The following is a 70,109-nucleotide window of genomic DNA, read 5'->3' on the forward strand; positions in this document are numbered from 1 at the left end:
TCAGTCCTGCTTCTGTTCACGTAGAGAAGTGCCGTCACCTTGGGTCTCCTTCTACCACTGCTCCAAGGGTCCTGTTTCTACCAGCTGGGATTTGGGTGTCCCTTCGCTAGCAAGGGTACCTCTAGATGCTGCATCTGTCCCAAGAGCAACCCCCTTAGTCCATGCTTGTCCCCTTGGCCTACTAGATGCTGCCTGCAGGCCTCTGGTGGGCACTGTCTTTGAGATCTAGGATTCTCTGGTTCTCCCAGGACTCCAGAGATGCACCCACCAAACCTGCTGTTTTCAGGAAGTACATACCCCTGGGGCAGCTTTATTATTAAGTATCCTGCCCCCAGTGGGTTCTTGCTATGTAGCTCTGGTTGGCTTCATACTCACAATCCTCCTGCCTCACCCTCCTAAGTGCTGAGATTAAAGGTGTTCGCCATTGTGAGGCACTGCACTCTCAGGTTCGAGTTTTGAATGAGTGTTGTAGCAAGCTTGTGTGACGCCTCATACGTGTAATCCCAGCCCTCTGGAGGGTTGAGGCAGGAGGATTGTTGTGAGTTCAAAGCCAGCCTAAATTTCTAAGACACAATGTGAGACCTTGTTCTTGGTCCCCTCACAACCCCTACCTAAGAAACAAAAAGGGTCGGGGAGACAAAAATCTCAAGATCTGGATTTGGATTGGGGGGCACTTGCTAAGCACGCACACAGCCTAGGGCTTAAGCCCTAACTTTGAAACAAACAAAAATCTCAAGGGCTGTGTTTCATTGGGTTTGACTGTATGGACCTATAAGCCCAGCCTTTTGGAGACAGAGGCAAGAGGACCATGGGAAATAAGTTCAAAGCCAGCCTGGCCCATCTAGGGAGACTGTTTCAAAACAGACAGAAAGCTGAGACTCCGCCTCCCTGGCCACTGCCCGACCTGAAGGCAATGAGTGGGAATGTTCTGGGCTGGAGGGGGTGAGCGGCAGGTTAGTGGAGAGAGTGGGATTTAGGATGGAATACCTACAAGGGCACAGAAGCCAACCATACTGCTTTTCAGACTCAAGGGGTGGGGGGTGGCTGCATTCCCCTGGGATGGAGCAGGACCCTTGGGCTGAACTGACCCTGTGCCAAGCAGACGATGGCCCTTGTGTGAGCTCAACATGGAGGGGAGGCTAAATGTGGCAGTGGGCAAGGCCTGGGGCCTCCCAGGAATCTCCAGGCCTCCTGGAGAAGTAGGCCGGATTTGGTCCTGCCAATGCAGTGGCCCCAAACTGGGGCAGGAATGAGGAATCTGGGCCGAGGACCTGACTGGTCCCTGGGGCAACACCACGTGCTCCAACCTCTTTCTTCCACCTGCCCCCAGGAGAGAGCTGGGCAGGATGAGGTCCTTCACTGCCGGTCTGTCCTGAGCCTCACAGTGCACAACCCGTACTGGATTCTGGCTAAACAGCAAAGAGCAGCCTGGGGTCTGGGCCCAGCCTCCCTGATACTACAGTTCAGCCTCTTCCTTGTGTGAGGAAGCTGCAGGGCCAGAGCAGCTGGAGGATTTGGAGGACTGCAGGGCCCCATGACGTGTCTTCCAGCTCATGCCCAGGAGAAGAAGAGAGGTAGCTGAGAGTGACTCAAATCTTTATTTTATTTTATTATTTTATTATTTTTTTTTTGGTATTGGTATTTTGCATGCATCTACGTCCATGTGAGGGTGTCAGATCTTGGAGTTAGAGTCAGTTGTGAGCTTCCATGTGGGTGCTGGGAGCTGAACCCGGGTCCTCTGGAAGAGCTGTCAACACTCTTTTTTTTTTTTTGAGACAGGGTTTCTCTGGTTTTGGAGCCTGTCCTGGGACTAGCGCTGTAGACCAGGCCGGTCTCGAACTCACAGAGATCCGCCTGCCTCTGCCTCCCGAGTGCTGGGATTAAAGGCGTGCGCCACCATCGCCCGGCATGTCAACACTCTTAACTACTGAGCCATCTCTCCAGCCCATGACTCAAGTCTTTAGGAGCTATATCAATGACCTCAGGGCTCTGTTTCATACCACACCTCCTCATGAAACCTCCTGATGCCACCCCACCAAGAAAATGTGGTCCTGTCCCCTGTCTGCTAGGACATCTACTCTGGTGTCCTTCTGCTCATGTGTTTTCCTGGAGGCAGGATTCAGTTGGTTGCTATGCCTTCTTTTTCCAGCGCAGGACCTCAGACATGGCTTTATCCTGTGCCCAGGAGAGCATGGTTGCTGTGACCAAGTTGTGCTGGTCTGGGCCTCGTTCGCTGAACAGATCTTAGGTCGACCCCCTCAGAGAAACTCAGGGCTGGGTTCCTGCATCAGCTCCCCAGTGAAAGTTGGGATTTAATACATATGTTTGCATACTTTCATTTACTTAAGTATGTGTGCTTGTATGCATTAATATGAGTGTAGGTGTGTGTTGTGGTTGTGGGAGTACATGGATTGCATGTATGTACATGTTTGACATGTTTGTCATTGTGCGAGTACATGGATATGTGTGCATATGTTTGCATTTGTGTGCATGTCATGTGTGCATGTGTGGTTGTAAGAGCATGAGTGTGCATACATATGTATATGCATGTAGTTCTATGTGGTTGTATGAGAGTGTGGGTAGACGTGTGGTATGTGTATATTTGCAGCTGTATGAGTGTACAGTGTGCCTGTTGGTATCACATGGCAACAGTTGCCTGTCATACCTGTGTTCTGCTGTTATAGCAGAAGATGCCTGCAGCCCATCACCCTGGCTGGGGGCAGAGGATTCTTTTATTTCCCAAGTCTTGCCTTCCACGGTGATTAAGTCTTGAAACTTTTCCTTAACCATCATATCTTCAAAATGAAAAACCAAATTGCATCTCCGAGAGCTTGGAAATCGATTTCTTTCAAAATGAACTTTTGGTGAAGCGATTCCAAAGAGAAATGAGAGGAGGAAGGAGGGAGGGGGAGAGGGAAAGGGCCAGGGAGGGGGGCGGACAAGTACTAGCCTTTCCTGGATGGTGGGGAGGCATCAGGAGTCCTCTGGAAGAATCACAGTGACTGACCATGTGGCCACAGTGGGCGCAGAGGCGATCGAGGACTCAGGGAGACAAGGTCTGCTGGATGTGAGCTCTCAGGATGGACTTCTCAGCACCCTGAGTGTGTATGGCCTCCTCTCCTTCCCGTTTCCTTCCAACATGTGTGTGTGTGTGTGTGTGTGTGTGTGTGTGTGTGTGTGTGATGGATGTGGGGCAGCTGGCCCAGTCTAGGAATGTGTCTGTCCTAGGAGGGTGTCACTCAGGGTCTGGGGGCAGAGCTCTGCAGGGGTTGGCCTTGTCACTGATGAACCTCTATGTTGTAGGAGTTGAATGGAACTTGAGAGTTCCCTGTCAGGTGGGAGGTCCATCCTGTTGGCCCCTCCCTTCCTGCCCAACACTGCCTCCTCCACCACTGCAGCTGCTGCTGCTGCTGCTGGACAATCCAAGAAATAGATTGGAGAGGAAGAGGCCAGAACAGGTTGGGGGAGGCTTAGAGGTTAGGGCAGTTGTGGGGAATAGAAGGGACCTGGGCTGGAGAGGGTGGCCCTTGGGGAGATGGGAGGCTGGAGTGGGCTGTGACTGGTGGCTTTTGAGCCAGGAGAGGCAGTAGTGCAGGCCCCACCTGCTCCCTGTCTGGCTCAGCTCTGGCTGGCAGCCGTGGGTGTTGAATACTGCTCAGCTGAGCAGCGAGCACTGGGGAGGGAGCAAGGCAGCTCGAAGGGTGTGCACTGCAGTGGTGGCAGCAGGAGGGGAAGTTGGCCAAGGTGGGGGCGGATGAGGAGCCTTCGGAAACAGGGCCTCAGGGGCCCAACTGAGCAAGGCAGAGCAGCTATTGGAGGTGGCCTGGACCAGGGATTGGTAGCATGCCCTTCTCTGTGAAGGCCATCCTCATAGTATGCCAAGGAATGGGCTGGCAGACTGCCCACCCGTGTGGGGAAACTGAGGCTCAGGAGAGCAGGCTGTCTAGAAGCCAGCCAGTTAGAGCTGGAACTCCAGAGCCCAGCACTGGAATAGGGCAGCAGGGGGTATGATGATATGATGAGTCCTTAGGGCTCGGGACCCCCATCTGCCCCACCTCAGAGAATCCTTGGACAGGAAGGGAGGATACCTGAGGAGAAGCAGACCAAGCTTAGTCTCTACTGCCCCAGGGCCTCAGTCTTCTTGGCAGTGAAATGGGCCTGCCTTGGGCTATCTGTCAATACTTTCATCTTTTGTGATTAACCCCGTTGTTCTAGCACTCAGAGGAAGTGGAGGGGCCCCAGAAAAACTGCCTCTTAGGTTTGGACCTCTGGTTACTCTCAAACAGTCTGTGCCTCGGTCTCCCTCCTGCATGGGGACCCCTGGTCTTCCAGGGCCATGCTGGCACAGGGTAGCTGAGTGCTGCCCCTCCATCTTCTCTCCTCCCTGAACTTTGTGCCACCCCAGCTCCCAGAACCCTGGAGAGCTCCTCTGATGAGAGGTTCATTTTCTTTTCATTGTGCAGGTGACAGACCCTGCTGCCAATAATCTCCTGTGACAAATCAACACTGAAGTCCCGGGCTCCCTGGCCCTGGCGGAATCCAAGTAGATCGAAGTGGAAAAAACCCAGGGGCTCCGGGGATGGGGCCTGGAGGGACTGCCACCCTCAGCAGGTGCATTGGGAGGGGCCCGCCCTCTCATCACCCTCTTAGTCAGCCTGGAAATCCCCTCCTTCCTCATCCTTCTGGGCGTTCTGAGGATGCGGGGCCTATCCTGAAGGGGATCCTGGAATGCCTGGGAAGGAAGGGATGGATTGTCTGTGGGACAACAGGGAGCCATGAAAGGTTGTGAGCCGAGGACAGATGGAAGGAAATGCAGTTTTCCTCCTTGTCTCTCCGTCTCTGCAGCATGGGGCTTTCAGGGGTCCCAAGGCTTCTCTCCATCAGGGGTGAGGGGCGTGAAGAGCGCTAGAAGTGGGACTGGTGTCTTGTTCTCTAGATAGGTGATCTCAAAGACGGGTGGCAGAGCCCGCGTCTGGCAGGGATGGGGGAGGAGAGGGGTTTGGGGGGTGGCAGAGTTTCCCCTCGTGGTTTCATCTGTGCCTCTTCCTTATTCTGAGGGTGGGGATCTGTCTGCGCTGACTCATTTTTCAGATGAGGAAGTCATCAGAGAAATCAGTGTTCCTGGCCTCTGAGTCAGTTCTGGGCACCGGGCAACGCTTAGAGAAGGGACGGGGTGAGTGGTTGAGGTTTTCCTGGCTAAACAGCCCCAGGATCCTCTCCAGACTGGGTTATCCTCAGCAAAACCCAGAGGCGAAATCATCCACTTTGGAAACTGACCTGACCTAGGCTACATGGTTGTACCACTTTAGGTGCCAAATCTTTGGACTTTTTCACTTAGTTGGGTCCCAGGGATGCAGGGTATGAGCCGAACAAAGTGTGCCCAACTCCCTGACCCCATGGCTGTGTGGCAGGATGGGCAGGGATAGAAGGCCAGGGCTGTGACAACCTGCCACTGCTCTGGACAGCAATACAAAATGGTTGTCAATGGGACAGCAGGGACTGAGCCCCCTTAAGTTCTTCAGGCTCTCCACACCCCAACGGAGCAAGCAGAGCATCAGTGGGGGACCTTCAAGCTTCCAGCCTCTCTCCACAGTCTCCATAGTGCCCCGCTTCTACCAAAGATGCTGCCCAGCACGGCTGGCGGTCTCTCCTTAACTATCACCCCCTCTTCTCCCTGGCTCTCTCTTTGTGTCTCTTGTCTTTATCCCCCTCCCTGTAGACCAGCTCCACAGTGACTTTTCGAAGTCTCCCCCCAGGCCCTTCTCAGCCTAGTGACCTTGCTGGTGACCGCTTGCTGTACCTCATTGGGTTCGCACCTACGGTTCTGATCCCCAGGGGCTTGTGTACACGCTTTCCAATCAGGTGACAATCCTGGGAGCCCAGCACTCTTCACTCTGCCACCACCCTAACTCTGCCTTCTGCCAGTCCTCCAGGTCACACTGGGTCCTGGCTCCTCCTCAATGCCCCATCTGGACCCAGGCATTTGGCAAGGAAGGCCAAGGTTTTGAGAGGCCTTTCTACTCCAGCCAGCCCTCAAACCTTATCTGTTCTTCCCTGTTGTGACAAGTGACCAGGCTAACCCTGGAAGGGCAGAAGAGAAGCATGTGAGTGTGTGAGTGTGAGTGTGTGTGTGTGTGTGTGAGTGTGTCCGTCCATGCGCATAAAAGTCCACCCTGGGGTTTTTTCAGTGGCATGGCATGCGTTTACTGTATTGGGCAGCCATCTGTGACGTTTCTGGAGACCTTTTTGATTCCCAGCCAAGCCCTGTACTCATCAAAAACAATGCTCCTCTCCAGGAACTCCACCCCAAAGTAGATTCACAGACTTCAGTGAATGCTCCAATGAACCCTTTTAACAGATGGGTAAACTGAGGCACAGAGCAACTCTGGTGCTTCCCTAAGCTGCTTGTCCCTCCTGCACCCCTTTCTTCTGCTCCCTTGTGTGCCTGCCATGCCCCATTGTGCTGAGAGAAGAGATGGAAGCTGTGAGGAGTTGCTCTGAGCCCCAGCTGACACTAGAAGTTGGAGGAGTCGCTCTCTCCTCTCCAGGTGGCATGTGACAGAAGCAAGGGTGGTCACACCTCTTTGCTGGTCCCAGTGTCTCTTTCCCTGAGACCAGGCCCTGCAGGTTGCCCCAGGCTATGCTGACATCACTTCTCCTGGGCTGTGTTGTTAAGGGAGGGGACAGGCTGGTAGTCAGTGGCATGGCCTGAGGGGACACCTCAGGCAAAAAAGAGTCTGATGTGGTCCTGGCCTCCAGGTGACCTCCACTGCCTGACACCCTCCCACCCCCACTCCCGCGTCTGGGCCTCTGAGGCTCAGTGTGTGTGCACGGTTTGTGTAAGTGTGTCTGTGTTTTTGCGCACATCTGTGTGTGTGTGCGCGCGTGTGCGTACACATGTGTGCATGAGTACACATAAGAATGTGTGTGTTTTGGGAGTTGGAACCATTCAGAACAAGACAAAGCGTTCACTGTGCTGGCAGTGTGAGCCGAGGGACTTAACAAGTCAGGCCTCTGACCAGGGAAGGTGTCATTCGACACAGGAATGTGTGTGTGTGTGTGTGTGTGATGTGTCTGTGTGGTGTGTCCATGTGTCCTGCCATAGGCTTAGTGACACCCCTGCAGATCTGTCCCTTCAGTGGGGACTGGCTGAAGACAAGGGTCGCTGTACCCAGGGACGGTGCTGGACACGGATGCTGAACTGTAAAAGCGGCTAGCTACTCAGCTGTTCTTTGGGATTCCATAGAGCCCAGTGTACGGAGTGGCAGGCTGAGTGTGCCAGCCACACCCAAGGCTCTCTGAAGGACAGGTCACCACTTGGAGAGGGCCCAAGTGAGAGGTGTGGACAGTACCACCACACCGTGCTTCCAGAAGACACTTCTCCGCAGGAGCCGCATACGGGGTCATACCAGGAAACGGAGACCACCGGATGAAGCTGAGGTACCTGGCAACACAGGAATTAAAAGGAGACTAGCTGACGTCCTGGGAAGGAGCAAGTGGTATCACCATAGTCTAAGACCATCGAACCTCATGGTGCATTTGGTGGGAGCAGCAGTAGACTTGGCCAAGCTTCTTCTGGGGCAAAGATGTTCCAGGACCTCCTGCTTGCCCATCGCACCAACCCCACAGGAGACCATTGATATGGAGCCGGAAGAAATTGCTTTCGGAGCCCAGGCGTCTTCAGCTGCTAGGCAGACCAGTCTTGCTTGCCAGAAACAGCGCGAGGGCTGTTGTTCTGGATGCTGCCCACTGCTCCCTGAGTGTGGCCTGGCCCCTGCAAGGCCCTCTTCAGCTGAGGGGACAGACTGTTTACTCTTCAGGGATCTCTCTGACCTCCAGGCCCTGACTGGGGATTGAACTGGGGTTGCAGACTGCAGAGTCCCTTTCAAAGGCATGGCTCTCAGCCCCAGCGGGGAGAGGAGAGCAGGCATGGGTGAGGCTGGACCCTCAAGAACGTTCCAAGTCAGAGAGGCAGAGAAAGCAATGGGCAGGTTGTAGGAGCTGTTGTGGGCACAAACTCTTGTAGACAGTGAAAGAATGCCCTCCAGGGCCAAGTAACAGGCCCAAGTGTCAATCTAAGCCTGTGACTCTTTGAGAGATTCTTTAAAAATATTTTTTATGTGTGTGTATGTGTGAGTGGGGTCATCCATGGAGGTTAGAAGTGTTGTCTCAATCTCCTGAGCAAATTGGAAGGATGGGGACCATGGGAGAGGGTTGAAGGGGAGGGCAGATGGAGGGAAGGGAGCAGAGAAAAATGTATAGCTCAATAAAATCAATAAAAAAATACAAATAAAAAGAGAAGTGTTGTCTCCTGTCACCTGGAGCTGGAGTTACAGGTGGGTGCGGGGAATTGAGCTCAGGTGTTCTAGGAACGCAGTGTTTACTCTTAACTGTTGGCCAACTCTCCAGACTGAGAGGGATGGTTCCTGAGATTAAAAGACCAGGCCACGAGTGCTGGAGAGCTAGCAACAGGCTATGCACGATCTTCAGAGACAGAGGCCTGGACAGAGGCCTGGAGGTGCTGGGGTCCCAGTCAGCCCCACCCATTGGGCAGGCTTTCTGGGATTCCCAAAGTGCCCATGCCCGTCTTGAAACTCCCTATCCAGAGCCCTGGGAGATGCTTAAGGCAGGGGCAGCTTGCCCTGCCTGCCACTCTCAGGCCGCTGGCAGGTACTAGGTTCTGAGGATATGCCAGGCAAGATTAAGAAGGGAGAGCTGGAGGGAGGGACCACTGAGATGAGGGAGGGAACAGTTGATGACTTCAAGAGCCCCCTGATCATTCCAGTGATGTTGGAGCAGATGTGTGTACACCAGGGGCCTGCTGGGTAATGGGCAGGGTTCTGAGGTCCTCTGTGGGCTTAGACCTGCCAACCCCTGAAGCTGGACTGGGAATCCCCTCTCAAGTCCTGGGGCCAGTGACAGGATCAGCTGCTCCCTGTAATGGATCCTGCCATTCTTCAAGGAAGTGACGGGTGCTGCACCCCAGGATGGGGCACCGGGAGCTGGAGGGGGTGTGGTGAGGGCCGTGCCCACTGTCTTTGTTGTCTCTTTCACAGGACCCCTTTACCTGGCTTCATCTTCACACCCTCCTGTTACTGGTGTTATTTTTAAAGTTGCGTTTTGTAAACATTTGCGCTTTATTTGTTTATTCGCTGGAATTACCGGCACACTTATGCATTCAATATTTAAAAGGTAAGTGTGTGCCATACGGAGGCTCCCCTCCCCTCCCCCAGGGACCAGACTCCCTCCCTGGAGGCAGCCTGCTTTGCCAACGACTTCCCCTCCAAGGTGTTCGCAGAAAGGAACAAACACAGGCAGAAGAAAAGCAAACAGGACTTTATGTTCTCCCCTGTCACTCAGAGAGCGGCCTTCTATCACTGGGGACTTCCAGGGTAGTTTCCCCGACCAGCATTGAGTTAACAACCAAGAACACTACTAAAAGTCCAGAGAGGTTAAGTCACGGTGGGTCTGGAGTCACAATGCCTGGTGGCAGGATGTTCAGCCGTCACAATACACCTATGGTGTGGGCTAGCACAGTCAGGGTAATTTTCCAGAGAGAGGCAAGGGATGAAAAAGAAAAGCAAGAGAGATGGCTGGGGGTGGGGAGGTGGGTGGGCTCTCCTCTCCCCTCCCCTCCCCTCCCCTCCCCTCCCCTCCCCTCCCCTCTCCTCTCCTCTCCTCTCCTCTCCTCTCCTCTCCTCTCTTCTCCTCTCCTCTCCTCTCTCCTCTCCTGGGAGTAGAGCACCAGGCTGACCATACCTCCCACCCCACCTGCCCCATCCCTGTTCAAGTTCCCCTGCAGGCCACTGGAGCTGGCATGTGCCGTCTGGAAAATGGGTGCATGGGGGGCAGACGGTATCAGAATATGAAAGTTCTGTCCTTCCCTGTGGAGGTCCCGGGATCCCCTTGACCCTAGTACAGCTTCACTGAGGCGTGAGAGCACAGCTTTTGAGTGCTGAGTCCTGGACACACCCATTCTGGGTCCTAGCTGGGCCCTGGGCTAGCCCACCTTTGGTCCTAGCCAGTGGTCTGATAGAGTCACTGTAGGTTTGGATTCCTGCAGGGAAGTTTTCCTGTTTGTGAACTGGGTAGGAGCAAGAGAACCAGATTAGGAAGGAGGTGAAATGCCTTGAACGATGGTCTCGTCTTTAGCAGGGGCCCAGTCAGTTGTTGCTGTGGCTGATGCTGGAGACCTTGGAGAAATCACTAGGACTTCCCAGCCCTCTTAATTTTCTGATGCCTACAGCATATAAAATCAGAAGAATTCCCAAACTCCTGGCTCCAGGGATCCTCCTGCCTCATCCTCTGGAACAGCTGGGACTGTGCACCTGCCATTATGCTCGGTCATTCTTTCTGCTCACCGGCTTCTCTGAAAATATCCAGAAAAGGAAGAGATTGTTAGCCTCCATCAGGCCTGACCCTCTGATTTGCTATGTGACCTTGGGGTGTATACTCACCCTCTCTGTGTCCACATTAGCTCACACCCATCCCCCAATTTAGCAGTTTTCAAACCCTAGCTGCATGTCAGCACCCTACCCATTCCTGACCCCTCCTCACACCCAATGTGAACCAAAACACTCGCTCCCCAACCCCCACCCCCACCCCAGGGACTCTGCAGGCCCAGAAACTGCTCCTATGAAGGGCAGAACAAAGGACCCCAGGGTATTGACTCAGGGTTCAGCCTCGGCCCTGACAGATGAGGATCTTGGGCCCAGCCTCTCTGTCCTGTTGAATCCCTTGCCCAGATTTACTCTTAGAGGCCAGGGGTGATGTTTCTGGTTATGTAGCCCAGACTGGTCTAAAACTCAAGGCAATCCTCCTGCATCAGCCTCCCAAATGCTGGGGAACCAGGTATGTGCTACCTCCAACAGCTCCTGGGCCTCTCTAGTGTTCTTCCCACACTCCAAGTGCCTAAGACCCTGCTGTAGACAGGGGAAGGGGGAGGGGGGAGGGGATGGCAAGCTGTGTGTGTGTGTGTGTGTGTGTGTGTGTGTGTGTGTGTGTGTGTGTGTGTGTAGGGGGGAAGCTTTCTCCTTGGTCCCTGGGGGCTTGTGTTCCACCCTGGCTCCTGAGGAGGAATGGTTTGGGAGAGGGAACTGATTGAAATGTACTTTTCGTTTCGGGGGAAAATTAAAGTCTTCAATTTGAGAGCGTGGCAGCAATTAGTGTTTAATCACGGGAGGTTCTAGAATGTGGAAAAGTGCCCTGGCTGGGGAGGGCACCTGGCCCTGGGGCTGATTACAGACCTGCTTCCTACTGGAGTGCCAGTCAGCACCCCCCCCCCCCCCGCAAAGACTAAAGTATAATTGGTGTATCCATTTGTTTTCTGAAGGAAAGGAGCAGGACCTGGAGAGAGGATAGCTGGGTCCTGTTGCTTCATCCTGCTCTCCGGGAGGCATGGGGAGGAAGAGAGGGAGCGAAGCCCCAGGAAGGAGACCCCAGCATCTTCCTTAGAGACTGGCTTTGAAGCCTCTCACACCTGGGTCCAAACCCTGCCTCTGACATTTATTTACCAGCGGCACGACCATGAGAAATCCACAGGTCTCTGTGCCAGCCTCATGGCTAAGAAGGGGACAACCCAGTGTGAGGCTGCCCCATGCCCTGAAAATGTGCCTCTGACTGTTCTGGAATGTAGTAGGTCCACGCTGAGGGGAAGAGGAAAGGGGTGTCAGTTAGGGTGGGACTGGGCCCGAGCACCCTGCTGAGCAAGGCTTGGGCCACAGACTCTGGATCCCAGCAGACAGAGCTGGGGTTGGGGATTATGGATTTTAGGATGAAGGCCTTGGCCTGCTCCCCGGTGATGGGCCCTCTGCAGTTCTCGAGGAGTCTGTTATCCTGTTCCACTGAACTTCCCTCCCAGCAGTGGCGGCCGTGGGGGCCAGCCATGATAGTCTAAGTCTGGGCAGGTCACCCAAAGGAAGTCCTTTACTTCCAACCATTATCACCTGGGACTCTGGCCATCAGTAAATTTAAATAAAAGGCCTGAGTCTCAGTAGTTTACCCTGAAGCAATACCTGGTAGCAGGAAAACCCCACAAGCTGAAATTACCTGACCCCCACCCAAGAGCAGACCATTCAAAAGAAATGCCAGATAGGATCACCTGCCAGCACACCCCACCAGGACACCCCGAGACAAATGTCAGCCAATCAGGGGTCCTGAAACCCCACCTTTACTACTATATAAACCCAATTCTAATTGAGCTCAGGGCTCTCTGGTTATTCCAATACCGAGTTTGCAAACTCGATTAAAATAAAGGCTCTTTGCTTTTACATATGGGACTCGGTCTCCTTTGTTGGCTTTTGTGGGGACCCCATGGATTTGGGCATAACAGTAGCAACCAGACAGACTCGCGTAGCATCGGACCCCTTGCTAGCTGTGCCTGGAGTCTTGTTGGGCATCTCTTCATGGACCTGCCATTCTCTTTGTCCCTGGCTGGTTGTGGATAGTAGTAGTGTTCATCTTCTTGCCCCTCCAGCGAGGTGGGTGTGTTGGGGAGGGTCAGCTCTCAGGGACAGTTTTGGGTTCTGAGTGGGTGAACTGGCCTCATGCTCATGTCCAAGAAGTCTAGATGACATTCCTGATACCGTGTCAAGTTTTCTCTGCCCTTGAGCTGGCTTCTCATTACTCTTCAGTGAGGCAGAGACAATCACTCCCATTTTGCAAACGGAGAAACTCGGGCTTCTCCCAGCGAGGAGCCTAGGGTTGGGCTTGGTTGGGTTGGCACGGAGCCAGGGCTCTGCCCAGTTCTGGCCTCTCTGCTGGAGTCAGAGGCTGCAGCTGCGTGGGTGGGCAGGAGGGAGCAGGCCCACAGGCTTGGCCAATGGCCCTTGGTAGGCCTAGCATGAATGGGAACAGGAAGTGCTAAGTTCAAGTTCTGATCTGGTGGGAAGGCAGAGTTCCTCTATCCCCTCCTTTTTTTTTTTTTTTTTTTTTTTGGTTTTTCGAGACAGGGTTTTTCTCTGTGGTTTTGGAGCCTGTCCTGGAACTAGCTCTTGTAGACCAGGCTGGTCTCGAACTCACAGAGATCCGCCTGCCTCTGTCTCCCGAGTGCTGGGATTAAAGGCGTGCGCCACCACCGCCCGGCTTGTCCCCTCCTTTTTCACTGCCTTCATCTCTCCGGCTGGGGAGGGGAGACTGAGAGTTGGGGCTCAGGAAGAGGGCTTAGACCTACATTGCCAGAACTCCCGAACTGTGTCTCAGCTTTCCCTTCTGCCCAACAGGGCAGGGCCCCTCCCCTCAGGTCTTGCTCTAAGTAACAACAGGTATGGCTATAATGCAGTGGTTCTCAACCTTCCTAGTGCTGCGACCCCTTAATATAGTTCCTCATGTTGTGCGGACCCCCAACATAAACTTATTTTCATTGCTATTTCATAACTATAATTTTGCTATGGTTATGAATCATAATGTAAATATCCGATATACAGACCCTCTTGAAAGGGTTATTCGATACCCCCCCCGTGACTCACAGGTTGAGAACTGCTGCTGCAATGTAAGGGGTGAGCCTTGTAAAAACCCGAGGGGAGGGGACTACTTGGGAGGGTCAGTCCCCGCAAGATACCACCTAGTCATTGGGGGTCGCAGAGTCTGGGGGTGCATACTGAAGTTCCGAGTTATATCAGAGCCCAACTCCTTCCCTTTCTGTACCTTCTCCATCAGATCCAAGTGAGGGACCTTCGCAGCCAGGCCTGAGTGGGTGGGTAGGTGGTGCTGGCTTAGCCAAGAAGTGCTGCCTCTGATTCGTGGCTGGTTTCCATGGCAACCGATTGATTGCCCCAGCTGCAGACTCAAGGAGCATGAGCTGTCTCCCAAGCTGGGCTGCCTGGGAGACCACCAACAGCGGTGGCACCTATGCCTCCCCAATGGAGTCACCTTAGCTCAGCTCAAGAGCCATCTTTGGCACCTGCTATGCACGCACGTTATGACGTAGCAGGAGGAAGGCCCTGGCATGTGTGAAGCACCTACTGTGTGCAGCTGGAGTCCCAGGGCCTTGAACTGAACTTGACCCAGGCACATCCCAATCCTAGAAGCCTCACCAGTAGGCCCAGAGGCTTCTCTGGGGAGGCAGTGTGAGGTCTTAAAACAGTTAGTGGGAACAATTTATACCTCTGGCCCACCAGGACACCAGGGCAGTAGCATGGAACCCTAAGGTTGGAGAGAGAGTCCCTGCTGAGGGAGGCTGGGCTGGAGAGATGGATAAAGCAGGATACATCTTGGCTGAGAGAATGGTGGGGTGAGAGGGGAGGGGATCAGGCAGGGCACCAGGGTAGGTAAAGGCAGGGCGGGTGACCAGCAGGACTCTGGGCCAGTAAGCATGGCAGGCTGGTGTCTTTCTGATTTGTGTGCTCTGGCCACACCTGCTTTCTTAATTATCCTGACCTCTGCCCCGCTTCCTCCAGGCCTGGAATAGGGTTTCCTGTGCCTAGGCCTGCAGAATCTCTAGCCTCCCTAACCACAGGTGAAGAAGGCTGGTATACTCAGGCACTGGTATGGTTCTTTGCTTTTTTATGCTCTTGCATCTCCCTGTCTCCCCAACCCCTAAGTCCCCCCCTCCCCGTTCTGGGACAGTCCCCTCTCCCCCCCACACCCGTCTCCTTTCTTGACCTTGGGGGTAGTTTTACAGTGAGCCTGGTCCTGGTCCCAACCTGTTTCCTGGACTGTGGTTCCCACCCCAGCCCTGCCCTCTGTCCTGGCCCTGCCTCCTCACCCTCTTCCTTCTAAACCTCTGCCTGGTCTCTGGTCCCCAGATGGGCGCTTTAGGCCTGGCCTCATTGGCATTCTACCCACAGCGGCCTTAGTCGCAGGCTAGCTGCAGGAGCTATTCGGGTGAAGGAGCAAGGCGGAGAGGTCAGGCTGAGGGCTGAGAGGAGGCTGTGGGGGTGCTCCGGGGTGGCTGCCTGAGCCTCAATCTGGGGTCGGAGAAGGATAAGTTAGTCCAGCTCGGGCCAGACAACACATCACACTGCTGCTGAACACTGCCAACCCGGAACTTCAAACCTCTGCTCATCAAACCCAGCAGCCAGGGAGGCCCTCCTGGTCTTCTTTGGGGAGGTGAGGCCCATCCCTAGTGGGAGAGCTGGCAGAATCCACCCAGTCTGACATCCTGACAAGGGGGCAGAGTCCCTATATTCTCGTACTCTCTGATATTCCTGGATTCCTGAAGTGCCGCGAAGCTTCCAAGGAGGACTACAGCCCCCACAGGTACAAACAGGTGAACAAGGACAATAGGCATAGAGCTTGAGCCTTCAGAGCAGGAACCAGGAGATTCGGAAGGTTGTTGAGCCAAAGAGGGGAGTGGGGATCCTAGCTGTATTCGTTACTTATTTCATTCTTTTTCATTTAGTTTTTCCTTTTTGAGACAGGGGCAGGCCACCTATCCTGAGAGTGTGGGATGGAAAAGGAAGGACCTGGAGACAAGGCTCAGTTGGTAGAGTGCTTGCCTTGCTTCTGTAGCCCAGGCTGGCCTCCAAGTCACATTTTTCTTCAGCTCTGGGATGCAGCATTACAGGTATGCGCCACCCCCATCTGGCTTTCATTTATTACATAGTTAGCTAAGTCTGGTCCACACTTTTGCTGGGACTGAAGGTTCAGAAAAACCAATTCAGGTCCTGGTGCTCCCTGGGCTAACAGGAGCACCAGTAGATACACATGAATATTCATAAGGGCAACAGGAGAGGCTCATGCATATTCATAAAGACAGCAAGATCTCACCAGGGGCAGCCCTGAGGTTGGGGCAGATCTATAAAGGTGTCCAGGACTTGGGGCTTGCTATGAGACTTGGGGGAGGGGCAAGCAGATGATGTGGGCCCACGCTGGACTATGAATAAGGAAGAGAATTCAAGGACAAAGACCCATCCACTGCACAGGAAGAGCAGACTGTAGTGGTTAGATCAGAGAAAGATTGTAATCGACATTTAGGTGCTGACTGAGGTTGTGGCCTCCATGGGAAGAGGAAAGGAGCCAGAAGCCTGCAGGCCACCTGTCTTGAGAGTATGGGATGAAAAAGAAAGTGGCTAGACACATGGCTCAGCTGGTAGAGTCCTTGCCTAGCATGCGTGAAGCTATGGGTTCAATTCTCAGCACCGCGTAAATAAGATGTAGGGGCAAATGCCGATAATTCCAACTCTAGGCAGGTGGAGGCAGGAGGCCAAGGAGTTCTAAGTCATCTTTGGCTACCCAGTGAGTTCGAGGCCAGCCTGGGTTCTATGGGACTCTGCCTGTCCCACCAAAGCAATCACAGCAAAATAACACCAGCCAGCTGCCACTACCACCAAAACAAGAGACACACGAGAAGGAAGAGCTGTGAGCAGAGATGAGGGCAGCCAGCCAGGCCTCTCACAACCGCACCATCCAGGAAATGCATGCTGGATGCTGGAGATGAAGGCAGCTAGGCTTGGCCATAGATGGGGTATTCACGGCGGAGGCTCAGCACGGTATGATGGAGCTAGGGAGCAGGGACTGAGAAAGCAAAGATATTTACCCCTATGCAATGGTGGGGAGTGAGGGCCGCCCAAGAGCAGGTGCTCGGCACCTGTTAGAGATCACAGGTGTTTTTAAGGGTGGTGTTGAAGGGCACACAGGGCTCAGTCTTGGGCTCTTTCCCAGACTTCGCGCTTAACCATCGTTGACCAGCATTCCCATTTGTTCAGATGAGAAACTGAGGCTGGAAAAGAGCCACTCATGCCATTGGTGAGGGATGGCAGCCAGATTCTGGAGAGGACTGGACAATTCTTATTTTGGGTTTTGGAGTTATACCTTGTGGGCTAAACTAGCCAGCTTGGCTATTGTCATGGAAACACCACCACCACCAAATGGGCTGTATTTAAACACAGCCATGGAGTATGTGTGTGTGTGTGGGGGGGGGGGGATGAAGCTCAGTGGGCAGTGGCAGCCTAGCACCACAGAGGCCCTGGGCTCCACCCACTGCATTGCAAAACAATCACTCTGGTGCGAGCTAGAACACAGAAAGCCCAATCTCATACAAATTTCACAAGGCAGGAAATGTTTGGTTTTTTTCTCTTTACAAAGGTCTGAGCTGAACATAACAGTGCATACCTGTAATCCCACCATGCAGAGGCTGAGGCAGGAGAACTAACTGAAAAATAGGGGCCAGCCTGGGCTACATAGTGAGATCCAGTCTAAAAAAAAAAAGGGAAAGAAAAGAAAAAAAACAAGGCAAAGCTTGGCCTTGGGTTGTGGCTCCCCCTCCAAATAAACGCAATAAAATGAAAGAAACTGCTTGGGAGGCTGGGGCAATGGGAGATGGCTTTGAATTCGAGGCCAGGCTGGGCTATGTAGTGAGCTTGGGGCCAGCCTGAGCTATACAGTGTGATGGCTTGTCCCAAAGCAAACAAACGAACAAATTGCCTTAAAAGGGGGGGGGGAAGCATGATTTGTTTTTGTTTATGCAAGACAAGGTTTCTCTGTGTAGCCCTGATTGCCCTGGAACTCACTCTGTAGACCAGCCTGGCCTAGACAGAGATCCACCTGTCTCTGCCTGCCGAGTGCTGGGATTGAAGGTGTGCACCACCACCGCCCAGCTATAAAAAGAATGATTGATTGGTGGTTATCCTAAGGCAAATGGCAACAAGACTGGGGCTCCTTGGATGGTGGTCTGCAAGTGTCTTTGGCTTTCAAAGTGCTGTCCAAAGTTGAGTCCCCTTCCCTAGTCTTGTCTGTACTGGGTACCTCCTTCTCCTGCCTTGAGATGCCTGCACATGAACCCGCTCTTAGAATACCCAGCTCAGTCAGAAGGCACCAAGAGGAAAATCAACCCCGAGTCCCCCATCTAGAAGAGGGTTTTTCCCCAACGGCTCCCCAGTGGGAAGACCTGAGAGCTTCAAGACTTCTCCAACTGCAGGGTCACTGTGAGCTCTCACCAGGGGTGTGCCTGGGGAAACTGCCTCCTTCCCAAGTGCCTCAGTCCCCCATCTTTTCATTTGTCTTCCTTAATGACTAAAGAATGGCATCCTACCCTCTCTATAGCCTCTGGGTGGCGTTTCAAATGCTTTTAAACACCGGACTCCCTCGGTGGCAGCGGTGGCAGCGTGGCAGGGAACCCTGTGGGAGCCTGCCTGGAGGGTTGGCCATTATCAGTTCAAATAGAGGAAAGACCATCACCCCTGGAACGGAACTGGACAGAGCAGCAAGCCCCACTTAGCGGCTGTGGTAGCTGTGATCTATTTAATTCCTGCTGACCTGGACATTGTTTATTTTATTTTATTTTATTTTATTTTATTTTATTTTATGTGTATGGGCAATTTTCCTGTATGTTTATCTCCCTTGGTGTCTGCGGAAGCCAAAGAGGATATTGTATCTCATTGCTTGGAATTGGAATTACAAACACTGTTGTGAGATGTCACATGGATGCTGGGAATTGAACCTGTGTCCTCTGGAAGAGCATCCAGTGATCTTAACCATCTATCTCTCCAGCCCCTTAGACATAGTATGTACAAGAGAACAGGGACCTAGAGAGTCAAGGCTCATGGGACTCAGCTAACCCAACTGGCTTGTCTAAAACTGGGACCATTCTGGTTTGTTCTGAGATGGGTTTCCTCTAGCCCAGACTGGTCTGGAACTTGCTACGTAGCTAAGTGTGACCTTGAACTTCTGATTCTCCACCACTTCCTGTTTCCTGGGATTACAGGTGTGCGGCACCATACTGGCTTATGAGGCCAGTTGTCTCTTTGTTGGTTTGTTTTGAGACAGTCTCACTCTGTAGCTCTGGCTGGCCTGGACCTCACTATGTTGACCAGAGCCCCCAGAGATCCGCCTGCCTCTGTCTTCCGAATGTGAGCAATTGGGGACTGTTCTTAAAGCCTGTGCCCCTGCTTCCAGCTGGTAGTGGGCAATGGGACCTCCCAGGAACCTTCCAGTGGGGAGGGAGAGGACATGGCAGCATACGGCAGAGCCTAATGTGGGGGTGGGTGTAGAACGGAGAGACCCCACTTCCTGACTTTGTCTTCTGTCACAACCAGATAGTTTAGAGTGAGTCAGAGGGCACCCCCTTTCCCATTCAGCCATCATGAAGCAGGAAGCACCATCCTCCAAACCCACTTTCTTTTTGTCATATTTTGGACCAAGTCCTCCACTAAGCTTGACCTTGACAGAGGGAATAAACACAGAAGCGGGCTGAGTGGTTTTGGCTTTCTGTTCTGGGCACATCTCAGCAAGCAGGAAGACTGTGGAGGTGGGTTGTCTGCTCTGGATGGAGCAGGTGGGGAAGGGCAGGGGCTCCGCAGACAACGGGCAAAAGGCAGGAGCTGGTGATTCACGCGTGAGAGGAAACGCACGCGCTTAGCCACGGCACAGAGATAATTCATTCCCACTCAGCTCTGAAAGCCATGGAAATTTTAATAAATGTAATTCCATTCAAATGAACAAATATTTTAAAACATGCAGTTATTTAATCTACCACTGAAGAACACTCACTGTCTTCAACAGCTCGTCACAAGCCTGGGCGTCCCCTCAAAGCCTGCCATGTGCTACTTCCCAGCCGGGCCCCAACTCACAGGTGAGGAAACTGAGAAGGGATGAGTCACCTCGCCATCAGCTGTCAGGTGACAAGCAGGTGGCATAGAATGGCTAAGTTGATAGATCTCAAAAGTGTGGTCTTAGACTCAGAACCCTCAACGTGGCCTAGGAATGTGTTAGAAACCACACTGGTAGATTCTGCCCAAGACTTGAGAGGAAACCTTGGGGCCACACATCTATTTGTTCAAGCTCTCATTGGGGTGATGTGGCTGGGACGGCTCCCTCTGCCTTCTGGGGGAGTATGCAACAGGGGTTAAACAATGTCCATTTGATTATCTTAGTTCTCTTTCTCCTGCAGGTCCCTTGACCTGCCGAGCCATCTCTGTAGCCTGGCACTGGGTTTAGAAACATATAAGACTGGAAGCAACTGAAGTCTCCAGCCGTGAGAGCTATGGGTTGGGTAGTTTGGTTGCTGTGTAGTAAAAAGGCGGTTTGTGAAGGCTGTACAGTATGGCACAGTGAGTTTCAGTTCTGCCCAAGGCTTTTCCCAGGGTTATCAAAGGGCATTCTGATCCTAGAACCACCTCAGTCCTGAGCAAATGCAGACACATGGCCACCCGACATGGAAGCGCTGGTAATGCTGCAGGCAGAATTGTTCCCTTCTGTCCTCCCTCTGGGCAGGGAGTATCATGGTACTTCGCTCCTCTTGAAGCTAGGTGACCATATGACCTTCCGTTGCCGGTGAAACATGATAGGGAATGATTGTCCTTCTCAGACAGCGCTCCTGGTGGTCTGTGCCAGGATGGCACCGAGTCAGACTGGGTCCCTGAATTCCTGTGACAGAGACCCTTATTCTACTCCCTACATGATAGCATTAGACACACCCTTTATTACTAGTATTGTGTGATACTGTTCCTGCGAAGATGCGGACAAAAGCCTATCCATCCCAGATGGGAAGCCAAAGACAGATCAAAATAAGACTAGCACCAAAGTCTAGTCCAGTTGGTGAGCCAATGAGTTTATTGCGTTTATTTACAGAAGTGTGGGTGAAGAGTTACTTATAGGGACAGAAATGACTCAAAGACAGCCGCCTCACCAAAGCCCACCCAGCACGGGTGACATCACAAAAGCTGGCAACCTGGAGCACACTGCACAGTCTGTAGGCAGCTGGTCGGGCTTGAGAGGGTCCTTTCCAGGTAGCTCAGTTGCGCTAAGTCTCTTCCAGTCACTTACCTGCCTCTTTTAGGCAGCTCAGCTTGGAGGGCAGTCCTTACTGCTGAGAGACGCTGAAGGAGGGGCCAAGGGAATCTGGCTGGTTTCAGGGATTTCCTACTTCTGAACTTAAGGAGCTGCCCTCCAGGATAGAACATTGTATCACTTAGAACAACCTGTGTCTTAACCTCCAGGATGAAACATTGTATCGCTTAGAACAACCTGTGTCTTAAGGAGCTGCCTTCCAGGATGGAACATTGTATCGCTCGTATGGCAGTAAATTGCTTACACAACAGCAAGCCTTAGGGCTTGTTACTAAAGGATGCCTTCGCTTGCCCTGACTGGCTGGTCTGTGGGATATGGGAACATCACAGGACTAAAGCAGATGCAGACCACTAAATTGTATCTGCGGTACCACTTTGGAGACCTAACTTGCTACACATGTGGGCGTGCTGGACAGGTTGGGAAATGCTGGCAATATCCGCTGTACTAAAGTCACATGACTTTTATTTTCTTCTCTATTACACTGTCCAGTTTTCTCAATGGAGGATGTCATTAGTTTTTGGATGGTGGATATTTTATTAAAACGATAATTTCTTTGCAGCAGAGATGGGTCCTCTCTGGACCTTTATTTACTCAGGGGATAGTGTTTATGGCAGTAGGGTCACGACCCCTGTGGGGGTGGGGGTTGAACAATCCCTTCACAAAGGTTGCCTGAGACCATCGGAAATCACAGATATTTACATTACAATTCATAACAGTAGCAAAATCACAGTTATGAAGTAACAATGAAAATAATTTTATGGTTGGGGGGGTCACCACAACATGAGGAATTGAATTAAAGGGTCACAGCATTAGGAAGGTTGAGAACCACTGCTTTATGGAGAAGGGATGGATAGATTTAAGCCTCAGTGGATGGGCAGGCTGTGGAGGTTGGGATCTGACCCTCAGCTTCCTCCCAGCCCGTACTTGGCCGGCACCGTTGTATTAAGCAATCCATTCCCAACAGTCATCCTTTGGATGGGAATGGTCCTGTCTCTCTGTGGGCTGTTGGGAGGAAGCAATGTGTTCAGAAGATGGAGCATTTGGCTTCTGCATTTGGCTTCCTCCAGGGTGCCTGTGTGTTGGCGTCTTAACAATGAGGAGCTTTTGTTTCCTCTGGAAGGAAGGAAGGAAGGAAGGAAGGAAGGAAGGAAGGAAGGAAGGAAGGAGAAGAAAGGAGGAAGGGAGGGAGGGAAGAAAGGAGGGGAGGAGGGGAGGAAGGAAGGAAGGAGGAGGAAGGGAGGGAAGAGAGAGGGAGAGAAGAAAGGGGAGGAGGGGAAGAGAGGAGGAAGAAAGGAAGGAGGGAAGGAGGGAAGGAGGGAGGGAGGAAGGAAGGAAAGCAGGCTGTTGTTGCTGGCTAACACACCCTTGGCTGGGGCTCTGGTTAAACAGGAGATGGGATGAAGTGCCTTGGAGCCAGCCACACAGCGCTTTCACCCTCCTTGAGGGAAGCCCCAGACCTCCATGCTATTGCACTAGAAACTTAGCTATGACCACATCATTGGGGCAAGAGAAAGGCTGGAGAGCTGGACTGGCACTCTATGGCACAGGATAACTGTCCCCGCATTGGAGAATGCAGGAGGAGGAACAGCCCTGGCAGGGTGGCTGGTATGTGCTCGGCATCAGTGCTGACTCAGGTGGGCTGGGCTGTCTGTGCCTACTATGGAACACTGGGTCTTCTAGAAATGAAGGGGAGGCTGAGTGAGGAGGTGCATACTGGGAACCCTAGAATTTCAGAGGCTGAGGAGGGGGAATCACGATGAGTTGAGGCCAGCCTGGGTTACAGAGTGAGGCCCTGTCTCAGATAGCTGTAATCCCAGTATTCAAGAAGTCGAGGCAGGAGCACTGCCCATGAATTCTAGGCCTGTCTAGAATTGTAAGACTGTTTCAAGCAACCAAAACCACAAAACAATTCTCCTAAGTAAGAAAATGAAAATCAAGGGACTCTCTAGGATCATTACGGCAAAGTTGTTAAGGCTACATCACAGAGAAGCCAGTGGGCTTGGGAAGGGCCAGGGACTTCTGAGACCCATAGAAAATCTACTTCTTCCTTGGGGCTGTCCTGAGCCAGCAGGGCAGCTATAGGCTCTGGGTCCCAGGATTACAGCGGGGAATCCCCAGCTTCCAGTGGCCCAGAGCCACACGGCCATTGAGAAGCTAGGATTTAAACCCAGGTATGCAATTACTTACAATATGCCATTGGGCCAGGGCAGGATGAACAAGAAAGGGAGACAGGACAGGGTCAAGAGGGGACTAGCAGGAAGGCAAAAGGGGGTACAGCAAAGGAAGTGGAGAGCTTCTGGTCTAGCCTAGGTATCAGTCCCAATACGGGAACCTACAGCTCCCTCCACTGACTGACCTGTTCATCCTGAACCTAGCCTTGTACCAAGCTGTTGGGGAGTCTGGAGGCCCCCTGACATTCAGGCTGCTGCCCAGCCCAGTCACCAGCTTCCTTACATACCTGCCAGTTCCCCGTGTCTTCCTCAAACCATCTTGATGGAGCGTCCCCAGAGAGAGTCTGGCCACTACCCAACAGTCTAAGGCTGTGTACGCCTGGCTAGACAGGCCTCTCTGTTGCTTCCATATCCTGTTGTTCTAAGATAGGTCCCCACTGTCCACCAAACTACTCCCTATTTCTCACCTGTATCTAGCTGCACTTCCTAGGGTACTCCTGCAGGCTGGGATGTCCCCCCAACCACTCCCTTCTTGCTCTTCCACCCCTGTGACATCTGTTTATCCTGGGTCCCAGCGCCAGGCCTGCAGCTTGGCACTGAAAAGCAGCCCTCCCTTTTGCAGGTTCTGTGGAGTCTGGCTTCTCTCCTGGAGAGCAGTTGGGAGCTTTTCTGGTAAAGGAAACATCCATCAGCCTCCGGGAGAAGCCAATGGGGTGAGAAGGAGGCGGGGCCTGGTCCATTGTGGAATCGGTGCTTTCTGGTGAACGAGGGTACAGAGAGGGTCAGCCACTGCACTAAGATCACACAGCAGTTTGGAGAAAATCCAGGATTGGACCTAACTGTCTCTCTATCTGAGGGGTCTTCCTTCAGCTTCAGGGTGAGGTCAGCTGGTGCCTGGGCTTTGTGGGCCAGAGTGGCTGTTTTCTATTGCGGGGAGGAGGGGAGGGACCTGGCAGTGCCCTGGTAGGAGGAGGCTTGCCTTTGGTTCTTTGATGCTCATTCTCTAGAACCCCTGGGGAACGCCTGAGTCATCGCTGAGCTGCAAACATATTTAGCTTCTTTCATCGTCCCTAATAAATCAACTTCTCCAGGTCTCTCATACCTGCCTCCAACTCCAGGCTGCCTGCCCCCAGCTCCTGTTGCCTGACATCTGGGCACTGCAGAGACTTCCAGACCCCAGGCTCCTGGCAGTGGTCCCTTTGCTGTTTCCTCTCTCTCCCCAAGCATTCTGGGCCAGGCGAGGCCTCCTCGTGCTGGCCTGGCCTGCATTCAACAGCTGCGGTCCTGGAGCCCTTCAGAGCTTCCTGCAGCTAGCAGCTGCCTGGCATGGATGCAGGGATTAGCAACATCTGGCACAGTTCAGCCCTGACCCTGGCTATCCTGTGACCCAGTGCCCTCTCGGCCCCATGGGGGCTTGTGTGGGGGCCCAGGGAAGTTCCCCAAACACCTCATCTCATCCTGTCTCTTAGAGGTCAGGTTGGCTGGAGGGCTCCAGGCCTTTACTGGTCTTGTATTTCATGGCCCCTCTCCCAGGAAGCCTCCTGATTGCCTCCTTCCCTTCCTTAGAGGGTCTCCCCTCCTCCAGGGCCTGTTTGTCTCCCATGACAGCATGCAGGCAATGCAATAAACAGCATGTAAGATAACTCCAAGGAGCTGCACACCATTGTTTTCAGCTTTCTGTGTATGCATGTGTGCATGTGTGTTCTTGCACATATATGCATGTATGTTTGCCACAGCATATATAGAGGCCAGAGGGCAACTTTCAGGAATTGGTCTGTCCTTCTCCAGTGTGGGTCCCCAGGATCTCAATCAGATCCTTGGGCTTGGTGGCAAGTGCTTTTACCCATTAAGGTATATTACTGGACTGAGAATTTCATATATACTCAGTTATTCTCGTTTTACAAGTGGGCAGTCTGAGGCTCTGAATGCTGAAGAAATTACTTAAGACATGGAGAGAGCCAGCCCTCCTGCGTGGCTCTCATGGCTGCCCCTACAGCCTCTCACAGTAAGTGACAATCAGAGACTTGCTGCCATCCCACTACCACCGCTCCAGCCTATGGCAGAGACCCCTTGCCTAGACATCTCCATTAAAGGTTAGTGCTATTAAAATGTTCTCAGCGAGGAAAATCTAATCCAAAGAAGTGGCAGTCTGTTCTGAGGGGCACAGCCAGGACAACCTTGGGAGAGGCAGGGAGTCCCTGTGAAGGAGAAGGAGGCCCTTATACGACTGCTTAAGGCCACAGGCCCTAGTCAACCAGGTGCCTCCCCACGCACCATGCCCACACCAGGTTCTGTGCTGGTCAGGGGTCTAAACTCTGTCCCTCCAGCTGTGGAGGAAAGTGCTCATCCATGTGTGGTGAGCGCTCCCTGCTGGCCACATTTAGTACTACAAGAAGCTGAAAGGGATGATAGCCACCCTCCCCTAGCGAGATCTGGACCAGAGTTGGAGGGACCTCCCAACAAATGATGTGGTCCTGGGCCTTCACCTGTCCTTTGAAATATCTATCTTCTTGGTCTCAGAATCGCAGGGGCTGCCAGACCCTGGAACCTATTGATGCCGAGGCCTGGTGCTTTGTTGTTTTGTATTTAATCAAGTAGCTTCAGTCAAGCAACAATTATTATGAACCCGGTGTGTGCCAGGTGCTCAGCAAGCACTTAGTCACAGTCTGGCAGGATGAGGTGACTGTGTGTACAGGCCTGGATGCCTAGCCTAGGCACCCTCCTCTTGGACTGTTCGTCGGCCCGGCCCAGTTCTGCACTGACCCTGCACATGTCAGTCTGGACCCATCTCACCTGTCTCTCCCATTAGAATGGAGAAGAGCAGCAAGTATTCTTAAATGCTGAGCCATCGCTCCAGCCCCCAGACGTGAACTCGTTTTGAGGGCAAGGATGTGACTATGGTCACAGGGCTCTTTGGACCCCCCGGCTTTGCTACAGAGATCTTGGTACACAGTAGCTACTCAGTACATGGGCAAAAAGAAAAAAAGAACAGGCAAGTTGAGCTAGTTCAGCCGCAGGGATCCTCAAGGAAGGCGCTAATGATGGGATTTTAGGCAGGGGCTGTGTGAGGGAGGTAAGAGGTGGCCTTAGGACTCGGGAGCGCTGGATCATGAGCTCAGGTGGCAGGGATTCTGGCTTGGCCTGCCAGTGCCTGGGACAGGGCCCGGCACAGCAGGGACATTATATAAACATCTGTGGGAAGACAGTCAGCAAAGGTTACACAACCCTGCCCACACTGGTCCCTGAACTGGCCTGTACTTTCATCCCCCCAGAGGCAGGGGGATCAGTACCTGTCTTCCGTGTCAGCTCTTCAATCTGTAGACAGCGCTGCCTTTTGGAAAATTCTATCTTTCCTTGGCCATAGCAGAATTAACTCAGCCTAGCCCCTTACCCTGCCCCGAAGAAGCCCAGAGAAAGCCCAAATCCTGGGGGAACTTCTGCCCAGCCTGGCACCTCCCCCAGCGTCCTGAAAATAAGGTTCTAGGGACCCCTGGGTGCTCACTCTTCCTGGATGGGGGGGAGGACCAGGGAGGGGTCAGCGATGACAGACACAATTGCAGAAGGACAGCTTTATGCCCATGAGTTGGATCATGAGCTTTATTCATGCTTCTAAGTGTCAGGACAGGAAATAAACTGATGACCCCGCCCCCACCACCTTGATGCTGGGGAAGAAGCTGAGGATGGGAGGGAGGCAGGGGGACAACGAAGGTCCCACAGCCTTTGTGCCAGAGGCAGAGGAATACTTTAGGGTCCTTTAACTCCTAAATGGGGGCATCTGAGGTGGGCTCAGCTCAAGCCCCCAGTTGACCAGCAAGGGCTCTGTCTGCTGGTGCCCCAGCTCCCAGGCGTGTGCCCATCAGAGACAAGGAGTCTCACCCCTCCCGCCACACACACCCTGTGGGAAGTATGCACGTGTGGGCTGCTTCGGGGGATGAGGCAGCCTGGCCACCTGCTGCTCCTGCTCAGAGCCCAGGCTGGCCCAGAGCAGAGGAAGCCCCATTTTTTGCAACTTTGCTGAGGAGTTTTCCCTGGATGGGGCGTTCCTCAAACACGTGCTCTGGGTAAGAAGCCTCCTCCAGGTGAGGGCTCCGTGGGGACACAGGGGCCTGCTGCGCATGGAAAGCTGGTTTTGTTCTGGCAGGAGGCAGGAACAAGGGCCTAGTCTGTAACCCCTCATTACCCTAGCTCTGCTGGCCAGGCATCTAGTAATGGTGCCATGGGCAAGAGTCTGTTCAAGTGTGAGTCCCCTGCTACCAGCTGGCAGCCCTCCTGGTGGGTATAGCCTACAGCGTTTCCTTCTCTCCCATTTCTCTCAGCTGTAGCTCAGATCTGCCAGCCACAGATACTGCTACTGCCTAGAGGATCTCCCTTGTGCCTCTTCTCATGTCAAAGGCCTTGAGAATGGTGACAGTGGTGTCCTCAGAACCTTCCAGCACAGTCTGTCTGGTTCAGTCACCTGGTGTCCCAGCTCCCCCGGAAGTCAAGCTAACCAAAGGCCAAGATGTTTCCTGTCCAAACCCTGAATTTCTGTAAGACCCAGAGAAGGCTGTGATTCAGCAGAAGGGTGTGTCTGAAGCTCCAGGCTTGGATTTGGGTGTAGGCTGATACCTGGTGTTGTCAGGGAGAGCCTGGCCCAATTGAGGGGTGGGATGCCTCTGAACTGGAAGCTTCCAGGGAATCCATGGTCCTCCTGACACAGAGGGAGAGGGTGGGACACACCGGTAGTGTGCTCTGGGCTAGTTCATCTCCCCATCTTTACCCTGGGCTGCAGCAGTCCAGGGTGGAGCCTCAGAGGTTCTTCCTGGCTCGCAGCCCTGGTATCAGGGGCTTCCCTGTGAGCTCTGTGCCATCCAAGGTTCTGCATCCCCCATAGCCAGTTCCAGTGATGAGGAGGGGTAGGTTTGTGAGCAGGATCAGGTGCAGTGGGTGAGAGGTGTGTCTCCAGATACCACAGGTCCTACCGGCTTGCCAGAGCCACCTCTTAGAAGCTCACTGCTTACTGGCAATCTTCTTTTTCCGAGCAGACAACAGATCATAGAAGGGGACACGGGTGATGCTGGCCCTAGGGATATGGAAGGAAATGAGACTTCAAGGTTGGCTGGAGCGTAGGACCTCTGGACTTGTGGTTTGGGGTGTGTGATTCCCATAGAGGTGATGGCTCACCCTGCTGCACCGGAAAGGCCAGGGACTGATGTAGAGAAATCCTGCTCTAATAACATTGTCCCTTAGGCAGGCCCAGCAAGAGCAAGACCTCAAGTTTGGAGGTGAGAGCCCAGCAGAGACTCCCCTCAAGGCTACTTTTCTGGCTCCTTTAGAGAACCAGGAAAAGCAAGAGAGCTAGTGTTGAAGTCAGCTGGGCCCCTCACTGTGTGGCCCTGAGCAAGGCTCTGCCATCTCTGCGCCTCTGATAGGACATGGTCTTTGTTCAGTGGCTACACCCGTCTTCTAGCTGACAGGTCTACCACTTGCCCAAATCTCCCCTCTGACTGAGCTCCTAGCAAGGACCACGTGCCGGGGCCTCCCACTGTGCCCACGAAGTTGGCATCTTTCTTCTTTTCCCTAGGCGTGACATGGAGACTAGGGCAAGAACTCGCCCACCAAAGGCCAATAGGAGGGAGACCTGGCGTTTGCTTCTTTACAGACAAGGAAAGAAGACCCCGAAGAGGCAGGAAGGTGACAGGAAGTGTTCAGTGTCCTGGCTGCCCTCACCTGATGGCCTCGATCCACTGGTCGCGCTCCTCGGCATTGGCGGCTGAGATGCGGTAGGACTCATGCTTCCCCTCCACCACCTTGCCGTCCCCGTCAGTCTTGCATGCCTTTATCTTCTGGCCCCGGCAGCTGGGGTTGTATAACTCCAGGCAGAACTGTGGGAGGTGCCAGGTAAGGGCAAGGTTGGGGGACAGGGCTAGGCCACCCCTGGGGGGTGGGGGACCACAGAGGCAAGAGCAGCACTCCTACGGAATGCCCTTCCCCAACCGCTCAGGGGGAGAGGACACCAGGCACCTACTATATACCAGGCTCCCTAGAATCAGAAAAGAGCTGTGACTTAAGAGTCCCCCAGTTAGTGCCAAAGTCCAGCCCCACAAGACAACTGAGGCTCGCCGCTAAAATGACACTGACCGTCCTGCTTCCAAATCTCCAGGAGCGACCCTACAGAATAGCCCCGCCTTGTGGAGGGCACCTTGTGGGCACCTTCCCCCTGTACTGGAAATCCCCAGAAGGACTCTCACCGGCTTCTTGGGGTCATCCACCTTCTGCACAGAGAGGTTCTCCAGAGGAATGATCCCCCGAGGCTCCTTGTCCTGAGGAAATGACGTCAAGGACGGAATATGTGAGCTTGGGGCCTCCCCAGACCATCTCTCCAGACTACCCAGCCACAGATGAACACAGCACAAGAGGCACAAGAGCCCTGTTTGGGATCTGGGAGATTAAACATTTTTTTCATTTTTATTGTATGTGTATGGATGTTTAGCCTGAATGCATGCATGTGTGTCACATGTGTGCAGTGCCCACAATGACCAGAAGAGGGCATCAGATTCCCCCCTACCCGGAGATTGGAATTACAGACAGTTGTGAGCTGCCATGTAGGTGCTGGGAATTGAACTCAGGTCCTCTGGAAGAGAAGCCAGTGTTCTTAACTGCTGAGTCATCTCTCCAGCTCATTTATTTGTTTGTTTATTTATTTATCTAGTGATCTATTTATTTTCTAAAAAAGAGTCTTGTGTAGCTCAGGTTAGCCTTGAACATGTTAGGACCCTCCTGTCTCTGCCTTCTCAGTGCGGCAATTATGGGTATGAGACCCCATGCCTAACCTTTAGGTGATATATCCATCTTTGAACAAGTATTTTTTTTTCAGTGCTAGGATTTGACCAGGGCCTCACATGTGTTAGGCCCATGCTCTAACCCTGACCTACAGCCCCAGCCCAGGAAATGCAACTTTAAGTGAGTGCTCCCTCTTGCCCAGCCCCTCCTCCTCTTTGTCCCTCAGTCCCCTCATCTGGGAAATGGGAGTAGAGAGGAGCTCAGCACTCTGAAATAGCCTGGCACTCTCAGGTGGTGGCAAGAGCTGGAGGGCCTGTCGTGGCTGGTTGTGTTCCAGTCCCACCTTCCCCCACACTCACAGTGGTGAACTCAAAGTAGTAGAGGCAGTTGTCCGTGAGGATGAACCAGCGTCGCTTCCATGTCTTCACACGGCCGCCTGAAAGAAGCCGGCAGTGCAGTAGGTCAATCTTCCTTCTCCTGGGCTATAGAGCACGCACCCCCCATTCCCCGAGCCTCCAGATCCATCCTTTCTACACTCTAAGTGTTAGTGGCTCCCGTCACCCCATTTACTCGTATTTGGGTTCTCAGAGATTAGATAGAGGGGACAGTGGCACTGTCCCCTGCTCTCCCAGGTCGCTGTCACCTGACCCCCACCGGAAGCCACCCAGACCTAGGCTTGCTTTATGTGATTATGGTGCTTAGCATTGACTGTCAGGGTGACAGGCTCTAGAACCATCTGGAAGTAAGCCTCAGAGCCTGTCTGTTAGGAAGTTTCTAGATTGAGTCAGCTGAAGTGGGAAGACACACTTTCAATGTAGGCAGCACCATCCCAGGGGCTGGGGTCCCAAACTGCCGTCATCGCTCCGTGCTTCCTGACTGTGCACACGATGTGATCAGCCACCTCAAGTTCCTGCCAGGAGGAGCTCTTCCCTCAGAGCCAAATGCACCATTCCCTGTCTAAGCTGATTTTGTTAGGTGTGTTGCTGCAGCCCTGGAAACAGTAGCTGACACAGCATTCTAGCGTTGATTCACCAGGCATGGGAAAAAATGAGGAAGTGAATCCCTGTGGCCGTCCAGAAGGAGGAGGGCCAATGGCGATCCCATTTTTATAGATGAGGAAACCAAGGCTAGGAAAAGCTAGGCCATGTGTCCATGTCCTGTCCATTCAAAGTCCAGTGCCACTGCCCTGGAGCCCAAGCTCTCAGCCATGCTGCTATGTGGCTGGTACTCTCTGGGTCACTGTCTCCACTGTCCAGCTTCAGACGGATGCTGAAGAGTGGCTTGTGGGGTCGGCCATGAGGCTCTGGTGTCCTGCTGCTGACCGGCTTTGTGACTTGGAGGTACTTTGGGGGGCCAGAAGCTAGTGTCTGGGGCAGCATAGGAGGCCCTGAGGCCTGTAGGAGGAGAGACTGGGGTACGGTGACGGACAGAAGGCTTGGGGGGGCATCTGGGATGAGGGTGAGTCTGCCATAGTCTAGGCACACGGTAAGTGATGGAGGCTGCCTAGATGAGGCCCTTCCCCCAACATGAGGCATTTTTTCCTCAGCAGTTCCTGGCTGCCTGGTCCTGCTGGGGAGGCTCCTGCGAGTATTCCTGGAGGAGGCAGGGCTGGCTGCTTCCCTCAACTGCTGCACTTCCCATGGCCCTTTGTCTGAGCTGCATCCCATCTCCCCCTCCTCTTACTTCAGGGACATCCAGCCCTCTGCTGCCCCAAATGTGACACTTGCTGGCTGTGCGGCCTTGAGAAGTCGCCCTAACCTTGCCGAGTCTTGGCTTCCCGAGAATGGCCACCCAAAGGTCAGGCTGTTGGAGGACCAGCATCTTATGTTCAGTAGTCCTGCTAGGCTACTAGTCTGCTAGACTTTTCTCTCCATCCCTCTGGGAGGAAACAGAGATGTCCATGGAGCCCCTGTCTCTCACTGCTCCCTTACATCCAGCCTCCCCCACTACCTGCACCCCAAGACAGAAGGATGGGAAGAGGGTAGGTGTTTTTATGTGTGTATGGGTGGGTGAGCATATAGATGGATGAAGGGATGATGGGCAGGTGAATGAATGGATGGGTGGATAAAAGGTGTGTGGGATAGGTAGATGGGTAGGTGGAAGGATGGATGAGTGGATGGACGAATGGGTGGAGGGGTGGGTGGATGGATGGATACATAAGTGTATAGCTGGGTAGACGATGAGACAGGTAGGTAGACAGATGAGAGGCTGGCTAGGTGGATGGATGAGTAGGAAGATGAGAAGATGGGCAGGGCAATGGGCGGGGAGCTGGATGACTGGGAGGGTGGTGAGAGGAAAGGTAGAATGGGCAAGCAGACTGCTGGGCCGGGGGTCAGGGAACAGAGTGCTGCACAGGTCCCCTCTTGAGGTATATGTGCGTGTGTCAGCCACATGTGTGCAAGTGAGCCTATCAGAGTGTGTGCACAGAGGTCTTACCCAGCTTGAGTAGCCAGCCTTCACGGTCAGGATTGAAGAAGGTATGGGTGAGGTCACCGCCGTCATCCTCAGGGATGGAGAAGGGCTCACTCTTGATGCTGTCAAAGAGGTTCTGTCCAGGAAGACAGGAAAGATGGGTTCAGTCCACTGGGTTTGGGGGCTGGGCCGCCTGGCCTGGGTGGCCTTGTGAAAGCCTTCCCTGTCCCTCAGGTGCTCTCCTTTGCACTGGCCACACCCAGACCTTTGTGTCCCCTCCCCTCCGTGTTGCCTCAGGGCAGAGTGAACAAGGTGGATGCCTTAGGTTGGCACATGGGGACAGACACATATACCCACCCTCCCCGGGCACAATAGCTGGAGTAGGGACTACTTCAGGCAGTGCTCATGATGGGAGATGCCCCTCTTCTACTTAGGTAGACAGTAGAACCTTCTAGATAACACATGCTGGGTGAAGATAGGTGAGACCCTGGGGAGGAGGGAATTAACAGCTTCAGGCCCAGAGGCCCAGCAGGGGAGGTCTATAGTGGGGTGCTGACCATAGTTTCTATCCAGGATGGTCTCTGGTTACAGGGATTGGGATGGAGAGGGCCCCCCAAGAGCTGACTTCAGTCCTTCATAGATGACCATAAAAAGCTGCTTAAATATACAAGGAATGACCCTGGAAGGTGATGCACTCTCTGTCAGGGAAAGTATGCAAGCCAGAGATAAGATGGCTCCTACCCTAGGGAAAGGTGTGGGTGCAGACCCCCCAGAGTGTTTTGAACCTTCTTGGGGTGCTGGTCTCCTCCAGTGCTGGGACTGGACTTCTAACATTCTAACTTGCTCCTGCTTGTTAAAGCCAGAAGGCAGTGTGCAGCCATTACCTCTCAATGCATCTGGCTTTGCAGTGATGTTTCCTAGGACTGTATGGATGATTTCACAGCTTGACGTATATATGGGTGGGTGGGTATGTAGATGGATGGGTTGGCAGATGAATGAATGCCTGACTCTCACTATTTACTGCCATCCTGTCCTTTGACCAGGGGTCGTGGAGAAGACCTAATGCTAGTTTTCCTGAGTCTATGGAGTTGGGGCTGGAGCACCCTCCAGCTAAGCCTTTAACGTCCCCTCTCGATCTCACTGTGGTGTGGGGGTGAGAGAAAAGTGGGGACCAGCTTCTTTTGGGCTGGGGTGGAGGGGGAGCGTGTGGTTGCGGGGGTAGCAGGCTTTGCCTTAGGAATCCCCAGGTGGCTGACTGGTACAATGAGTATCTGAGACAGGAAGGCCTGAGCAGTAGCTGAGCTGCCAGCTTAGACAAGTATTAGGGAGGCCTGAGGAGGCGTCGGGGTGGCAGACAGGGCCTCAGCCTCTGCTAAACCCACAGGGGTACCTGGAAGTTTCTGTGGTCACAGTATCATGGTGCATACGAAACAGCAACACCCCCATACTTCCTGTGTCTTGAAAACACCCTGAAGTCATTGTCACCGAACAAACCACTGCATAGAGACCTCTCGGGGCCCTGGGTGTACAGCACGGCCCATTTCCCTGGGCTCTGGGGCCCTGTCCTAGGATCCCCTCTCCTCTCTTTCTGTCTAAGTTGGTCAGTGAATTGGGTACCCTCTTTCATCCCCAGGTTCCAGGAAAGGACAGTCACTTCCCTTTGGCTGTTTAGAGCCTTTCTCTTGTGTGCTATAGAAACCAATTTAGATAGAGACACATGACCCCAACCAGTCAACAGGACTTACTTCCAGGGGTTTAGTTTTGCAGGGAGAAGCTAGTAGCCTGGACCTACTTGGGTATCTTTGCAGTAGCCAGGATCTAAGAGATAACCACTGTGCAGGACCGAGCTCCCAGATCTAGCCACACCCAAAGCCAACAGTCTAAAGGCAAAGGGATCCCTGTTCTTTTTAGTGATATTAGTTGTGATTCTTCCATCCAGTGTGGCAGGACAGAAAGGCGTGAAGAAAGAGACATTGAAATTTACATATGATGGACCAGCAAGATGGGTTAGTGGGTGGAGACGCCGCTAAGCCTAATGACCCGAGTTGGAGTCTTTGGAGGGAGAGAACCGACTCCCGCAAGTCGTCCTATGTATGACCTTCACATGTGTACCGTGGCAACAGGTAAGGGACAGAACACATAGAAGAACCCCCATCTCCAAACGCTGGAGAAGGTGTGAGGAACCCCAAAGGGACTCCAAAGGATGAGGACCCGTGGCCGGCAGCTCATGACTCTCAGTTCTGTCTCAGCTCTCCAGCCCTCCTCCTTTCTCAGAATGCTTTTTTCTTCCTTAATAAACCCGATCTCTCCCATTATCCTTGTATCCCTGGCCCAGTTCTTTGCTCCAGGACACAAGAGCCTGGAAATCAGTGGATATGCCTTGTGGATTCAGGTCCTCCTCTGTGACAGGGGAGGTAGCATGCTCAGGTCCTCTGTCCTCGAGATGCTACCTTCTAGTTTCTGCAGGAGGCAGAGCTCCAGAGTCAGCCAGCAGCTGGGACTCTCTTATTACAAACACGAAGCCTCAGCTCAACTACCTCCAGTGGTGCCCTGTGGCTTTAGCTGGACCCTGGGAATGGGGGGACACAATAGCAGCATGCCTAGGACACGGCCTGCTCTGACAGGGAGGCCCAGAATGGCCCAGGGAGGAGCTGGGGTTCATTCCCTCTTTAAGTACTTTTAAGTACTGTGTCCCAGCCTGCCTGTCCTCTGTAGCCACAATACATCTCTCATAGTCTATCCTACAAGGACACCCTCAGGGGCTGTGTGACCTTGGGGTGACCTCTTGGGATATATATCTGTGTAAATTTACTTCTGCCTCTTGGTGCACTTTAATGCATTTTGGAGCTTCCTAGGTCCATGGAGAACTCACTTCTGCAACGGGATAATATGCAAACGGGTTCTGGCTTCTAAAATATTCAAATGAAGCCAGGGAGAAGGTGAGAGGATCCTGGGTCCATGTGGCTGCCTATGAAAACCTGGGATTGTTCTTAGAGCAGGCCTGGGCACTCTATGACAGAGCTGGGGGAGATTCTGGTCCACCAGCCACTCCCCATGCTATCCCTGCTTGAGGGCTTCCAGAGTCCAGCTCCCAGCTGAAAGACAGGCAGCCAGCTGGCTGAAGCTCTGCTTGGCTCTGCTCTTTGCCTGGCTTTGTGTTGCTGACCAGGGCACGGGGCCCTTCCCAGGCCTCCTGGGCAGGGCGGAAGCTACATGGAGATGACCGAGTAGGCCACCTGCAAGGAATCCCAGCCTGAGGACATGAGGAGGGAACGATGCGGGGGAAGGCTCTCTGGGTGGAAGGTAGGAATGGGCGGTCAGCGGGAGGCCTTGCACGTTCAGGGCACATGTCAGACGCATGCTGTTTCCACCCCCAAGTGTGATGAAATGCCTGTATTTATAGCCTGCTCTCAGGCTGATTTTGTTTGTTTGATTTTTTGTTTTTGTTTTTGTATTTTTCTCTTTGTTTTTTGACTTCTTTTTTTACTTATTTGCTTTGAGATGGCATCTTCTGTATCCCAGGCTAGCCTCAAACTCGCTGTGTAACCAAGGATGCCTTTGAACTCCTGATCCTCCTGCCTCCTCCATGCTGGGATTATAGAGTGTGCTACAAAGCCTGTTTTTATACTGGGGACTGAACCCAGGGCCTTGTGTATGCTTGGCAAGGATTTTACCAGCTGAGCCGCAATGCCAGCACATTCTGAATTATTCTTTCTGATGACACGGGCTGCCTTTATGTCTGGGTTTAAACAGGGTAGACCCTACCCTTAATGTTAAAAAAAAAAAAAAGACTGCTTACAGCAACTGTGATTCAGGTTGATCACCCCACTCTCAGAGGGAACAGTGGACTGAACCCCAGGGAACCACCCAAGGCTACTCAGCAGGCGATAGGGGAGATGGGGCTGCTCAGAGCTCTGGTGGTGCTGTAGCAATCCTTATACGCAGAGTGGCTCCTGCAGGATCCGTGTTCTGTGGGTTGAGGGGATGGCTCTGATCTGGGGCTGTGTCCTTGCTCACCTCGCTGATGACTTTGATCCTGGGGAGACTTCGGTGCTCTGGGTACCAGGGTGCCTCTCCTTGTTGAACGGTATGACTGATTCTCACCAGGCCAAGCATCTGGTGTTGCCAACCATTGGCTTCCCTGTGTTTCTGAGGCTGGCCTTCGCTCACATCTACTGCATCTCAGGGGATCACACTGGATGCTGACCCTTCCCAGCTAAACCCTGCTTTCTCCTTCCGGAATGCCCTTGCCCTGCTCCTCTGGGAAGACTCTTGTACTGGCTGGTTTTGTGTGTCAACTTGACACAAGTTAGAGTCACCAGAGAGAAAGGAGCCTCAGTTGAAGAAATGCCTCCATGATATCCAGCTGTAAGACATTTTCTCAATTGTTGATTAATGGGGGAGGGCCCAAGCCATAGTGGGTGGTGCCCATCCCTGGTCTAGTGGTCCTGGGTTCTATAGAAAGCAGGCTGAGCAAGTCATGTGAAGCAAGCCAGTAAGCAGCAGCCCTCCACTGCTTCTGCATCAGCTCCTGCCTCCAGGTTCCTGCCCTGCTTGACTTCCTGTCCTGGCTTCCTGTAGTGATGAACAGCAATGCGGAAGTGTAAGCCAAATAATAAACCCTTTCCTCCCCAACTTGCTTTCTGGTCATGGTGTTCAGTTGCATCAATAGAAACTCTAAGACAATCTTATCCGGGTGTCTATGCCCAGTGCGGAAGTCACCTGCTCTGGCCAAGTTTCTGGGGTGACACCTTTGCCTGTCCCCCAAGATCTCTCTGTAGCAAAGCTCCCACAGTCAGCATGAATGACATCAGTGAACTTAGGGAGCTGATTGCTGATGCAATTTATGTGTAGATCCCTTCCCATTAAACCTCCGATTTGGTCTAGGCAGGACCAGCATAGAGTCATCCTGGGTCCCTGTGCCCAGAACAGAGTTTGGTGCGGTGTAGTGAGATGGGGTGTTGGGATAATGGAACACGAGGCTTGGGCTTAGCCTTGCTGTAGAGCTAGTGGGGATTGTGAGAGACTGACTGTCTTCCTCTGAGGACCCCAGCCAAGCATTTTCTCCTTCTGACTTGCAGAGACTCTGGGATTCTGACCTTAGGAGGCACTGTCCCCTTTTATTGGGAGGGGGCAGCTCAGGATGGATCCTAAGGCCTGTGCATGCTTTTGAACCTCACTCCCGGCCCGAAGTATCATTTGGGGGGTAGTATGAATAGCGCTTGGCCAGAGTTCCCCAAATTCTGTATAGGAGGACTTCCTGGAGTCCACCTGCAGCTATCCTTGTAGAGATGAGGCCATGTTGAGGAGGCCCACCTCCCAACAGCGACTAGCCTGGCGGACCCTCATGCCCTCCGCCTTGGCTCTGCCTCGGAGGGGTGCGACTCCCAGAGGACCAGTAAGATGGTAGTGTTCTCACCCTCAGCTGCTCCTCGGGCAGGTCGCTGCCATTGTTGATGCCGCGGTTCATGGACACGAAGCGCTCGAAGGGCGGTCTGTCCCGGACGTTGGGGTTGTGTAGGCCAGTGTTGAGCATGATGACCGAGAAAGACAGCACGTAGCAGGTGTCTGTGGAACCTAGCACTGGTCACCGTCCGGGCCCAGGTTACCGTCCCCTCCTCTGTCCCAGTCCTAGCAAGGCCCTGAAGGTTCACCGTGTCCCTGGCTGACGTTGGCAGACATTCAGGGCCCAGCCTCCCCCTCCCACCCTTGCAAACTTCAGCTGCAGCTTCTGCAGCTCTGCTCCCCTGTGGCTACGCCCTCCTTCCCTTCAGATCCAGCTTGCCATCAGCTGCAGCCCTTCCAGGCCCGCCCACTCTGTTCTCTGCCTCCTGGGAACGGGAGCTCATTGTTAGCTGCCCTGCTAGTTAGTAGCTTGTTCTGAGCTGCCTGGTGGGTCACGCTGCCAGCAGCCTGCCCCATAGGCCAGACCACAGGCTTGGGGGTGTGGCTGCCGTTCTGGGCCTGAGGGGGCCAGTCCCAACCCCTTGACCTTCAGCCTGCTCATGTGACTCTTGAAAGCTGCTGTTATAGGAAGCGATGATTCTCCCTCCCACAGCCGTGGTCCCGAAGTATGCTCAGCTCTCAGCACCCCCAGGCCTATCCTGGGAGACAGATGCGACTACACCTCCATCTTAAAGACGAGACACTGAGGCACAAGGACGGCAAGTCATATGCTCCAGGTCACACAGTGACAAACTGATTGGCTGATTAAAATGCCTTCCATTCTACCCAGACTGATTGACTGAGGGTCTCACTTGAAACCCAGCTGGCCTTGAACTGGCAGCGATCCTCCTGCCTCAGCCTCCCTAATGCTGATGTTAGAGATGGATGCCCCCACCCCTGGAAGTTGCAGATAATCGTGGGTTTAGGTGTGTGAAACCTGCAGGCAAGCAAATGCCAGTTCTTAGGTTGTGGCCAAGTGTGGCAGAAGCTCCAGGGGCTTCTGCCCTCCGCACAGCAGAAAGGGAACAGTCTGCCCTGGGACAAGTTGCTTCTTGTCAGACTCTGAGTCACGCTTCACCAGGGACAATCTGCTGCTGAGCTTAGAGAATGATGTTGGGATCTGATGCTCCTGACAAGAGGATCCAAAGGCCCTGTGCGTATAAAAGTGCTGCGAAAACCGGAACCTTCTCTATTGCTGTGTAGTAGCTCCAGAGCCAAAAGAAGAGGCACAGCCAGTTGGCTGTGGTGGCCCCTCCCTCATCCTGTCCCTCTCCCAATATGTGGTTACCCTTGGAGACGGGGGTGACTGAGCCTGCTGGTCACTTGCTCTGCTCTTTGCCCCTTATTTGCCCTTCCAAGGATGCACTGGGTCCTTTAAGTGAGACATGAAAATGTTTCCCTTATCGTAAGTTCCTAGAGAACTCCTAGTTATCCTTGAGAGCCTCACCCAGACCAGCCTTCCCCTGCGAAGCCTTCCTGTACTCCACACTCCCACATGCTGGTCTGTCTTTCCCTGCTGCCTCTCCCCAGGCTCATGCTCTAGGCAGGCATGGAGTCCGTGCCCAGTGAGGGTTTAGTAAGGACCTGAACTAATGGCTAATGTGTTTAGAGAAAATGAGGAGCTTTGTCACCTGTGGACCGGAAGACACCTGGATTGCAGAGGCAGTAGCGAGCAGCAAAGGCCTCCATCATGCGGTCAATCTTTTGGGCCTCACCAGGTAACCGGAAGCTCCACAGGAACTGCCTAGGGAGACAGGGCCATGGTCAGTGAAGCAGATGGGGCTCTCAGTGATACCAGGCAGTGCCTTGCCTCTGCCCCTGCAAATGGGAACCTCCTCTAGGTTCCAACACAGGGAAGGTGGGTTTGGATGTGAAGGGGCCAGGAGCACAGGAGGACATGGAGTCACACTTCTTACAGAGACTTGGGGTAGAGCAACAGGCTCTGGCTGTGGGGCCCTGGGCAGCGACTCTCCTAGATGGGTCTCCCTGTCCTGGGACCTAATCTTCCCCCAGTTCTGGAAGCTTGTGATTTGGTGCCAGCTAAGTTTTCTTGTCTCCACAGGTCAATTAAAATCTGCTCAGCAAAAGCTTATTGAATGAGTTAAAGAATGAATGAATGCATGAATGGCTAGAGATGAGTGCTTCCTAAACTCTTCCTCCAGGAAGCCATACTCTCTGGATGGATGCTAGTGACCTCTTCATTCAAAGCCCAGATCAAATGACTCTCTTGGAAGCAGACATCCAAGCCTTCTCAGCAGCAGCTTTAAGACTCCCTAAGAGTTCGAGGCCAGCCTGGTCTACAGAGCTAGTTTCGGGACAGGCACCAAAGCTACAGAGAAACCCTGTCTAGAACCCCCCCCCCCCAAAAAAGAAAGACTCCCTAAACAACCTGAAGTTTTACTAAGACTTAACAACTGACTCGTGGAAGTGACCAGCAATGGCTGGTGACAAGTCCTTCCTCATTTAGTCCTTCTGCCTTCTGGATTTGGTACTGTTTTGACTCAGGGAATCTGCCTTCATTTTCCTATTCTGCATTTTGTTTTCTTTCTTTCTTTTTTCTTTTCTTTTCTTTTTTATTTTTATTTTATTTTATTTTATTTTTGGTTTTTCGAGACAGGGTTTCTCTGTGGCTTTGGAGCCTGTCCTGGAACTCACTCTGTAGACCAGGCTGGTCTCGAACTCACAGAGATCCGCCTGCCTCTGCCTCCCGAGTGCTGGGATTAAAGGCGTGCGCCACCATCGCCTGGCTTCTTTTCTTTTTTAAAGAGAGGGTAGCCCAGGTTAGCCTGGAACCCACTACGTAGCACAGGTTGGCCTGGAGCTCACAGCAATCTTCCTGCCTCAGACTTCCCAGTGCCTTGATTACAGATGTGAAACACCACACCCAGCTGTGAGGTTTCTTGTTTGTGCCTTGCCCTGGGTCACACGGGGAACGAGGACCCACGGATGTGAAAACACAAATAGAGGTAAGCATTGGGCAATCACAAGTCATAGCAGCCACGCTCTGCACGGAGCTGGGCGCAGGTATGTACCTGTGCTGGTCTAAAAAGTGCTAGAACGCAGTACTGGAGTCCCCAGATGGCTGGGAGGAAAGGCGGTTGCAAGTCTCTCAGGCCTTAATAATGGTGGCAGAGCAATGAGAGGCAGCTGCCCTGGGCTGGATCCCCACCCCCACCCCTACCACTCACCTGAGGGCCTGAACGAGGTTGAGATTGGCAAACTCATGGCAGTCCACAAAGGCCTGTAGGACCTGCAAGTTAATGGGGTCCCTGGAGGGGGACAGGAGAAGGGGGAACACTTGTCAGCTTGCACACATACAATCAGCCCTGGGTGACGGTAAGCTCTGGGTTTGGACCTCTTGGGCCTCTTAGTCAGGTTCTCCCTTGGTCACTTCCTGCCTGGTGACCCTGCTCACGTTTCTTCATCCGAGTTTCCTCATCAGCTACAGGAAAAGCAGGGTTCTCTGTTTCCTTCCTCTCCCCCCAGCTCTCAGGTCAGGAACCTGTGTGCCACGTCACCCAGAAAGTGTGGGAAAAGGGCTGGTGACTCCTGAGCCTCCTCACCTGTGGCCTAGCCCTTCTGCCAGTCAGGTGCTCCTGTCCAGAGCCTCCACGGATCCCCCTGCCTCATCCTCTTCCTTCCTTCCTCCCTCACACTCCTTCATTCTCTTCAGCCTGCTGTGAGATGAGCCGCTCTGCCCTAGGGCCTCTGCTTTGACTGCTCTCACTGCCTGGAATCTTCCAGTGTGCATTGCCCCCACCTCCACGTGAACAGAAACCAGAGCTCCAGCTCAGAACCCTCCCGTCTTTGCCTCTTTTCTGCCTTCCGTGTACAGGACAGAGCTCATTTCTGTCCCTCTCTCTTGCAGGAAGTTCCTGTCCCTGAAGACAGGCGCTTGACCATCTCCTCTATTCTATATTCTCTATTCTATCTCCTCTATAGCTGCCATTCTGAAGGGAGCTCAGATCACAGGAGACGCAAACAGCATGCTGAATGAATGAATGGTCCAGCCTGGGAGCCAGTGCTCATTTCAAGTCCTAAGCATGATGGCTTTCTTTCCAAGCACCCCAAGTGGCACTTCCACCCACACACCCCCACTTTCCTGCTCCCTGTGTGGGGTCCTCTTACTTTTCCCCCAAGTAGGTGCCAATGGCTGTCTTGTTGAGGCCGTCACCCTTGTACAGGAACTGGGCGATATCCTGGACACCAGAGGTCAGCAGCTTGTGCTCAATGAGATACTGGATGCCCTGGAGGTGACACAGAGACCATGTGTGCCCCAATAGCATAGGTCCCTGGCTCCCCGGGGAGGAGGGGTGCCCTAGAGCTGCCTTTGGAAGGTGGTGACCTCCCCATCTCTGGAGCTGTGCTAAGTGACACATGTTTGTGCCATGTGCTTCTCAGGGTCCCTCCAGCCTGGCGTGCTTAGACTACAGCCTCCCGCGGTTGCCGGGAGTCGCAGTGCCAAGATTCGGTGATTCAGCCTCTCCTTTATTTCCTCCAAGTTCATATTATTTCAAATAGTTTCATTTCATCACACTAGCAGTCGGTGCCCATTCTGTAAAAGTCACACAAACCAGCTAAATCAGAAGGGGAGGAGATGGTACAGACCCCACCTGGGAGGTAGCCAGCTTCCATGGCAATGACCTTCACGCCCCTTCTCTAGGAGATGGGAGGGCATACCCTTGCCTCTTGTCACCTTGAAGCTAGCTTTGCTCATATGATAGGCTTTTGAGCCCCTCTCATTGCTGCCCAGGCTCAAAGAGTCATCCTCCACCATGTGTGGAGGACATGGGGTAGTTTCTGGTGTTTGGCTCCTTGTGTCCCTGCTGCTCCTAGAGGGAAGGCTGACAGAGCTGGGAACATATGTGCGTGTCTGTATGAGGGCCAGTAAGGGGAGCAGTGGTCCAGGGCTGTGCCAGGGGACTGTGTGCAGCTGAGTAGTCTTAGCCAGAGCTTGGCATTCCCTGTGGCTGCCTGGACCCTTGCCCTGGTTCAGTGTGTGGCTTCCTTCTGTGCCTGCCCCTTCTGGAGAGCGAGCCCATGGCTACCTGGCAGAGGGAAGGGCTGCAGGCTGGCTCTGAGATCATGAGCAACCAAGCTTTAGAATGTGTTTCTGTAGCCGGGGCTTGGAAGACATGCTAGGGACAGAGTTTGCCATCTAAGGGCCTCACTGCTCAAGCCTGTTCCAGAGGAGGGCATAGGGCCAGGGAAGAAAGGGAATGGGTCCAAGTTGGGGGGGACTTCACAGCCTCCCATTTTGGGGCTACAGTGCTGTGCAATGGACAGAGACAAGCCTCAGTTGGGGACCAAAGTCTTGGCCCCGAGGGGTTCTCAGCTGTCTGCTCTATTGGGTGGGTTGTGGGATCAGCTGCAAAGGTACCCAAAAGGCAGCCTCCTCCTCTAGCTCTGCTGTGCACATTGGTGAGGCCCATGTCCCCCTCCTTTGGCCATCCAGATGCCCACTTCGGTGGGATCCATGTCCTCTCCCCTGGATGTGTACCTTGGCAGGGTCCATGTTGAATTTCTTCCTCCCAATACACATCTCCTTCTCTTTCTGCGCCATCCGGCTGTGAACAGGGAGATACAAGCATGGTGGCTCCAGATGCTGCTGTCCCCCACAAGACCTCAGGGGACCTTCCTCGGGAAGGTCAACATGCCTTTGGAACTCGACATGTAGCCCCAGCCCCTTAGTCTGGACCACCTGGGAGAGCAAGAACGGGGTGGGGGGCATCGAGGGGTGGGGCTGCAAGCAGAGCTCATTGGGGAGGATGCAGAAGGCTGGGGAATGATGGGACCAGCGAGAATGTGGGCCCCAGAGGCTGCTTCCAAGCATAAGTCTTGTTATACTCTGGGACCTGGCCACTAGAGGCGAGTCGCTTCATCCCTCTCAGGCCTCAGTTTCCTTCTCTGTAAGAACCGTCTGCTGCCGTCACCCAGGGGATGTGTATGTGCATACATGCATGGGCATGGGCACGAGATGGTGGAGAGGCAGAGGCCTCGCGGGTGGGGCAGGGAACCGGCAAACCATGTGTAGTTCTTTAGTTCAGTGTCCTAGAGTTCTAGTGGGCGTGTCCAGCCCACTGGCCGCGCCTGGCTACATTTGGCCCTGGAGAGCTATGAACATCCCCCAACACAAAGGTAAACTTACTTAAAACACTGAGGGTTTTTATTTTCCAGTTTGTAGCTGAAATGATGTTGTGTTGGTTTTACAGTGTTGAGAGCCTGTGGTCTAGGAGACTGTGTGAGAACCTAACCTCCTTATACAAATGGGGAAACTGAGGCCCAGGGAGACAGCCCTGTCCTAGGACAAAGAGCCAGCAGGAGCCATCCTGTGTGAGGGAAGAGGGACTTGGGGATGGGGGAGAAGTAGAGCCTACTCCAGGTCAGGTTTCTGGTCCCCAGGTACCAGCGTTCCTTCACCCTCATCCAAGGGGATGTTTCTTTGCTCATTTGGTTCCAGCTGCCCTGATCAATAATGTGATTGTATGGGGAGGTGGGGTGCAGGCAGAGAGGATGGAGGTCACTTGGGAGTCGGTGGGGAGTGTCTCAGACAGTCTCGATGGAGCTGTGGTACCGTCCATGGCACATGGGGACTGAGGTGTACCCGGGAACTGTCTTCCCACAGGCTGGGCCCCTCACCTCTCCTCGGTGCTCTCGAAGCAGTCAATCTGAGCGAACACGTCTGCGATTTCATCCTTCAGCTTCTGTGGACACACATGCGAGGGGTGGCCCGGAGGTCAGGATGGCCCTGCAGCTCCCACTCTGCCTGGGGTTCAGGCCTCTCCCTTTGTGCCTCACTCAACCCTCTCGGATCCTCTCCTTCCTGTCCCCTTTCCCCTTGAGAGCAGGAGCTCAATGGCTCTGTGTGCCCTTGTCCCTCCACCGGCCCTCGCCTCAGGAGTGGGAGTCCCTGTGACCTCACTTGACGTGTGTGTGCATGTGCGTGTGAGCGTGAACATGTATGAGTCTGTTGAGTGTGAGGGTGTGTGGGTCTATGAATGTGAGCACGTGTGCACACACCTGGATGTCTTCCAGTAGTTGCTTCCGGTGCCATTTGATCTGCTGTAGTTCCTTGGCCTCCCCACTGCTGAGCTCGGCGAGATCTGAGGAGAGAGGAGGATCATTTGGTTCTGCATCCCAGGGCTCCTCCTGGGAAGATCCATGGCGTTGGAGCTAGTATGACACTTGCTGTTACCCCTGGGGCCTGACTGGATGCTACCAGCACTGACAGGCATTCTTGGTCATCCCTGCCCAGATAGGATATGTCTCCCTCATAATTCCCCACTTATGTAGCCCTACTTCTCCACCAAAATTCCTTTCACTCCCTGAAGAAATATTTCCCATGGCCATTGTGGGGTCACCAGGCCCCACCTAGCTGCAAGGGAGGCTGGCAAACTAGCTTTATGGGATTTTCCTGTTGTCCTGACTTTGTAACAAGGGAAACAGAATGGGGGGGCATTAATTTCTGCTCTCAGACACTGTGACTCAGAAAAGAGAAATAAAATGACTAAGGTTGCACAGGGGCAAAGCCACGAAGCCTGCCGGGACCCTGGATTGGACAGGCTTCTAATCTTGTGCTATCCTACTGACCCCCAAAACAAAGTGAGACCCGTGGTCCTGGAGCTAGTATGACCCTGACCCTCCCACCAGGACAATGCTTCCCATTCTATCTACCACACTCTAGTCAGAACCTCCACAGAGCCAGGCATGGCAGTTCACACTTGTGGTCATGACATTAGGAAGCTGAGGCAGGAAGATTACAAGTTTGATGCCAGTCTGGGTTATAAGGTGAGACTCAGTCTCAAAAAAGAAAAGGAAAATGCAAACCATGGCCAACAATGTGGGCAATGTGGGCAGCTAAGGAGCTCCAGGCCTTCCTAGAAAGACCACGAGGAAGATCTTGGTCAGGGCACCTGGTCACCACTTCCTATAGTTCAGGAAGAGAGGGCACCCCTGAATTCCTGGCAGCAGTGACTAGTGGAAGCCAAGGCCAAGAGAAAGGACAGTAGAAAGATGGGGGCACAAGTTGGGAGAAGACATGGGTAATTTTATGGAGGAAGGTGGGCATGGAGTTACAGGGTCACCAGCAGGCGGGCAGGCAGGAAGGGCATGAAAACACACCACCACTAATGACCTAGTCACTTAGTTCACCAGCCTCCTACTGGGCCACCTTGGTTCTGGCACATTGAAGGAAGTAGCCACATGGTGTGGCAGGAAGCTGGACTCCTTCCTGGGTGCCTTGACTACCACCCATCAATGTCCAACCAAGCAACAGCGGACTCTGGCCCTGTGCCACGATTTCTTCGGAAGGTCCATGGACTTGAATGTTTGCTTTAGCAAAGACTATTCAGTGTTTTATTTTTATTTTTGTATTGCTAAGGATAGAACGAAAGGCTTTGAACATGCCAGACAGATTCTCGACCCCTGAGCCCCATCCTGGTCTGCCATTCATGTTGGCTGGAGTCCACAGAGGCTCAGGCACACATGGGTAGCTCCGCTCCTTTCCCCAAGGGCTTTCACACACCACGGGACCATGTGAAACCAAAGAGCCTCTTTTGCAGCAAAGGTCGCATGCAGTGGGACCTGCTTGTCCCCACACTTATCACCACCAAGGCCTGCTGGTGACAAGAATGGGGCAGCCTCATGACGGTGCAGCGGAGAAGGTCCCCTCCAGGATGCTTGTCGCCCCTCTCCGTGACACATGCAGCTGGTTGCAGGGCTCCTTAGGCAAGAGTGCTGCCCTGGTAGGCTTGACAGAGCTTTCTTTTTATCCCTAAAAGGCTAGAGGTCTTGTTCCAGGCGGGCCAGAGAAGAGTATGACACAGTCTCATTGAAATCTTAGCTCCCGAACAGCCAAGGAAACCAATCCTTGGGATTTTTTTTAAAGGGGGTTGTTTTCTGTTTAAGACACAGAAACTCAGGAAGATGAGGTGACATATCCCAGGTCACGCAGTTGGGAAGAGGCAGTGTGGGATTCCAGCAGGGTTACAGACACATAGCTCTGCCCAGGTCAGGCAGGTGTGTGTGTGTGTGTGTGTGTGTGTATGTGTGTGTGCATGCATATGCACGTGCATATCTGTGTTGGGGAGTGAATGAGCATGTGTGCCGACCTGCACAGAGACACTTTCTATCTTCCTTCTTTGAGACAGCGTCTCTCACAAACCCACACTGGCTGGCCAGCAAGCACCGCCTGGGTCCCAAACAACTCTGAGAATTCCCGTCCACTCAACCTCTTCCTGAGCTTTTGGGGTGCATCTCAACCTCAAGCACCTTGATACCACCTCTGTCTAGCCCTTGACTCCCCCTGCCCCAATAACCAGGTCCTGTCAGTCTTCTGTTTCCATGGCCTCTACCATCATCCGATTCCCGAGGTGGAAGCTGGGCTTTCCAATGCCACCATGCCCCGCTCTGCGTGCCAGCTCTGGGTGCTCCCCAAGCCTGCTCTTCAATTGAGGACCCACTGTATGCCTTCTTCTATCTCTCAATCCCCACTGTTCTGCAGAAGGGGTTTCTAACTTCCTCCTATGTATGATACTCTTGGGGTTCAATGGCCTCCCTCAGTTGGCACAGCTGGATGGTGACAGGGCTGGGATTCATATTCCACCCACCTGGGGCTGGAACCGCCAACCCTCCTGTAACCTTGCGAAACCCATAAGCCTGGGTGTCCCGACCTTGTGCCAATCGCAACAGCGTGAAAATGATGAAGATGCAGGAATGAGCCTGCAGCAGGACCTCCTTTGAGGGAAACTGAGGCATGGGAGGGGTTGGAAATAGATACAAGGAACTAGGATTCCTAGGGGAGTGGGCAGTGCAGGGGCAGTGAGGGGTGGCCTGAACCTTGCCCTCTCAGCCATACTCAGGCTCTGTGGTGGCAAAGGATTCAGGGACCCTCTGAGGAAACTGTCCCCTTTCCCCAAGTCTTGTCTCCAGTGAGTTTCAGCTGTTCAAGTACATCTGAACCACAATCTCTGGGCTGCTGCCCCAACACAGGCCATGTGGGCCACAAGGACCCTCTGACTTTTTATCAGGCCACTCATCAAAACACAGAGCCCACCGCCCCCCAATTCCAGATCTAAGGATCTAAGATCGGGGGTAATGTAGACACTGCCAGACAGGGGCCTCTGATGTGACCCACCAAGGGTGGGTTTCAGGCACTGGTCAGAGTCCTGGGAGAGGCTGTTTTGAAGCAGTACAAACACTAGAAACATACAGACATATCACCATAGGATGAGTATCCGATCCTCCCATGGTGCTCCCCAGCCTCCGCCACCCTTCTCCCCTGTGTGCCCTGCTTTCTGTGCTCCCAGCCTCCCACCACTCTTCACCCCTGCCCACTCTACCTTCTGTGCTCCCAGCCTCCCATCACCCTTCACCCCTACCTGCCCTGCTTTCTGTGCTCCCAGCCTCCGTCACCCTTCTCCCCTGTGTGCCCTGCTTACTGTGCTCCTAGCCTCCCATCACCCTTCACCCCTACCTGCCCTGCTTTCTGTGCTCCCAGCCTCCCATCACCCTTCACCCCTACCTGCCCTGCTTTCTGTGCTCCCAGCCTCCCACCACCCTTCACCCCTGCCCACTCTACCTTCTGTGCTCCCAGCCTCCCATCACCCTTCACCCCTGCCCACTCTACCTTCTGTGCTCCCAGCCTCCTGTAACCCTTCACCCTTGCTTGCTCTGTCTTCTGTGAACCAGTCTCAGGTCAGTGAGTGCCCGATGCCCACTGCCCTGAAGCCACCACCCCAGCTCCTCGCCACTTCCCCCTTGTCCTTCCTCTTTTCCATCATATTTTTAGTGTCTGCAACCCTGCTTCCAGGACAGCTGGCTCCACTTCCCCTTGTCGGTGGAGGGGTACCATGGGCATACAGGGAGGGTGCTCCTGAGGGGCTTGGGTTGAGGGGTATCAAACGGGGGGCACTAGTGCAGCTTCCTCTCCCTGCCAGAGGCCTCTAGATTCAGGCCACCTGCCCTCATCTGCTCACCGCAGGCCTTCATCAGGCAGGGCTTTCTCATGTTCAGGGCTCACCTTCTTGTAGGCCCTGAGGGAGGGATTTGACTTGCTTCCCTTCATGACAGGTCCACAACAGGAGCCGGGGGAGAGAGTCCTTGTCACCATCCTATCCATAAACATCACAAGGAAACCAAGGCCTGCTGAGGGAAGAGGCCCAGCCCTGGCGCTTGCGGGGCAGATTTTCTCATTCTCAGAGGCGGGCAGGGCCGGGAGGACAAAGGGTCAGCCATTCACAGACAGTGAGTCTGAGGGGAGTCCCCCGCCACTGTAGAACTCTGTGGGACCTGCTCTGGGAAACAGAACGACCGCCCCCTTCCCAGAGGCCTCCTCCAGGAAGTCCCCAGCCCCTTCTCTCACTCTGCCCATTTGTGCCAGGTCAGGTATAGGTCAGAGTCCCCTTTCTGTCCGCCCAACACCCTTGAATGCCGTGAAGCGCATCACAGGGCTGTTGGTAAAATGAATGAGAAAAGGAATGAACCAAAAGACAAACCAATTCACGGAAACCCCAAATCCTCCACAGATTGGCCTTGTCCGTTTCTGTATCTAGACCGGCCTGAATGGCATCCCAGCCTTTTGCAGCCCCTGTCTAAGACGGGCCCTTCTTTTAGGCTCTTCTTGTTTATTGGCCTTATGACCTGAGCCTAGCCAGTACGCACCCTTAGCTCCCCTCTGGGAGCCTCAGGTTCCTTATCTGCACCAAGTGTGGACTGTCCTGTCACCTCATTATGTCAGGACCCCAGTGAGTAAAGGACTCTGAATGACCTGGGCGGAGCCTGCCTGTCACCCGGTGTCCCTTTGCCTTCTCTGAGGGACTGGACGCACCTTCTCCTCTCCCACAAAACCCCAGAGAGGCGGCAAGAGCCGTGGGCAAGGTGACCAGAGCCATGTTCTCTCACAGTCTCGTGTATCTGGTCCATAAATGAATGGCTGTCGGAAGAGCCTGATGGGTCCCCAGCACTAGGCCTAGACTCTGGGGACGCCCAGTGCCTGTGGGTGGGGCCAGGCTGTTCAGGGCTTAGGCGTTAGGTTTCATTTGGAGAAAGGCATGGGTCTGGGCCAGTTCAGAGTCACATAGCCCAGCTCAGATAGCCACTGCCGTCCCTCAGAAGCCAGAGCTCCGGGGGGACTTTCTGAGGCTCCTTCCATAGCCCTGGTCTCTGCCCCTCAAGAACCACATTAGCTTGTCCCACCTGTTACCAACTCTACAGCCTCTCCTTCTTTTCTCTCCCTCAGACCCAGCACCCTGGCTACTGAGTAAATGATGCCTACTGCATTAGGGCCTCACTGTCCGCATTACTCCTCCGGGCCGTGTCCCCAGACTCCATCAAAGGCCACCAGACCCAAGAGCAGAAAATGTGCTGCAGGCCCTTGCACCATCCAGACACATCTCACCACCAACAGCATCCACCTTCACCAGAGGTCATTCTGTCCAGCTGCCCCTGGGCCCTCGCAGAAGCTCTTCCCTCTGCCTGAACACTCTTGCTCAGAACACCTAAGACCCCTCTCTGTGCTCAAGATGTGTCCCCTCGAGGCCTATACAGTGCCCTCTTCCCTATACTGTGTCCTCCTGTCTCGTTCTTCACCCCCTCTTGTTATATTACCCTCCATCCCGGAGCTGACCCAGGAGGTCAGCGACCACTCAGATCTCTGTGGGACCCAGGGACCAGCAGCCAAGCCTGGTCTCCAATCTGCACACAGGGTTTGATGTTTGGGACTGGTTAAAACCAGTTTTACTTATGTGCTCTCCGGGGCCCTCCCTGCAAGGCTACCACTGCTTCCCTGTTCTGCAGGAGGAAATGCTGAGGCCCATGGCTGGGCCCCGTTCACTTACCTGCATGACACAGGTCCATTCTGAAGCCCTGGGCGGTCCAGCTGTTTGTCTTGCTAGCTCAGCTGCTGCTCTGGTGGGTGGCCGACAGGGCTGGTCACAGCACCTTCCTGCCCGCCCCGCCCAGACCCTGTGGGAGGAAGCCAGCCTTGGCCACAGGGGTCTGTGCGCAGGCTCCTGACACAGCACACACTTCCTAAAGACATTTGCATTTCGCCAGTTAGCTGGGACCCTGGCATCTGAGTACTAAAGAAAGTGGAGTAGTGGAAGACAGACAGACCTGGGGCTGGGACCTGGTAAACAAACACGCACGCACACACACACACACATAGACACATACACACACCTGCACACGCACACACACACAAAAGCACACACACGCACACACGTGCACACACACACACATGCATTCAGCCACAGGGGAAGAAGGAGCTGAAGCTAGATCTTCTCTGGGGATGAATGGACTTTTACCCAGCAACCTCCCTATATACAAGCCAAAGGATGTCCCGTTTCTAGGGTCCTCCCTGAATTCCTCATCAATTCTCACCCGAGAAAAGACAAATTCATTCAGCTCCCTCCCTCCAAAGACATGCGGCCCCTCCCCATCTCATGAAGTATCTAATTTCCCTTTCTCCCCAGGCTGCTGGGAAACTCACCATCAAATCTGTTCAGTTCTTCCGTGTGACTTTGAGGCCAGATTCAGTTGTCTGACTCTCGGCTCCTCCACTTGGGACTCATGTGACTTTGGGCTCGCCGCTGTGCATCTGCCTTGAGTTTCACTTTGCTTGTCTGTGAAGGGAGTGGCCACACTCAGTCTTGGGAACCTAGCAAGGGCAGTGTGCAGTTCTTGGGACACAGTAGGTGCTCAAGAAATGCTTCCCTTTTGGGCTTTAGTTTCTTCCCCCCATTGTTGATGGAAATTCACAACTTCATTGCTTAGCTCTTTTCTGGCATGTTGGTTCAAATCCTAGAGGGAAAGGGGGTGGCACAAGGAAATGTTCATCAGCTGAATGCTCACTCCTTAGAGTTCAAGTCACGTCTGGGCTTACTCTGTGAACTAGGATCTCTCCAGATGGGAGGAGGATGGGAGTGTCCAAGTGAGGATGAATGAATGAATGAATGAACCGACTGAGGGGAGGTATTGCGGAAGATACAGAGCCCACAGGCACTTCCTTCCTGGAGCAATACACTTCTCTGACCTAGTGGTCTAGGCCTGTCATCCTGGCTTCTTGGGAGATTGAGGCAGAGGTTTGAAATATCAAGGCTGATTCAGGCAGCTTAGTGAAAACCTATCTTAAAATAAGAAGCAAAAAGAGGGTTAGGGGCCATAGCTCATGGGCAGAGAACCTGTCTAGCATATCCAAGGCCCTGCACTAAAACAAACAAATAAGTAAATAAGATGAAAGGAGGTGCCTTTCTGCCCCTGGAGTCTGAGCTCTTAACCCACAGATGCTAGATCAACAGCAGGGGGCACTCCACTGGCTTATGGAGTAGAGTGGGCTGGGCTCTGCAGCACTCTGGTTTCCCAGATACCCTGTATCTCCTATGTCAGTTACTTCTCTTGGTGGCCGTGGCAGCAGAGGAGGAGGAGGAGGAGAAGGAGGGGGGATGATGATGAGGAGGAGGAGAAGGAGGAGGAGGAGAAGGAGGAGGAAGAGGAAGAGGAGAAAGAAGAAGAAGAAGAAGAAGAAGAAGAAGAAGAAGAAGAAGAAGAAGAAGAAGAAGAAGAAGACGACGACGACCAAGGCAACTTATAAAAGAAAGTGTCTAATTGGGATTGGGCTTTGGTTCCAGAGTATCACCATCATGATGGCAGCAGGTAGGTATAGCCTGGAGCAGCAGGGAGATCACATCTTGATTCCCAAGTATCAAGGTATGAGACAGGGAGACAGATAGACAGAAACAGAGAGAGACAGAGAGGTAGAGACAGAGAGAAACAGATAGATTGGGAATGGTACCAGTCTTCCATCCACTGGGGACCAAATATTCAAACATATGAGCCTATGGGGCCATTTGCATCAATCCACCATACCATGTAAAAGCTAGGCATGATGTTGTACATCTTTGACCCCAGCTCTGGAAGGTGAAGACAGAGCTCATGAGCCAGCCTAGCTGAATCAGTGAGTGCCAGGTTGAGAGAGAGAGAGAGAGAGAGAGACAGAGAGACAGAGAGAGAGAGACAGACAGACAGACAGACAGACAGAGACCCTGCTTCAAAAAACAAGGTGGAGGGAGAATGAGGAAAATACCACTTGCACGAGCACACACCCGTGCATACACATGTATGTACACACACACATTCACACACCCAACATACTAAACTTAAATAAATAGACTCACAAAATAGCTCTGTGCAAGCTGGATGATCTGAACTAACAGCCAAGATTCCACAGAAAAGTGGAAAGGGAACTGACTCCACAGAGTGGTCCTCCGACCTTCACGGGTGAGGATGCATCCCTCCCTCCCCACCACAAACAGAATAACAACTAGAACTGTTTTAAGAAAGAAGAAAGGTGAAGTGTCACACAGTTCCTAAGAGGAGGGCCCCTGGGCCATCACTGGGTCTGGGCTATGGGGGAGGGATCCCATGTTGGGCTCAGCCCTGGGCCGGCAGAGTGGAAGAACATCCAGGCATGAGAAGGGCCCCAGGGGTCCCACTGCACGTGAGAATTGATGCCAGAGTTCCTTCTGGGAAGACAGAAACATCTACCCCCTTTCTCCTATGGTCCCAAAGACAAACCAAAATATGATTCCCCGAAGTTCTTCCTGGAGAACCATTGAGTCTCTTGGGCTTGCAGAGCCTGGGTGAGGGGCTGTCTGCAGGGCGACCCAAAGCATCTGTACTGAAAGTCTTCATCCATCGCGGAGGATGGCTGCCTATGGATGGAGTCCTTTCCCACCCCCACCCCCCCATTCTATATACTCCAGCATCTGCCTAGATTCCAGGGCCATGTGCGTTTCAGGGCAGGATTCTCCACAAGCACTTGGGAGGAGTGGCTGGAACCTCAGGTGAGGGTAGAGTGGCCCCCCTCATGCCTCCTTCCATGATGGAATTATCAGTCCACAAGCTCAGCCGCCAGGGCCTTTTGTTATCAGGAACAGCTGATCTGAAGAGCACGGCGGCTCTACCGCTTGGAGCACAGCGCTACACAAGTGTCTTTTGTGTGTCCGAAAAACAGAACAAGGACCTTGCTGGGTTCACCATGTCCCTGACAGTAGGGCAGACCAACACTTGCTTCTGGGAGGAACAACTTTGGTTGTTTGGGGAGGGTTGAGGAAGTGGCTGGTGGCAGTTGCAGCTCATGGGACCCAGCTCCTTGCTTCTGAGCCTTTGTGACTACCTCAGGCCCAGCATTCCTCTCTCTATAATGGGAAGCAGCAGTATCTCACTGAATCTTGGGGGCGAGGGAGCCGTAATAACATGCTGCTGGCTCCTTGTCTTTATTGTGCCCTCCTTGGGCTCCCAGGGAGCTCCATCCCTGGGCACAGATAGGGCCTTGCTTGCCCTTGATGGGATTTAGGAAAATTAGTCAGGGCAGAGGACTCCTCTAGCCACAGCCGTATCCTATAGGGACCCTGTGAAGGTGGTCTATGGCTTCTTCACCCCTGTGCTGGGATGATTAGGACTCAAGTGACAAAATGTCCTCCTGTCCCCATGGAGATGACAGCACACACTTTGGGCTGTAGCCTTCGGCAATGAAATTACTGGAGACATAAGGAAACCACAGCTGTGCCATGTCAGAGGTATGACAATACCCGGTGTCACATGTCAGAGGTATGACATCACCCGGTGTCACATGTCAGAGGTATGACATCACCCGGTGTCACACACACCAGGACTTTCTTCTAGCATGCTGTCTGGGAAATTGGCTTCACCAAGGCTCTGGCATGCTTCTCCTTTTGCAGTAAGGAGAACCGAGCCACTTTCTGTTACCCTTTTTGCCTCAGCTGCCAGGAAGCTCAGGCAAATCTGAAGGTCAGCTGCAGCACCCCCTTTCTTTGGCATAGCTGCCTCCAAATTTCCTGTCACTGGCTTCTGTGGATGTGGGAGGTGTGGTCCCAGGGAAGCCGATTCTCAGAATCAAAAGAAAGGAAAGAGGAAGAAAAAGGGGGCTAGATGAAGTGTGCTGGCAGAGACAAGGGGGGCCGAATCCAATGTTCCAGATATCAGCATGTGTGTGTTCTTGAGTCTGGTGATCATTCAACACATATCTATGAAGTCGGGGTTGGGGGATCCTGTTTACTCAAGGGCCTCAGAAAATGGGAACAAAAGAGGCTGCTCCCCCTCAAACAAAGAACATCGAAGAGGGCTTGGGTCTGCAGAAGGTTCTCTTGGGGTGCCAGGAGGGGGCCTGGAGACATTGGGCAGCAGGCTCTCAGCAGGTCATTATTATTCAGGGCCGGTATCTCCTTTGTCCTTAAGCTGGAGTGTCCTTGAGATGCAATCGACTCTCAGCTCCTAGGCCAGTCCTCTAGAACTCTCCAGACCCACACACCGTCTCTCTGCAATGAGCATCATCTACTCTTAATTAAAGAACAAGATTAGGGAGCCCTTGGGCCGCACTTCAATGTCATCTGGAGACCGTCTGGTGAACTGGGCTGTGAGAAGCCACAGGAACAGCTGACTGGCAAAGAGGCTCAGGGCAGAGCTCGCCCGCCTGCTATTTACCCCGTAATCAGCAGTTCCAGCGCTTAGCGTCTTGGTTGATCAAATATTTCTCCTCAGAATTTATGACACAGGGCAAAGAGAAATAGAGAAGACAAAGATTAACCACACAAGGGCAGTGTGCACAGAATGCATTGGCAGTGGGGTGGCCTCACCAGCCAGAGAGCAGTGGCTCAGCAGTTAAGAACACTGGGCTGTTCTCCCAGAGGGCCTGAGTTTGATTGCCAAACCCACATGGCAGTTCACAACCCTTCGAAACTCCAGTTTTGGAGGATGTGGCGCCTCCTTCTGGCCTCTGCAGGCACTGCACACACAATTTCATAGCCACACAAAACACACACATAAATAAAAATAAACTTTAAACAAAAGTAAAATAGAGTGGACTAGGACACAATTTGATTGCCATTACTGCTGTCCCACCTCTGAGGACCACTGCCACCTTTGCAGCTGCGACAGCCCCCAGCAGCCCTTTAGTTACTAGCCTTGCCCCATCCCATCCTGCTCCCCCAACAGTATCTGAAGTGGTTTTCTAAAACTCAAATCTGATTATTTAGACTTGAAACCACAATAGAACTCCATAGGTGTTAACAGTAGCCAGTAGCCAGAAGGTGGAGTCAAGCATCCATGGTAAATAAGGCCATGTATGAACTGTAGGAGATGGTACGCACATAGTTAACGGAATATTATTCACCCCCAAAAAGGAAGGCATCCTGTCACGGGTTACGGTATGACTCAGTCATGAGGACACTAGGCTGAGGAAGTAAGGCGGATACAGAGGCCAGGCTGCAGGGTTCCACTGCAGGAGGTCACGAGGGCGTCAGATCCAGAGACAGAGGGAATCCATGGTTGCCAGGGCCAGGGGAGGGGTGGGAGCTGCTGTTTAATGAATGCAATGCCAGTTCTGAAGGATGGAGAGCATTCTAGAGCAGGCTAGAAGTGGTGGTGCCTGCTGCAAATGCTCCTGGTGAGGAAGGACGCATCTCAAACTGGTAAAAACGGTCAATTTTATGCCTATTTTGCTTCAATGTAAACAAACACAACTCTATTACATTTTCAATTATTTTTGAGCATGTGTGTTGAGGAACATGGGGGTGCCTGGTCATGTGTGTGCGAGAGTTAGTTCTTGCCTTCTACACGTGGGTCCTGAGGTTCAAACTCAGGCCTTCAGGATTGGCAGCAAGCACCCTCTTGCTGGCCCTGAAGAATAAGTTCCCACAAAGGGAACAGAACGAAATCCCTTCCCTGGCTTCCGCACCCACCACAAGCCCCTTTGCCCTCTCCACCACTCCTCGCTGTAGGCTCTGGGACTGTCCCGCTAGCTCTTTGCATGTGGTGTGTGGAATGTCTATTGGATGGTTTCCCGCAGCCCACAGCTGCCACCTTCCACCCCAGCAAAAGGCAAGGGGTGATTTCAAAAGGTTGGGCTCTCCTCCCTACTCACTTGGGGGTAGTGACATTCCCTCCCAACATGGCCCTGGGCCGCACCAGGAGCTAAGCCATAGGCTTCACACTTCCTGGTGTGAGGTGGGGTTCTATGCCCTCACTGGTTCCACAGCTCCTGCTTACTGCAAAGCCTGCCTTAGCCAGGGCTGGGTGGAGGGAGTCCCACCCAGGGGTGGAGAGAAGGTAGCCTGTGATGGTTGAGATCTGTGTTCAAGCTGATGGGCTCTAAACGCATACGGGAGATGACCATTGGTTGTACCTGTGGGAGATTACCTTCATTAGGTAAATTAAAGTGAGAAGGCCTGCCCACCGTGGGTAGCGCCATTCCCTGGCTCAGGATCCTGAATTGCAGGAAAAGGAGAAAACAAGCCGGGCGCCTGGACTGTGTGTGCTCTGTGAACAGTGACACCAAGCTCTGGTGTCTTGACTTCACGACAGTGGCCTGCACCCCTAAACTGTGGTCTAGTTGCTTTTGCATTTTATACAGGAAATAATTAAGGCAGTGTGAAGGCAGTGAGCTTGTAGTCCTCTAAGGCCGGGGCAGCCCACGGGAGGAGCCCTGACAACTGCCCAAGTGTCTCCATAATCACAAGAAGAGGAAGCGAGGAAGTGAGGTGCGGGCTCCGCTTAGCGCTGCCAAACCCAGTCAGGTTTCATTTCCTCCTCTGGGGCCTCGGGTTCTTTGCTCGGTGCAGTCTTCACCCTTGTCTCTGTGTCTGCCGGACAGTCAGGACGCTGAGAACCACAGCTACCCAGGTCTCTGTCACCCTAGGCCAGTGAGTCTCACCCTTCCTAATGCTGTGACCCTTTGAAACAGCTCCCCATGCTGTGGTGACCCCCAGCCATGAAATCATTTCATCGCTGTTTCATAACTGTAATTTTGCTACTGTTATGAATCGAGAGGTAAATATCCGACATGCGTCCTCCAATGGGATCACAGCCCACAGGTTGAGAAACACCGTCCTGGTCTAACAGGGTCCACCACAGCCTTGGCACAGATATGGCGGTGGGGACATCTTGCACTCTCCGCATCATGGGGGATGGGAGCTCATGACCTACCTGTGGATGGAAGTCATCCTTACTTGGCCCTCAGGAGACTGTGGGCTTCACAGGACTCCAGACGGCCTGGGGACTTGGGTCAGACATCCCAGGCCTCCACCACGGTTCTGTCCTAGCAGCAAGGCGAAAGCCGGGCTTGTTAGTCTTGCTGTACAAAGTGGAGGTACCGCAGGCTGCAGACATGGCTCAGGGGTAGGATGATTACCTTGTGTTAACAAAGCCCTGGTTTACATCCCAGCACCCCAGAAACTGGGTGTGACTGTGCACCCTGTAATCCCAGCACTTGGGAGGTGGAAGCAGGAAGATCAAGTGTTCAAGGTTATCCTCTGCTACAGAGTGAGTCTGAGGCTAGCCTGGGCTACATGTGTGTTGTGGTGTTGTGGTGGGCATGGAGATGCTATGGAAACTGTGGACTTCGGAATGGAAAGCTTGCTCTTCTCTTGCTTGCTCCAGCTTCTGAGGACAGGTACCAGCTTCCTGTTCTGTGAGCGTGAGAGTAATGACTGGCAGCAGCCCCATGCGGGAGGTGATTATCTTAACAAGGGGAGTTCTGAGGAATCTTGCGAACAATGTCCACGGAACACAACAGATAGCCAACCACAGCCAGCTGCAGCAGGAGGGCTGGGCCTGGGGCGCTGTGGCACCTAGGAATTGATGGGAGGGAAGCCAGGGAGGCAGGGGAAGTCTACTCTGAGCACAGCCAGCTCACTGGCGCCCTCGTGTGACGGAAGTGGGGACCACACTCAGAAATACTTATGGGTTCCAGGGTGATGCCCACCTCTGAGGGTCCCTCAAGCTTCACCCAAGGGGTCCTGGGGTTGGGCTCCCCCTCTGCCTTGATTTCTCTATGCATCTTCCCTGCGTGTCCACGGCTGGTCTCAGAGTGAAGGGTGCAGGGCATTGGGGGCTGAGGGCCGTGTGGCATCAGGAGCTGCAGGGTGTGTAGAGAAACTCCTCCTACAGGCGTGGGAGGTTGGGTCTGGCAGGAAGAGATGATGTAAGCCTTTGATGTTCTGGGTCAGATTCTATCTCTACTCAGAATTTTATTTATTCTGACTCCCCGCCCCCCACCATTACTTCTGGTGGTTAATGGTATGGTATGGACACTGTTTATCACTGTCTGAGTTCTTAGCTTCCCCTGGGGTCACTCACACCCCACCCCCACACCCCATAGAGGGCAGCTGAAAAGGCTGGTATAGTCAAAATGCAAAGGCCTTACATGGAGAGCAGGGATGGTTCTCCAGGAAGTTCATCTGCTCCCCCATCTCCCTTCCCTCCTCCCTCCATTGGCCTCCCTTCTCCCATCCACCTTCCTTTATTCTTCCATCTTCTCTCATTCCCCCCTCCCTCATCTCTGGTCCCCCCCCCCACTTCATTCCCTCTCTGCCCGTCTGTCCATAGGCCACTGTGGTTCTATGCTTGTCCTCTGTGGTCAACTGCCCCTTACTTCAGCTGTGAGGACAAGCCCCATCGGGGGTACAAGTCACCTGTGCAGCATTCCTGTGCTCCTGGGCACAACTGACAGCCATCAGCTCTCTCTTTCCCCCTCTCTAGTCCCTCCAAATGCCTACAGCCAACAATTCTCTTTGTTACCAGAGGACAAAACTTTGTGTTCAGGTTCTTCAGGTGGCGAGTGACACCGATCTGGGTCACATGGGAGACCAGGGGTGCAGTGAGGTCCACCCCACCCTGGGAGCAGACAGTCTTCGGGTTAGTCCACCACCACTGGGGCAGTAGCAGAGGACAGCAGCCACCATTCCCTGGGGAGAACCTGGGAAGGGGCTGTGGGCTGGAGGGGGTCTGAGGGCCTCCACAGGAGCGGGAAGAGTGGGTGGGTCAACCTGTGCAAACCATGTGGTGAAGCTGTGACCTCTGTGTACACCTGCGTGTAGGTCAGTGTGTGCCTGTGACTTCAGCAGGGAGGGAGGAATGAGTCTCAAAAGGAAGTGGGCTGAGAGGCCAGGCACTAGGACCCATCTACACCTCTTGTTCCCCTCCGGGCAAATAAGGACCTGCCTTGTCAAGAAGTCTCTCTTAGGCTGGCTCCTCCCAAAGCCCTTCCCTTTGAGATCCTGCAGCAGGTACCCCATCCAGCCTGTGAGCAGGGTTGAGCCTGAAAGAGGTTCTATGATTCTCCCTGAATCACACAGCCAGGGAGTGATGGGGGGCACCCTGACTTGTGTGGCCAAGGCCTTGATACTCACAATGCTGTGTCCTGGATCCCTTGCAGCTATGGCTCTCAGTAGGTTGTGCTGTATACTGGAGGGGGGTGCTTTGGCTGCTCTTGGGGGCAGTGGCTAGCCAGTGGGTCTGTGAGTGTGGAAAAGAGGTGACAGTAGGTGGCAGCACTGGGCACCAGGTCATGTGCTTTCTGAGGGACAAGCAACAGAAACAGTGGTGGCATTGTCCAGCCTCCGGGTGGCAGCGGTAGTGGTGGACTTGACCGTTGTTCCTTCCTTTCTTGGTTATGTCTTGGCAATAATTCCCTTGGTCAAGCCTATGGTTTTCTAGAAGCTTCCCTGGAGGCCTGCCCCAGAGTGCACTCCCCTAAGCATAGTGTGTGTGTGTGTGTGTGTGTGTGTGTGTGTGTGTTTGTTTCTGTGTATGTGCAGGTGTATCACAATGCACATACAAAAGTCAAGGCAGACAACTTTTGGGAGTCAGTTTTCTTCTTCTACCATGTGGCTCCCAGAGTCTGAACTCAGGTTATCAGCTTTGATGGCAGTCACCTAACCCACTAAGTCATCAACAGTTCTGGATTATCTTGGGCATCTCTGTGGCTTTTGCTCTGTGATTTTCCCCTGGGTTTTCACATGCTTACAACTTGGTCTCTCTTCCTCTCTACCCCTCCCTCCAGAGACTGCCCTGCCTATGTATCTAAGGCTGGTCCTGGACTCTGGATCCTCTCCCTCTATCTCCTGAGTGCTGGGATGAGAGGCATGGGCCACCAAGGCCAAACCTCACAGACATTTCTCTCTGTGCTTGTCTGTGTTCCTATCTCCTTTTGTAAGACACTAGTCAAGTTGGGTCAAGGCCTCAGCCCTGCCACCACTTACAGTCACTGGTCTGGGAAGCCTTGTGGGTGACTGGCAGTGGGACGGGACCTGGAGACGAGGCCTGGGCTGCTTCTCTGTAAAATGTGTGAGGTGTGTTGGAAGTGAGGTTCTTCCGATGGTCATGTTAGGGACCTTTAAGAGATGGGGCCACCTGGGAGCTCTGCAGATCTTTGTCTCTGGGGTCAGGAAAGAAATGGAAGAAGGCACAGCAAGTAGAGAACTAGCCCAGGGTCACTGCTGAGCCATTACTCCGTTCTCCTGCTGTTAAAATGCCAGGGATGGCCTGGGCACGTGGGTCAGTCGCTGGAGTGATTCTCCGGATATGCACAAGGACCTGGGACCCATCCCTACCTCCCATAAACCAGTCAGGGTGGTGCGCATCTGCAATCCCAGCACTTGGGAGGTGGAGGCAGAAGGTCAGAAGGTCAAGGTCATTGACTATATAAGGAGTTTGAGGTCAGTCTAGGCTATACAAGACCCTGTCTCAAAATCGATCAATCAAACAAAGATGCTTCCACTAACCAAAGTGCCCTAAAGATTCGGTAGTGATCCTGTCAAAATTTACGTGTTATTTTTCACAAGAATGAAAATTACTAAAATATGTATGGAATCATGAAACAGCCTGGAGTGGACTAGCTGAGCAACCTCTTTCTCTCTCACACACAGTAGAGTTCCACTTCCACTATGTAGTACAGAAAGGCCCTCCTACTTGTGATCCTCCTGCCTCAGCCTCTCGAGTGCTGAACTTCATACCCAGCAGAAGCAATCTTGAACATCAAGAATTGTGGACATCACAATAACTGATTTCAAAACATACTACAAAGCTGTTGTGGTCAAAACTGTACAGTGTTGGCTTAAAAGCAGACATACAGACCAACAGGACACAGCAGCGAGCCCAGAAATAAGCGTACGCACATCTATAGCCAACCGGCTTTCAGGAGCACGTGAGGAGGCAGGGACAGTCTCTCGACTAGATGATCCTGGGAGTGCTGGATGTTCACATGCACAGAGTAGGGGTTGAAGAGGTGGCTCAGCAGGTAAGAGCACTGGCTGCTCTTCCAAAGGACCCAGGTTCAATTCCCAGGACCCACATCATGGCTCACAACTGTCTGCAACTTAATTCCAGTTCCAGGGGATGTGACTTCCTCATACAGACACAGATATAGGCAAAACACCAATGCACATAAAATAACAATAAAGAGTAGAATTTCACACAACTGGTTAAGAGCTATGAAAGTAGGACTGTAGATGTGCTAGGAGAAAAGGGGAGAGTTCCCTGGCATCGTCCTGTGCATTGATGGTTTTAAAATGTGGTCCTGAAAAGACATAGAACAACTGCAAGGAAGATATGAGGATGCATTGAATCAGAAGGTGACAGAGCCAGCAATCAACAGAATGGAGAGAATTCACGCAGCTGGATTGATTCATAAGACACACATCCGTCAGACGGCCACTATCCAGGAAATATAAAGACCAAACCCAACTCAAGAGCAGGAGGACAATCTGATCTTAAAGCTGGCAAAGGCTCGAGCAGACACGTCTCAGAACAAGACAAGAATGGGCTCAGACACTTGAACACAAAGCTCATCTTCATAAGTCACCGGGGAAATCCAAATGAAAGCTGCAGGGAGACGCTCTTCTCTCTCAGAAGGGCGGCCATCAAACTGGGAAGGCAGCCCGCGGAGGATCTGTGGTGGAGGATGAGAGGAAGGTTGCCCTGAAGTGCTGGTGAGAATGCAAATGAGCAGCCGTCGTGGAAAACAGCCCAGGGCTTCCTCAAAACTTAAAAATGGAACTCTATGATCCAGCAACATTCACTTCCTCCTCATATGCTCGCTAAGGATGCAAAGACAGCTGGTCACAGATCCGCAGTCAGGAACCATCCACTACAGCCAAGACAGAGCTGAGAGCTGGGAACAGATGCTCGGGGTGAGCGGGGTGAGGCCTGCGAAGCGGAAGAGGGTGCTCTGCAGCCTGCACTGTGTATCTGGACCGTGCCAAGAGCTGGTGTTCTCACCTCCTGCAAACAAAGCAAAACAAAACACCATGTGGGCGATTATTAGTTTGATTTTGTCATGTCACAGTGCGTACATAGACCCCAACAAGCTGGGCAAGTGGAGCCCATTCTTATTTGTTGATCGTCCCTTACTGTAACTGTGTGTTACAGTAAACCCCGAGTACTATACCAGTATGCTGTACTATACGGTATCAATCAATCAGTCATCAATCAACCATCAATCAACAGCCTGTCAGCTAAAGTGCCAGTCAGTCCTCACTCTGTCTTGTTTGGTCACAGTGACTAAGAGCTGCAGACTGAATGACTTATAAACTCAGCTTGTGTTTCTGGGGGCTGGAAGTCCGGGCTCTACCAGGTCAGCTGGGGAAGGCTGCTTCCTGTCTTCTGGGGACTACCCTCCTGCCTCGTCCCCATGTGATGGGGGGGCTGTACCATAAAGATCTACGGACAGCATGCCAGCACCTGCCACATTGCTAAGGACGATGAGCCTGACATTAAAAAAATTTATAGCACACTTTGCATTTTATTTATTGTGTTTGTGTGGGCGCACGTGTGCAGGAATCAGCTCCTTCCTCCCACTGTGTGGGTCCTGGTCATGGAACTTGGGTAATCAAGCTTACCAGTAAGCGCCTGTACCCAGCCAGAGCCTGGCATTTTGGACACTAGAGATTTTACTACTGTCAAGTCCCATAGACTCTATACTACATATTTCCAGTCTGTCCACACCACCCACTCTCCCTCCACATCTCTTCGTGGGTCGCAGTTCAACCCTACCCATCCTGTAGCAGTCTTGGCCAGTTTCTTATTTCTGCCCCGACCCACCCAAACCTATTCCTCATATGACCACCAGAGGGCGCCAGTGGAATTCACATCCTGTAGTTTTTCACTTCGCTCCAGGAAAAAAAAAAATACAAAGAAGCATCTAGAGTGTGCCTCTGGGACCTGGTACTGTGCACCCTGTGCGAGTCGTTCCAGGAGCACCGCATCCTTGGTCAACCTACAGAGACCCGAGACCTCCAGCCGAATCCCCACTTTCGTTAGCTTGTTCCCCCATCTTCCTTACCCAGTGAGGTTCCTTAGATTAACCTACTGTAATGTCTGTCTGCCTCTCAGGGAGCTCCCTGGGGCAGAGACGTCGCTTTGTTCAAATGGACCCTGCACGAGCCTGGTTAAATATGTTGCAGGAGACGCACACAGCATGTTAGCTACGTAGTGCACGAGGGATGTGCTGTCAGGGGACCAATCCAATCCCTTCAGGCCCCTTCCCCTCTGGTCTTCAGAGTCTCCCCCCCCCCCCAGGGAGGGACCCAGTGGGACGCCGGAGAGTACCCGAGACCTCCTGCCGTCGGAGGGAAGGAGAAGGTGCATGCACCAGGCCTCCACTCTGCACACAGGCAAATCCAGACGGTTCTTGGGTACAATGCGCTCCTGAGGCTCCTGTGGGGCTGCTGCTCCCGGGCCACCTTCTTCTGTGAGAGGTGAGCAAGGGTGTTAGAAAACTCTCTTGGAGAAGTAAGCAGGAAGTAGGGACACAGTTGCTGGGAAAAGGCCGACCATTGGGTAAGGACCTGTCTCACGGTCTGGCTAGAGGCCAGTGGAGGGAAGCCCAGCAGCAGTCAGTTGCAAGACTTGATGGGGTCAGAATCCGGCAGCGCTTGATCTTTACGGCAGCCTTCACAGGGAGGCTCACCGCCCAGAAAACTCAAAGTTCACCGTCCCCAGCACCAAGCCCTCCCCACGTTCCTCACAGAAAAGCTTCATTCCCAATTAAAGGTGTTTTGCTTATTGTTTTTAAATAGTGTGCCCATGTGTTGTGCGTGCCCGTGTGCATGTGCGTGCATGGATGAAGGCATCTATGGCAGTCGGAAGAGGGTACCGAATCCCCCAGAGAGAGTTAAGATGGTTGTAAGTCACCTAATGTGGATCCTAGGAACCCAGCTGAGGTCCTCTGCAGGAGTAGTGTTTGCTTTTATCTGATGACGTTTTGAGGGGCACAGCGAAAAGAGAGATTTCCTAAAAATATTTATATCCATGTGTGGTAGTGCACATCTGTAACCCCAACACTTGGGATAGTGAGTAGGAGAATCATGAGTTTGAAGCCTGGGCTTCATGAGGACACCCCGTTCCCCCCGCCCCCCCCCCCCAAAGAAATGAAATATTTAAGAAGAGACGCTTTAAGGACCCTGAGAGTCCTGGGTGCTGGGACTCAGGTGAATAGTGTGAAGAAAGATAGCCCAGGCCAGCCTGACTTTAAACGTGGTTTAGTAGGAGGCAGGAAGCGTGTCACTGTGGAGACAGACGTACATCATCACCAGGCTGAACGGCTGGCTAATGGGAGGCCATCTGGAAAAATAGGAAGTAGGACGCGCTCCACACGGATGGATGATATGAGCTGTCCCAGGCAAGCGAGTGTGAAATGTTAAAAACCAGGAACCTGGGAGAAGCAGTCACAGAAGGATGCTTCTAAAACACGGCCCAGAATGCAGAAGAAGCCTTTCGGGGAAGCTCCCAAAACCATTAAAGGAAGAGATAGGTAACTAGCCCACACTTGCTAAAGCTAGAACCGTGCCTGTCACTCCCCAGGGAAGGAGCAAATTTCCCTGGTAAGAAAATCAGTGGGAAGCACCAACGTAAAAGATATAAAGGGCAAAGCAGAAGAGAACACTGCGGTGGGGGAGGACGGAAACTGGGTGAGCTCCAAGCTGGCTGGAAAGATGCTAGCTGAGAGGAAGCCGAATGCAAATCACAATCAACGCACTCGTATTTTCTTTCTTTTTTGCCTGCCCGACTGTCAAAAACAGTCGTGCCTGCCCCTCTGAGTTGGTAAGAGGGAAAAGGAGGAGCTGGCTAAGGCATTGCCTGCGAGGATCTGAAAGAGTCCTGCAGGGCGGTCAAGAACAAGGGTCTAGACCTCCTCCCCCACCCAATCCAAGGACCATGAAGGTGGAGGGAAAGTAGCCTCCAGAAGCCACGCCTGCCAGCATGCGCACGCGCAGAGCTGTAGCCCTGCAGCTGAGAGAGGCGGGAATCCACCTCCTCACCCAGCGGGAACTCCTCAGACATTCCCAGGCCTGTACTTGGGGCTGGGAAGAGAGGAAGCTATTCACAAATAGGGAACGAAGTTCAAGGTGAATAATTAATGGAAACCAAGGAGGTGCATAGGACAGAGGACAACGGGAGAGGAAATAAAGAAGGCGTTATTCTCCTAGATTAATCTAGATGGGACTGGAGGAATCAGCCGTGAAGGTCACCTGATGATGGGACCCAGATAACAGGGACTCTAGCTGGAGGCATTCTTTTGAGAAGATTTTATTATTTTTAAGTTATGTGTATATGGGGCAGAGTAGGCACACACGAATGCAGTTGCCTCTGGAGGCCAGAAGAGGGAGAGACGCCATGGCGCTGGGGTTACTGAAGTCACTTGATGGCGCTGAAAACTGAGCTCGGTCCTCTGCAGGACGAGTCTTCCCTCTTAGCCCTGAGCCTTCTCTCCAGCTCCAGGAAGGCATTCCTAACACAAGCCCTTTAAGTACTTTTGAATTTGGACTGTGCGAAGATAATTCCCACTCAAAAATAATAGGGAAATACCTGAATGGTAGCTAACGCTTTAAAAGCTTTTATGTTGCTTGGGGAGGTTAGGGTGCTGGAATGACTGTGCTCCTAATGGGATGGATGAGCTGGAGACTGGTGTGAAGGGCCAATGGGGTGCCTAAGGTTGAGTGAGGAGAGGTCTCAGAGCCCCACACTGAACCAGTTTCAGAGAGTGAGAAACACTGGAAACCTCTAGAGCAGCAGATGCAGCCAATAGGGAGCTTCCCTCACCCATCCGTCCACATCCATCCATCCATCCATCCATGCACCCATCCATATCCCTGTTTATCCATCCATCCATCCATCCATCCATCCATCCATCCATCCATCCATCCATTCATCCACCCATGCAGGTATCTATCCATTCATCCATCTCTGTCCATCCATCCATGAATGACTCCATCCATCCATTCATCTATGTATCTATATATCTATCTTGCTATCCATACATCCATCTGTGTATCCATCTATCCATTCATCTGTACACCAGTCTATCCATTCATCGCTTTACCCATCCATTCATATTCATTCATCTGTGCAACATCCATCTGATACATTATGCATGTATGCATACATACATACACACCATAATGCAACCTATCCAAATGTATACCTCCATCTATCCCTCCATCCACATATCTACCTACCTACCTGCTTATTTATCACCTATTTACCTACCTACCTATTTATCTTCTGTCTGTCTGTCCATCCGTCCATCCATCCGTCTGTCTATCTATCTATATCTGTCTATCATCTATCTATCTGTGTATCCATCAGTCCATTCATGTCCATCTACCTGAGGTGGCTAGGGGAGCTAACTGCTGAGAGGGCCCCGAGACCAGGACATCAGACCCTGGCGATTCTGCGTGTCTAGGTTTCTGGTCAGGAAAGTCACAGATGAAGAGAAGGCCTGTATTCTTACCAGGGGAGGGGAAATCTCCCTGGAGAAAGTCCCTTCACTGAGCCCTGGTTGTACTAAGTGGAGCCTCCTGAGTGGGTCTCTTGCTCAGCTGTGGAGTGAAAGACTGTCTGGAATGTCCCAGTGGCTGAGGGAGGCCCATGGAGCTGTAGGGGGTGAGGAGGAACAGCTGGCACTCTGGGGGAGAGCCTCCCACACTGGTGTCTGCCCAGAGCTGCCCCTCCCCTTTTCTCGATCCTGTGGATTGATCATTCAAGGCAGAGAGGATCCTAGTCCATATACTGCCCAGCCCTAACTCTGTCACACACCCAACAGGATTAGGGGAGATTAGGTAGATAGATTAGCTTTCCTTTTTTTTTTTTTTAAAAAAAAAAAAAGGTTATTTATTTATTTATTTATTGGTGTTACAAGACAGGGTTTCTCTGTGTAGTCTTGACTGTTCTGGAACTAGCTCTGTCAACCAGGCTGGCCTTGAACTCACAGATCCTCCTGCATCTGCCTCCCAAGTGCTGGGACTAAAGGCATGCACCACCACCACCTGGGTATTTTTTTAATTACTACATTTAAAATGATTTATTTGAATTATTTATTTGTGGGTCTGGAGAGATGACTTAATGGTTAAGAACACTGACTGCTCTTCCAGAGGACCTGGGTTCAATTCCCAGCACCCACATGGCAGCTCACAATGACCCAGTTCCAGGGGATCTGACACTCTCACACAGACATACATGTAAGCAAAAATACCAATGTACATAAAAACAGAAAAGTTAAAACTATTTATTTGTTATATGTGTACCTGTGAATACCATGTGCAAGTTTGGAGGTCAGAGGGCAACTTTTGGGAGTCACTTTTTTTTCTTCCACCATGTGTAGGTTCTGGGGATTGAACTCAGATCATCAGGCTTGGCAGCAATCACCTTCACCCACAGAACCATCTTGCCAGCCCTACTTATTATCTTTTAATCTTATACTGTGTGTGTTATTGAAGCACACATGTGGCATGGTGCCCGTGTGGAGGTCAGAAGGCAAGCTCAGGAGCCAATCCTCCTCTCCCCTTTGCTTTGAGGCAGAGTCTCTTGTCTACTGCTCCTGTGCTAGGCTAGCTAGCAGTGAGCTTCAGGGTCTTCCTGCTTCCACTCCCATCTCACAGTAGGAACATCTGTATTGTGATGTCACCCTACTCCACCTGGTGTTTATGTGGGTTCTGAGGATTTAAGTCCAGGTTCTCCTGCTGTGTGGCAAGGATTCTTCCTGCTGAGCCATCTCCTTTGCCCCAAATGATGTTTTTAAACCTCTTATTTCCACATTTGAACATCAGCTCTGGCCAGATGTGGGATAGATTGGCTGTTTAAGGTGAACATTTTTAGGGAGATACTACAGTTCTAAGGTTGTGTGCGCCTAATGACATCGCCTTGGGGTTTAGAAAGCAAAGACTGAACAGGAGCTCAGGTGGAGATTCCATACCTGGCCTTGGTAGCAAGGTCTAGCCAGACAGTTATCTTTGTGCCGTTACAGAAGACGGACAGGCGAGGCTAGCATCTCTGATGGTAGATGGTGTGGCATCAACTCACGTCTGTTTATTAAAAACCCCACAAGCCAGCACTCAAGCCTGTCACCCCAACAGGAGTCAGCGGGATGTGGCGCATGGTCTTCTGTAAGTAAAGTATTGCAGAGAGGCAGCAGCCTTTCCTGGACTTGTGCACATGAATGATACACTTTCAAGTGGCACATTATGAAAAAGAAATTCACAAGCTTATAAAAATATCAAAATTGGTAAATTGTGTGTGTACACATGTGAATATCTGTATGTGCACATGCACATGTGTGTACAAGTGTGTGTGCTTACATGTGTGAGTGTGTGTACACCTGTGTATATGTATGTGCACATACATGCGAATATGTATGCATGTGTGTGTATGCAGGTGTGAGTGTGTGTAAATGGAGTTGGAGTTTTCTTTTGTCCTAATTGCCTGGTCACACAGAAGCTTAATATTAATTTGGCCTATAGCTCAGGCTTATTATTAAGTAGCTCTTACAACTTAAATTAACCCATTTCTATTAATCTACATTTTGCCACATGACTCATGGCTTTACCTGTCCTCTAGCATCTTGCTTCCCCTGAAGCTGGCTCATCTCTCTCTGACCCTGTCCTTTCTCTCTATATCTTCAGTTTGGCTTTCCTGCCTAGCCTTATTATCGGCCAAATCAGCTTTTATTTTATTATAATAAAATATATTATTTCCTGCCTTGTTATAGGCCAAATCAGCTTTATTATCTATCAATGAGAGTAATACATATTCACAGTGTACAGAAGGGTTATCCCACAGCATTTCCACCTTTCTGTCTCACCCAAAAGGAAGGCTTTAACTTTAACATAGTAAAATTACATATAACAAAACAGTTATCAAGTAAGAATAATGTTTAATATTAAGCTTTTGTGTGTTTATTTGGGACTTGTAGGGAGAAGTCCCGCTTCTTAGGGGGCGTGTTCACCTCGGGCTAATGTTTACCTATAAATCTGGTGAGCGTGCTCGCAGAGCTCGCTTCTGCTTTCCTGGTCTCTGCTGGAACAGTGGTTCTGTAAGTCTATTTCCCCATTAAAGCTGTATATATTTTTACAATCTGTCTGCATTCATTTACGCCGTTATAGGGACTGAGTTATTGAGACGAAAGAAAAGCTCCGCCTCCATTTACAAGTGTGTACATGTGTGTATATGTGTGTGCACACTGGTGTGTACATGTTCCCCCCTGTGAGCTCAATGTGGAAGCACAGCAAGAGGGTCGCATGGATTGGAGAATGGCTGGGGACAGTCCGCAGACTCTCAGGACTGACTAAGCAGGGTGACAGGGTTCAAAAAAGACATCATTGTCACATCTCTGTTCATCTGGAAGAGTGTTCAGTAAGATTAAAGAGAATAAAATCCAAAGCCGCTGTTTTGGAGAAGAGCGGTGAGCATCTTTAATGGGCGACGGGCCTCCTATGTTTCATGTTAAGACGTCAGAAGAAT

General features: G+C 52.6%; 1 protein-coding gene across 3 annotated transcripts; it reads right to left on the minus strand.

Moving 5' to 3' along the window:
* Nucleotides 1-26,463: 26,463 nt before the first annotated feature.
* Cyth4 (cytohesin 4) lies at nucleotides 26,464-51,107 on the minus strand. Of its 3 annotated transcripts, none has more exons than XM_075959956.1 (14): nucleotides 51,007-51,107; nucleotides 50,354-50,480; nucleotides 44,538-44,620; nucleotides 44,157-44,221; nucleotides 43,018-43,084; nucleotides 41,646-41,764; nucleotides 40,706-40,786; nucleotides 39,149-39,261; nucleotides 37,492-37,655; nucleotides 32,097-32,208; nucleotides 30,020-30,096; nucleotides 29,129-29,200; nucleotides 28,608-28,762; nucleotides 26,464-27,960 (listed from the first exon to the last, which is right to left on the minus strand). In XM_075959956.1, the coding sequence occupies exons 2-14, from the start codon at nucleotides 50,370-50,372 to the stop codon at nucleotides 27,888-27,890; spliced, it is 1,200 nt and encodes a 399-aa protein (XP_075816071.1). In that variant the 5' UTR covers nucleotides 50,373-50,480; nucleotides 51,007-51,107; the 3' UTR covers nucleotides 26,464-27,887. The 3 variants fall into 3 exon arrangements, with proteins under 3 accessions (XP_075816071.1, XP_075816072.1, XP_075816070.1); XM_075959957.1 differs by having other exon boundaries at nucleotides 37,492-37,640; nucleotides 50,354-50,546; XM_075959955.1 differs by having other exon boundaries at nucleotides 50,354-50,546.
* Nucleotides 51,108-70,109: the final 19,002 nt, after the last annotated feature.

Source organism: Microtus pennsylvanicus, chromosome 2 (genome assembly GCF_037038515.1).
Source record: "Microtus pennsylvanicus isolate mMicPen1 chromosome 2, mMicPen1.hap1, whole genome shotgun sequence".
Taxonomy (NCBI): Eukaryota; Metazoa; Chordata; class Mammalia; order Rodentia; family Cricetidae; genus Microtus; species Microtus pennsylvanicus.

Bases quoted from the DNA above. Each gene is read 5' to 3' on its own strand.
- Cyth4 (XM_075959956.1), bottom strand. The intron at 43,085-44,156 runs GTGAGGGGCCCA...CCCTGTTCACAG, and splicing joins TTCGAGAGCACCGAGGAGAG to CCGGATGGCGCAGAAAGAGA. The intron at 32,209-37,491 runs GTGAGAACACTA...CTTCCTGGACAG, and splicing joins TGCCCGAGGAGCAGCTGAGG to AACCTCTTTGACAGCATCAA.